Below are 72,089 nucleotides of genomic sequence, written 5' to 3' on the forward strand. Positions count from 1 at the left end.
CATCTATGGATTCATTAGAAGGTTAAATACCTCATGGCTAATGGGCTCTGGGTTTCTAGCCACTGCTAAGAAATGGAAATTAAGTGCTGAGTTATATGATAGATGTATATATAATTATATATATAATTATATATAAAAACACTCTCAAAACTCAAGTTTCTTCAACTAAAAATAAATAATATAGATACATAATTTATTTACAGAAGATGTAAGCAGTGGTCTCATCTTCACATGTCAATGACAGCGAGGCTATACATTCGTTACCATGCTACCTCCTGTTGGAAAGTGAGATTCTTAGTCTAAGGGAATTTCCTAGACAGTGGAAATGATCACTTCAAAAGCAAGGCTCTTAAAAACGAATTCTAATCATTTTGTATGGAAATACATTTTCTTTTATCTCCTTAAACAGAGCATATCAAACAGAGTTTAACATTGTTATGAAAATTGTGTAACTGAAATAACATCAATAAAAATACTGTGCCATCCCGGGAACTATTTGCCTCAGCCTGTGAAGGTTTTAGAGGGCAGTTCTTTTCTTCTTCATCTGGGTCTGTCCCTCATGTCAGGCTCCCAGAAGCCTGCTCTCCTTGGTGTACTTACCAGCAGTTAACACGAGGTTCTCAGCCGGGGTGGCAATGCACGCAGATCCACAAACCACACACAGGCGGCCAAGCAAATTTTTATCCATGTGGAAAGTCCATTTTTGCCACAAATATTTATACTTTTACAATCATATCGGCCTGAGCATGTCCTGCCATTTGGCTTAGAATGGATACAACTTGCTGTGAATAACAGAGTTGTTGCGTTCCTGGAGCATCTGACAATTTTCCTAAGTACACTAGAGGGGTCAGGAAGTAAACTCTTCTTCCCGATGCAGAGCACAGGAGGCCAAGGGGATGGTGCAGGCACCGTGGATGCTTTTACAGGAACAGAGAAACTGCTAATTTAAAGCTGCCCAAGCAATTACATGGTCAGTATTTCCAACTTGCGTCTTGAGACAATTTTTTTTTTTTTGTACTCTGCCACCAAAAATTATAACGTGGAAAGTCTAGGAACTATTGGGAAGCAGCACACTCCTTTATTTTCTGTGGGTTGGGAAATCAGAGCAGTAATTTTTTGAGACCTGTGTGCAAAGTAAGTATAAGCTCTGAGGGAAGCCAAGAGGGGGCTTATTTATTAAACGTACTTGACTGCCAGGCTGGGAAAAATACTTAAAATCATTTTTATTTACTTCTGGGTTCATTATTGCATTTTAGAAAGCTGAGGTTGCCTGACAGCACATATTGGATAAGTGAGATGTTTGGAATATTGTCTTCAGCAAACACTCTCATGTTTTGCCTCATACCGAAAGCTTGGATGTACCAAATTTTCATAAAGTAAAACTCTTGGAAAATAATCCATCACTACACGGAAAACTTTACATGTATTAAAGACACAGATCTGAAATCTTACTGGGCACAGCTGAATAAAGTAAATGGTAAATACTGTATTATTTCAATTTCAGCTTTCTAAGGAAGGGTTATTTCTAATTTTGCCCAGGATCTGTTTGACCATGTACGCATTTCTGAAACTACATCCCAAAAGGACTGACTGCCTTCCTGAATTGAGGATATCAGGATTCATCACAGCTCTCCTCAGCATGGAAGATTTAACAACAAATCACCAAATGGATGCATGATGCCACGCAATTGGGAAATTCTGCTCACTGAATTCTGAGTAAGAGATAGATAATCCCATGACCGCCCTCCAATGCATGCTTTTGTCAATTTAAAATGAACTCTTTTCTGGAGCAAATATTAGCTGCTTTTAGTAAGAAGCCAGTGTGCTACTGATAATTTTAAAGGGTGAAAAACGTTTTGCATTGACCATTTCAGTTACCGTGACATCTCAAGATTTGTAAATATCTTATTCATTTCCTAAAAGGCATGTAAGGCTGGTCTGTAGAAAGTATGAGCATGACTGTTTTCCAGACATTCCTAAACATTTTTTCCTGAAGCCACTCATAAATGGAGTTATTTGGGCCAAACTATCTGTCCCATGGGTTTCTTTTTAAGATTCTTTGGGAGACGGCTCCAGTGCCTTGGTCTGTAGTCCCTTTGATTTGGGGGAGGCTAATTCTTACTGTGAGCTACCGTTCTCTCCTCACATTGAGTGTATCTGCTGCTCCAAAATCAACATACCTGCTGGACACGCCTGACTTTCAATTCACACACAATGAAGGACAATGATTTCTGCTGATTCTCTACCCTGAGGGCGTTCTGTGGGATTCTTAAGAACTCAGCCTAGAAGACTCCTGCCCAGGACTTCCATCCTTCAGTTTATACACAGCTCACACTCCAAATCCTTTTTTTTTTTCCCAGAATCTTCTTCTTTAGTGTTCACTTTGACCTTCAACTTCACACTTGCTCACCTCCAACTAGAGGGTTCCAATGACAGTTCTGGCCCAGCCTCGCTGCCCAGCCTCCCACTTCCTCATCCCGCCCCCAGGGGACCCTGCCTCTGTTCTCTGGCTGACACAGCTCCCCCTCCCTCAGGACCCCAGGGCAGCATCTGTCCCTTGGCCAGTGACAAAAAGAAAGTCTGGAGAAGACACTCTCCCTTACATTTCATTTCTGACAGGGAGGCAAAACCTGCTCCCATTTTTGAACCTCATGCTTCATATTAAAAAGAACAAAAACAATGTGAAGGGTATTAAGGTTTAGCATTTAGTTAAGGGTATTCTCTGCAGATTCACAAAAGCTTTGCAAGTGAAGTATTACGTTCTCTTCTCAAATTCCTAACAGTGTCCTGTGTACAGCAAAATGTTGCCTTTATGGTTCCTACAAATGCTTATGTCATTCATAAGCAGCAGTATCTCTGCCGCTTATGAACGACATCCTGATTCAGAATTTTCCCTTTAGGCTCTTCCTCGTTTTCTGTTATTTTGCACTCCCCTCTCAGATTAGAGTCAAGCAGTGGTGACACATCATTGCTTCCTGCATTGAATAAAATGCAATGACACTCCGTGGGTATAATCCACCTTTTCTCCAATTTATATTCTTCAGCATCTTAGCACCATGCCAAGAACCGTGGTCACCGTGAGCTTTCCAAACCCAGTCCTGTCCATGAAGCATGTATCCTCCTAGGGGTCTCCAGCCCACCCATTACCCAATTACCGACCCAGGGAGAGCCATCTCCCACCGTGGATACACAGTCAGCCTGGAATGCAGACACAAATGTGCTTACAGGGCAGGATAACCCAGATCGGAGGGACACGAGGACACGTTTGGAATCAAACACTGGAAAGGATCTGCCGAGGACGGTTCCTCATCACAGGAGCTATGGAGTGAGGCACTGGGGCTACAGAGTGGATGTCATTCCTTCTTATGGGTTTGTCGCTCTCAGACAAGATGGGATTTTATACAATAAGGAAGGGTCCTGTTCTAAGTCAGGGGATCCAATGTTTGAAGGCTAACATCAGTGAGCAGGACAGAGCTGGTAACGGCGTGCCCAGGGCACACAGTGAAGGAGGTGGAGAGGCTTCCGTGGGAGCCGCAAGGAGAGGATGCTCTGCTCAGTTGGCTCACCAGCAGGATGCTGACTTTTACCAACATGTCAAGCATCATCTACTGGGCACGGGAGATTGGGACTTGGTTAGTTGGTCACTGAGCATTCGTCATCACACAGGGTCTAATTTTCTCTTCTAAAATTCCTAATAGTGTCCTGTGTACAGCATTTAAATGTTGCCTTTATGGTTTCTACAAAGGAGTGCATACCTATTATCTATGTGGAGGAAAAATTTTCTTGATATATTACAGCATACAATTGCAACCAACTAACATTTTTATTTATTCAACTTATAAATTAAAAAAACTCTCGGACTAATTTGACAGAATCTGTTCATTTGGAGCGTCTGTGTTCAGGTTCTGTGCTTTAGTACTACGTGATAGCAAATCATAATGCACTTTCAAAACAAAATATCTTAACTTTTTTTTCTTTTCTTTTTTCTTTACAAAATCATATTCTTTGTTACTTGTTCACCTCCAGAGAAATGCTTACAAACATTTTAGACATTCGAGACCATACTACTGCAAGAGGGTAGAAACATTTATTGTAGCAGAATACTAAAGTAATTCACTCATAAGTGTGTTATTCCCCTTATTTTATTGCAGCAACTTTTGATTCTTCAGTATAAAGAGAAATCAAAGGGGAAAATCTCTACAGTCTTGGGTTAAGAAGTGTGCTGGGATCTGGTGACCTAAACCGTATGTACAGGATATAAACATATTTATACTTCATATGTACACAGTTAATGGTTATCTAGTCATTATAAATAGTAGGTTTAACTTAGAGTCTACAAAAATAATGATTTTAGATGGGCACATGCAAACCAGTACACATAAACTTATTTGTAAAACACATCTCTATGCTTTTCTTTTTTGCTTTTAAATATAAATGTTGCCATTTAACCATCAGCTAAATGATTTAAATGCAAATCCCACAGTCCCCAATGAAAAGTATAAAATCTGCTTCTCTCCACAGAGGCACCCTGCTTCAAGTGTTGTTCACCTATTAGTAAAGTCAAGATAATTTTGTCATGTATGAATGACAGGTACAGACCCCATTTTCTCGGATTTAAGACAGTCCTCCAGAGTAAAAGCTTCCTTTGGTCCATTACACAAAAAATATTGCAGACAGTAGATATTTGTGAAAATGTCACCTTGGCTTTTACATACTCATCAAAATGAGCAAAGTGAAGCCTCCTCCCACTGCCCTGAGCCTGCGCTCTGGGACAGCACAGCAAAGCCCTAAGCCTACTGGGTTGCGGCACCGTCGGCAAAGGCCAGTGACTGGGGGTGCACAAAAGGCTCATCCTGTTTCTGGTCCTCCTTCACGCTGGCCGCTTGGTCCGTGATGGAGGAGAAGGACATCTGGTCATGCTCTATGATGTGCACTTGATCCTCTTCCTTGTCTTTCTTCACGTAGAACATTTTTCTGAACTTCTTCAGCTCGTGGAGCTCACAGAAGGTTTCCAGAACCACCAACATGGCAATAAGACCAAGAAGCAGGTAACCTGGGTGAGAGAAATGACAGCGTCTCAGGGCGATCAAGTCACGCATGACGCAACCTATCTGCTGATGAATAAATCCATTGCCACTTCTATAATTTCTAGGGATGTTTTGAATTCCATGGCTCAAAGAGGGATGACCCAGAGAAAAATGGAGAATGACTTAACCTCTTAGACCTAAATAGACATTTCTCCAGAGAAGGCATACAGATGGACAACAGGCATATGAAAAGATGCTCAATATCACTAATTATTAGAGAAATGCAAGTCAACACGACAATGTGGTACCACCTCACACCAGTCAGATGGTCATGATTAAAAAATCTACAGATAACAAATGCTGTAGAGGGTGTGGAGAAAAGGGACCCTCTTACACTGTTGGTGGGAATGTAGATTGGTGCAGCCAGTATGGAAAACAGTATGGAGGTTCCTCAAAAAACTAAAAATAGAGCTACCATAGGATCCTGCAATCCCACTCCTAGGCATATATCCAAAGAAAACTCTAATTTGAAAAGATGCATGCACCCCAATGTTTATAGCAGAACTATTTACAATAGCCAAGACATGGAAGTAACCTAAGTGTCCATCGACAGGTGAATGGATAAAGATGTGGTACATATATACAATGGAATATTACTCAGCTATAAAAAAGAATGAAATAATGCCATTTGCAGCAATAAGGATAGACCCAGAGATTATCAAACTAAGTGAAGTAAGTCAGAAAGAGAAAGACAAATGCCATATGATGTCACTTATATGTGGAATCTTAAATATGACACAAATAAACTTATCTGTGAAACAGAGACAGACTCAAACACAGAGAAAAGACTTCTGGTTGCCAAGGGGGAGGGATGGATTAGGAGTTTGGGATTAGCAGATGTAAACTATTATATTTAAGATGGATAAACAACAAGGTCCTACTGTATAGCACAGGGAACTATATTCAACATCCTGTGTTAAACCATAATGGAAAAGAATATGAAAAAGAATGTATATCTGAATAGCTGACTCACTTTGCTATACAGCAGAAAGTAACACAACATTGTAAATCAACTATACTTCAATAAAATAAATTTAAAAAAAAAAGAATGACTTAACCTTCTACAAACCTGGATGATTCAGAATCACATGGTGTGATTTTGGGAAAAAAAGAAGTTGGGGCCGATGAGGCATTGTTAAAGAGAGATAACACACTGTACTCACCCAAGGGCAACCTCCCCTCCACTGTATAATCAGTGCTTCTCAAAAAGCCAGTGACATTTTGGAAGAGTTTCTGATGTATCAGGAGTGCTTGGAACAAAGCTTGCCATCTTTTTCAGCACTCAATGCTTTTAGCAGTAGAAATTACAGTTTAAGCTAGATGAAAATTCCCTTAAGAATGGACGTGGAGGGACTTCCATGGTGGTGCAGTGGTTAAAAAAACTCCACGCTCCCAATGCAGGGGGCTTGGGTTCAGTCCCTGGTGAGAGAACTAGATCCCACATGCCGCAACCAAGAGTTCGCATGCCACAACTAAGGAGCCCGCCTGCTGCAACTAAGACCCGGCGTAACCAAATAAATAAATAAATATTAAAAAAAAAAAAAAAGGAATGGATGCGGATATTTACAAGGTCTTTGGGTGTGGTTATTTACACTTTCACTGAGAGCCAGTAGCAAACTAGGCTTTCCATTATGTGACTAGTCATTTCTGGGGCACGTGGACCATTCATCAAATAACTCTATCAGTTTCTTACTCCAACATGAAAGATAACCTGTTGCTTCAGGTAAAGTGCTATTCCTTGGAATCCGTGATAGGAAAACGGTAATTTTAAGTCAATTCCAAGGCGTTTAAAATCAGTTTTCAGAAAAAAATTTTTTTCATCAGGGAAAGGAACAAAAACATGAAAATGAAAACTCGAAGAATAACAAAAATCCCAGTTTCATGACCCAAAATGGTAAAACGTTTGAGGAAGATTTTCAGAAAATAAATGAACCAGGGAAGCCAGAATCGGTAGCATAATAGGAACAAGGGCGCTGATTATGTCAAGAATGCAAAGTGACAGTTTTCTAGTATCTTTACAATTTGGTTATTAGGTTTTGGTAATAAGATAGCATATTTTAGAAATAGCAATGACATTATTAGTAGACTAATGACAAATCTCCTCCTTTTCCTTTATCCACTACGTAGTCAAACTCTTGAGTGCTGACAAAAATACCCGTGATGTTTCAGACAAAAGCTGTGGGACTTTAGCCTATCCACAAACTAATATACCTTTGGAACGTTCATTTGCTCCACCTATAGCACATGCACTATTCAGAGTGCCTAAAAAAACCACGATTCACATGGAAACAAGCCTTAAAACGTTCTGTAAGGATTTAGTACTCCATGAAAAATTGAGGAAATTAAACCGTTGGGCAAAATTTATGAGCAAACAATTAGCACAAGAGAAAAGTAGAGCTAGCCACCATAATTAATTACAGAAACAAATTCAACATCTCTTAAGTCATGAAAAACTTAAATTCAGATAAGGAGGTAAACATTTTACCCTAATGCAAGACAAGAAAGTCTTGCATTAGGTAATTCTGGTGATACTGTAAACTCATAAGGCCATTTGGAAAGCACTGGGTCAACATGATCTATGAGTCACCAAAGGGCACGTTCACTTTGGGTCAGCCAGCCCACTTCCTGGAAGGATAACAAAGTAGAAAAACACGTAAACATACAAAAGTATTTACTGCAGTGTTATTTATAATGCCCCCCAACTGGAAGCAATCTAAATATTTGATGGAGGGCTTCCCTGGTGGTGCAGTGGTTAAGAATCTGCCTGCCAATGCAAGGGACACGGGTTCGAGCCCCAGCCCGGGAAGATCCCACATGCTGCGGAGCAACTAAGCCCATGCGCCACAACTACTGAGCCTGAGCTCTAGAGCCCGCTAGCCACAACTACTGAGCCCGCGTGTCACAACTACTGAAGCCTGTGCGCCTAGAGCCCGTGCTCCGCAACAAGAGAAGCCACGACAGTGAGAAGCCCGTGCACCGCAACGAAGAGTAGCCCCCGCTCACCACAACTAGAGAAAGCCCACGCGCAGCAACGAAGACCCAACGCAGCCAAAAATAAATAAATAAATTTATTTTAAAAAATAATAAATAAATAAATATTTGATCAAAGCAGGACTAGATGATGGTATAGGCACCCGATAAAATATTATGCGGATATTAAAGATAAATATGATAACTAGAGGAAATGTGCAATCACGCCTGTAACCATTTGGTAAATATTTATGGAACTTGTATGGTAGCCAGGCACTCTTGAAAGCACCGGGTGTTTATTAGTGAAGCCTTTGTCCTGAGTGAGCATGGTTTCATAGAAAAGCTAAAATACATACAGTTCAACTAATAAGCATTTTGTCATGTTAAGACTACAGGATAGGGCCAGGCCAGAACATCCGGCTGCCTGAGTATGTACTGTGATTTCCTAGAAGACATGGCATGAGCTGAGTCTTGAAAAATTCCTGAGAAGGCAGAAATGAAAACTATACGTACAGGGGATGGTGGTGGTGGGATGAACTGGGAGATTGGGATTGACATATATACACCAATATGTATCAAATAGAGAACCAATAAGAACCTGCTGGATAAAAAAATTAAATTCAATTAAAATCAAAAACAAAAGAAAACTGTACATACAGTATGATGTAATTCTACACATTGTGAAAAGACAGGAAACAGACACACAAAAATAGTTTCTTGCCAGTGGATTTCTAAGTTTTCCATGACATTATATTGAATTTTTAAAAAATTGTTTAAGTTATAAGTCACTGGCCATCTGAATTTTATGCCTATTTTCCACATGTAAAATTCTGAAAGCGGCAAACATATTCTAACTTCTTCAAAAAAGAACCAGATGGACAAATGAGATAAGCAACTGGTTTACGATTTTCCTGGTAAATGAAAGAACATGATGGGTTGTTAACAGGCTACATCCTACTCCTGGTTTTCTTGAGCTTAAAATAGTTAATAAAGTAGAGCAATTTTTTTAAAATCAGAAGTTGATTATCAAGTTATTCTGTGTGGTGCATTCTTATGCTGTCATTTATAGTGTCTATTACATGACTAGTAAGAAACTGATGGGTACTTTTAAGGTGCCTGGGAAAAAATAATTCTCAGTAATAAGATTTTTGCTTAAAGCATTTTGAAAGGAATCATGATGAAATGAAAGCGATGGGAAGGTGGCAAAATGGAAAACTTATCCGTAGAAAGCAGTCAGGGCTCTGATGAGTGGCTCTCCGTGAGTGGGTGAGGGGGAGCTTGGAACTGCCAACAGAGCCCCGGCGGGGACAGGGTCCGTGAACCCCAATACTCACACGTGATCCCAATCTTGTAGAGCTCCCTGAATTTTTGATTATAGCCCTCTCCGGGAACATAATCCCCGAGGCCAATGGTGCTCAGGGAAATGAAGCAAAAGTAAAAGGATTCCAGGAAGTTCCAGTCATCCTCTAGGAGGGAGAACACCGCAGCCGGGATGAAGAAGAAGCAGGACACGGTGACCACACCGAGAAGGACGGCGTGGACAATGGCCACCGCCTGCTTGGAGAAGCCCCAGCGGACGTGGAAGTAGAGGACTGGCCTACGGGTGACATGGATGGTGACACGCTGGACCACCGCCGTCAGGAACAGAAGGGTGAAAGGGATGCCGATGACCGAGTAGATGATGCAGAAGGCCTTGCCCCCGTCGGACAGGGGCACAGTGTGGCCATAACCTGAAAGGGGAAGAGGTGGAAAACACCTGATAAATAACACACGCCCACACGCCTGCCGTCCACCCCTCCTCCCCTCCCACCCAGGAGACGAGCCAGACGAAATTTACGTTGGTGCTTCAAAGGCTCTATCCTGTTACTGCAGGAAGATTCAACACTGGGTGTCACACATTTGGGAAGTCCATCACTCTGGATCAGATCCACCCAGCTCTTTCCGACGCATCCAAGCCTGGTTCCGAGGTCACTGTTAGGCTGAAATAGAAGCTCTGTGTGCGAGGGAGCTAACACTTCATCGTCTTAGGCCATCAGGGAAAATGCACGCATGATAGGATGCCTCTCTGCCAGGAGGGTGTACCTCTCCCCACTCCGCTCCCCCCAACCCTCGCCAGGAGCCTCATTAGGATCCAAAGCCAGTACAGACTTGCTCCAAAACACTAGAACGAGGCAGATGATGGTACAGTGGGAAGATGGGGGGAAGACTCAGTGAGGATACAGACATCAAAAAAGAGGAAGATACACGAAGATTAAAGCACACCAAGTCACAGGGCTGAGTGCTTCTTTTCAAATATTTTGTTCGATGATCTGGTTAAACGGCACATCCAGAAACTGCTAACATTTTTTCCGCCTTGTCATTTCTGTAGGTTCCAAGATGCCATATATTCCACAAAACAGACATAAAAAATCCCCACACGTTAGGGTCAGTGGTCAAAACATATGTCTCTCTGACTTTCCACTAGGTTTCGGTCATTCCCAAATCAAGCCATCAAGAGACTTCATCTGACAAATGCCTGCAAGAGAGAAGCCAACGGACTGTTTTTAAAATCTCACAAGCCCTTCATCCTGAAACGATGCACATGTCTGAACAAGTCTGTCCAGGAAAGAGACAACTAAATGCATTTTTTTGGGTGAAATCAGCTTCTGAAAAAAAACCCTCACTCATGGGGTTATTACTGAAAAGTGGCTTCAAAATCTGATTTCTAAAATATATCCTGCTTAGAAATAACTCTGAAAAACCTTCAGCTTCAGATCTCCTGATTCTCTGCTTTATACCAATTTCCGGGGTGTGGGGGGGGGGGCCCAGGTCTATGCGGTCACCAAGAAGCTGCCCCGGTTACTCCTGTGCCTGGCCTCAGCACGACAGTCAAGGTGGTTAATCCCAGAAGGTTATGAACGAATAGGGAGTCCCAGCAAATCTACTGAAATTGTATGCACTTGAACATCTCCATACCCGTGCATTTTCTGTAAAGAGATGCCAGAGCTCAGACGCTCAGAAGGATTGAGAGAACCACTGTTCTGAGCATCGGGTCCTCCCACACCCACAGCTCCTGGAATGCTTCAGCTGATTCCGGGCATGGTTAAAGAGGGAGACGAGTCAGTCAGGGTTTCCAGAGGGTAACATGAAGGACGGAGAAAGCTTGTAGAATTACGTTCATGCAAAAAAAGGAAGGAGCAGAAATGTGAACGCTTCACTTTTGAGGAAAAACACCTTACAGAGGAACCAGACTTTATGAGTAAAGCAGCCTGTATCACAGAAGACAGGGGCCAATCAGAGCCATGCCAGGCATTAAGGAGGAAGGATATTTTAATGGTCAGAGATCTGCAAACAGAATCTGATAATGGAATCTTATTTAACACAACAAAGCCAACTGGAAAGTGATTCACAAATTTGGTAATGAGCCTCTGACCAAAAGTATCAGGAGACAACAGGGGATCAAGCAGAGACTGTAAGAGATGGATTGACTTTGGCAGGAATTGTGTAGAGAAAACATAAGATTAGCTGAATTTGTTAGACTACGTAAAAGCCTTGAAGCCATGATTTTATTACTGTTTGGTAGCACTGCTATGAATTATCTTCACTAAAAGTGTAACACACCTATTTCACATAGGCCACCTCTTCTGTAGCATCTGTTCCAATAAACTACACGATTTCAGTACTAGTAGAAAAAAAAATTAATTTCTAGTTTTAAAATACTGTAGGCTATAGTTTTTACTCTCCAATGATAATAGCTCTTTTTATTAGAATCTTAACTAAACTTCCATTTACTAAAATGTTATCTCCAAGCCATAGAGATAATCATTACAAGACTCTAGGATGGCTGCCTGCAGTAATGATTTTTTTTTTTTTTGGTCAGTAATGTGTTCCCACTAAGAGATTAAAAATCACTAAAGTGTAGATGCCTCTTGAAAGCCAGTTTCTCCTTCTGATGTTTGCATAAATAATTTTTGTTAGTGGAAAGTACAATGTAAAATTTGTATCTCATCTGCAGTCTCTACACTTTCAGTGCTTTACTGAGTACACAGCAATTCTTTTGCAATAGACAGCTGAATGCACCAGACAGAAACCTTCAGTCCTAGTGAATTGTAATGAAGCAGTGAATAATCTACTGAAGTTCAGTCAACTGACTCCCCAGATAAATCGCAAAGCAAAGCTCATATTTTTATCTCAGAACCACATTAAAATCCTTTACAAACTAGGAAGGATTTAGCAAAATGTTAATACCTTACTTATTTGGTGTTCCTTAAATTTTTCTAAGGCTATGCATGTAATTTTGGGGCCCAAAAGATTGAGCATGGCAAAGTCTACTGGAAAAACGAACTTCAAAAACTTAAGATCCAGGGACGTCCCTGGTGGCGCAGTGGTTAAGAATCCGTCTGCCAATGCAAGGGTCACGGGTTCAATTCCTGGTCCAGGAAGATCTCACATGTCACGGAGCAACTAAGCCCAAGCGCCACAACTACTGAGCCTGCACTCTAGAGCCCACGAGCCACAACTACTGAAGCCCAAGAGCCTAGAGCCCGTGCTCTGCAACAAGAGAAGCCACCGCAATGAGAAGCCCGCGCACCGCAACGAAGAGTAGCCCCCGCTCGCCGCAACTAGAGAAAGCCTGCGCGCAGTAACGAAGACCCAACACAGCCAAAAATAAAATAAATAAAATAAATAAACTTTAAAAAAAACCAACCTGTTTGTGGCCTGTCAAATCTACATTGTACATCTGCTTTAATTTTTAAAGAAAAGGGCACACTGACCAGAAGTAAAGAATGTCCATGCTAAACACAAAGATTAAATGCCTCCCTTCCTGGGATACCAAGGCTGGGACTCCTTTGATGACAAGACTGCCTTCCCAGGTGCCAAGGCCGTGCTGACTCGCTGTGCGCACGTGCTGGTCTGTTTCTTTCAAACCTTGAAGGGATGGACCCCTGGCTTGTTGGATGTTCTTTGTTCTGACAAGATATAAAACTGTGTCAAAAACCATGCTTCTCTGGAGCAGTTCCTCAGAGTCATATGAGAAGCTGGCTTCTGGGCTATAGTCCTCAGATGGCTCAGATAACACTCTTTTCTATTCTTCTTATTGATTGTTTATTGATTTTTTTTCATCGACAGCTACCTAGGCAGCACACTGACCTGTCCTGATCCTCCCCTGGACCTGAGACTTCTGCTTGGCCCAGTCTGTTTCTAATTCACTGTTTTTCTGGGGGTTTTTTGTTTTGTTTTTAAAATATTTATTTATTTGGTTGTGCCAGGTCTTAGGTGTGGCACGCGGGCTCCTTAGATATGGCACACGGGTTCCTTAGTTGCAGCACGCGGGCTCCTTAGGTGTGGCACGCAGGCTCCTCAGTTGCGGCACGCGGGCTCCTTAGGTACGGCACGTGGGCTCCTTAGTTGCAGCACGCGGGCTCCTTAGGTGCGGCACGAGGGCTCCTTAGGTGCAGCATGCATGTGGGATCTAGTTCCCTGACCAGGGATCGAACCCGGGCCCCTGCATTGGGAGCGCAGAGTCTTATTATCCACTGTGCCACCAGGGAAGTCCCTGTTTCTAGTTCACTGCTGCCTTTGCTTTGGGGTTACTCTCAGGATTTCTTTCCACCTCTGTTCCCCTTTGAGCTAATGTAGAAGAAATGTTTGGGTCACCCGGGTCTACCTGGTCCCAATTCCACGAGAACAGGGATGAGAGGGTTTATGCCCCCTCCTGATGAGTGCCATCCACATCAACCTCTTGCAGACGTTACAGCCTGTCACAGAGGGTGTTCTACACCCGTGGGCCGGCATTCTCACCCCGGCTGCTGCTGTCGTGCATGTGGCAGCACCCCGCCCCCGCTCCTTGTGTAGGGGTCAGCACACCTGTGCCAGCCCCCGCTCCCCCCGTGTGCCTGTCACACACAGACCTACCTTCCACCCCGGGACCTCTGACGAAAGAGTTGGAATCCTGATCTAGAGCCTCATTACTGTGCAAAACAGCGCGGCTGAGGAATCACACATCATATTCTAGTCTGTCTTTTTGTGATTTCTTTTTCGTTTCCTCTCTCACCCATGCCTGACCACGTCTTAGAAATTTTTGACAACAGGACGACAATGAGAAGAAAAGCTGAAGGAAGCAACAGAACAAGCGTCCAGTCCTTCCGAAAGCGCCAGTATTTTAAACAAGCCTTTCTGATCGTATTTCCTCCACCTGCCACTTCCCTCAGGTGTGCCTTTGGGTTTGACAGAATTATCCTGCAGCCATCACTTCCCTGAGGTCTAAAGTTCTTAGACTGTAAAGGCTTCCCAGTCATGCACTTTTAGAACAGGGTTTGAAAATTCATGCCGTAGGCATTCCCCCCCCCCTCCCCGGGCATGGATGCTGTGCAGACAATTCCAATTTCTTTTCCCCTAGGAACAGCGGGCACCTTGCCCTGTGGAAGACAGGCTCAAAAGGTAACGGAAAAAGTGCTGGAGGACCAGAAGACGACACACCATTTACTTGACCCTGAATTTCCAATCCCCGCCATGCAGATAATCAGCATAGTTCTTGTTTGTCCCCAAGCCTAAATCCAGGCTAGAACTGGTCCTAAACTCTTGTCTGGTGTAAAGGGGTGGAGGAGCCCTGGATGCCTGCTGGACCAAACCACCCCTCGCTTTACAGAGACTCAAAGCAGTGATGTCCCAAGGTTTTCTGGCAGGAAAGCACAGGTGTCTACTTCACCTTGGTGGAAAAATCTCTATACCTTTTAAAGGCAGAGGTTCCTGGAATAAACTTTTTTTTTCTCTTCCATTTGACTTTAAAGACTCTGATACTCTTGAACACTGAGAACATAGGGAGGAAAGTGCAAACAAAAAAGTCCTTTGCAATACCACACGTGTAAACCACAGGTGGTGCTTAGGGAAACGGGCGAGGAATCTGACATCCTCAATTTGAATCCCGGCTTTGCTTCTTACTAGCTGTGTGACCCTGCAGAACTTTATGCCTTCATTTCCTCATCTGTCAAATATGAATAATACCTCCTACCTCTTGGAGGTGTGATGAAGATTACACCGAAGCATCCGTGTAAAGCAATTGGCACAGATGCCGGTACCTAGGAAGTACAGAGCAAGTAAACTCTTCTACGGATGCTGAAAGAACTAACCGAATTCTCTCGACAATATGTACGCTCTTCCAGACTGGCCACTAGGCATGCTAGTTAGAAGATGTCTGTATTCTCTCCTCTGTTCTCTGCTCACATTTTAATTTTCCCTCCATCCTTCAAGACTCCTCTTCCACACTGATGGGTAAAGCAGTTCCTGGTAACAACGAAACACCTAACAACAGCACTCAGGAGACAATCTGATACACAGGACTTTGTGGCCTCTCTGTAGTTGGGGACAACACTAATGACCCCCATTCCAACAGAAAAATCCAAAGGCTCCCTCTCAATTTCTCACTCCCTTCATTGTAAACGGCCCAGTAAGGCCCCATTCACCACAACCACGTTCTTATGGGTAGATCCCAGGAACTTCCAATGATTAAAGGTAGGTGAGACCCCCTCCCACAAAATTTCTCTACTAGGTGGTGTGTTATATACAAAGAAAAGAGGCACTACATAGCCACACAACCTATTGTTAGCACAGGGAAGTTCAAGTTCTCTCTCCTTTAGGTGCTGCAACAAGCAGTTACTTGAAAGCTTGGGCGGAGGCAGATACCACACTCCTCTAGAAGCCAGATTTCAACCACCTTCTGGTCCAATCAGGTGACAGAATCTTCAGGATCCTTGGTGAAGGGGCAGAGCATTCAAGACGGCTGAGTCCTCGAGCTGGAATGCCATGGTGAAGGATATCCATTTGCGGGGTTCTAAAGGTTTTATACCCCCTCGTGCAAGAGTAGATGAAAAACATCTTTAGTCAACCTACGTAACTTGAATGAAAAACCATCCATCTTACCCATGAAAATACTTGTAGTACTCCTTATGCTAATTCATGGACTCTAGTCTATACTTAGGCCTTGCTGAGACCTCAGGGGAGTGGATTTCTAGTTAGGGTCTCTCAAATGCTAACTAACTTCCCCTGGAGTACACGTTCCTAATCAGGGAACTTCACATGTTAACTCCCTGCCTCTGGACTACAGACTAATTGATAGGAACGCTATCACACCATCGATATGGGAATACACAACACCTCTGTACTTCTCTTAGGGTCTGACGTGACTGACTTTTCCTTCTAGGAAATCTCACTTCTCTCAGCTCTGGGTCATGGCCCAGTCGGCACAGGATCTCCTTCAGGAACACCCGTGAGTGGGTCTTCCACAGGGCGAGGCTCGCCTTGCTGCCTTGGTCCCAGAGCAAAGCCACATGCATCCGTCAAGGACACGTGCCTTGGTTACCGGAAGCCACTGAGATCAGGGCCACGTCACCGCAGCATCGCTTGGCCAAAACTTACTAACCCGATATGCCAGGGAAAACTCAAAAGCAGGCGGGGGAGGTGTGTGGGATGGAGGAGACAAGAATGGGAAGATTCAGCGTGTTGACAGCTGGCTTGTGGGTACACGGAGGATTCATTATGCAACTCCCTCTAATTCTGTCTATATTTGAAAATAACCTAGAAGGACAGACTTAAAAGTTAAGGCTTTGACGTGTGGATGTAAGAACAGTTTTCCATCTACATAACATCAAGGAGGACATTCTAGATTTTTCTTTACTCCTTGAAATCCTGCTTTGGTACAGGGCAGTGCTGGAAGTTAGCACATGAACAGAAGATCAATTAGGACACAGAGGTGTGGCACTCAGAAACATGAAGATACAAATGTGCTTTTTAAACGGTTACAGGGACTTCCCTGGTGGCCCAGTGGCTAAGACTCTGCGCTCCCAATGCAGGGGGCCCGGGTTCGATTCCTGATCAGGGGACTAGATCCCACATGCATGCCACAACTAAGAGTCCACATGCTGCAACTAAGGGTCCGCATGCTGCAACTAAAGTCCTGCGTGCCACAACTAAGACCCAGTGCAGCCAAATAAATAAATGAATGAATAAATAAATAATGGTGGTGGAATTATATATTTAAAAAAAATAAATGGTTAAAAGTCTGTAACAATTCCATAACCTCCTTGAACAGATGGCTTAACACCTCCGGCTGTGCTTTGAGGGCACAAACTCCCAGGCTGTAGGCAGCTCAGACGTGTGTGGGCCGGATGGATGGGGGGATGTCAATTCTGGGGCTTCCTCAGGAGAACTGCCAGGGGGCCCATGCACACCTGCTGTCTGCTCCTAGATGGGGGACACAGTTCTCAGGTCCATCTGCCAGCCTTGGGGCAGGGGGGCAGTTGCAGTAGTGCGGCCCACGGAGCACCTCCTGGTCCTGCCAACCCGTCACTGATGAGCAGCGTTCCAGAAAATGCTATTTCTCTAAGTCTGAAGGAAGTGCAATCCGCTCCGACACAGCTCCCCACAAATGCTGGGCCTGACTTCATCCTCCTGTGAAACTCCCGGGGCAGGGGGACAGGATTCTTGGGGGGCGCCGAGCACTAGAGGGGAACAGAGGATTTGCAGCCAGAACCCAAAGGCAAGGCAGCCCTCCTGGCTCGGCATCGGGGGGAGTGGGAGCCCTGAGGACAGAGCAGGGCAGAGGCAGGGGGGTGAGGGCGGTCCGGGTGGCGGGAGTGCGGGGGGCATGTAAAGGGCCAAGCTCTCCCAGCCACCCCGGAGGCTCAGGTGCCCTCCTCCCAAGGGACCCCCAGATGTGCACCTGGCTCTCCCCGGGGGAAGCTGTGTCTGCCTTAAGGTGATTTCAGCCCTAAGTTCCAACTGATGTTTGCTGAGCCCTGAATGTGTTCCAGGCAGTGGAGTTTGACAACCTCATTTACATTCAGGTGTGAAGTCATTCAACTAGAACCACCTTGCTCAAGAGAAGCCACGCAAAGCTCACTGATCCCCCAGCCTGGGGGGAGGATCCCTCTGTAGCAAAGGCAGACTGAAAAGAAAAAGATTTACGTGAATGGAAACAGAGGCGCAGATGACACATCCACTTATAAAGCTGACACCTTAATAAGGGGATTCGGGTACCACATTCCCAAAGATGAAATACTGGGCTCAAAAGAGTCACTTTGAATAGAGTTTTCTAGCTCACAGATATGCCGGATTTTAAGCGGGGAAAGCAGAAGGAACAGGTCCGTCAGAGGCCTCCCTCACTGGTCCAGCTTTGGTGGGAAGATCTGTGGACCCCAATGCACTTCCTTCTACTGGTTCAATATGACCTCCATCTAAACCACTGTGTTGAAACAGGTCTGTCTCCTCCAGGTCACCAATGGCTTCCATCTTGTGAAATCCCCCAAATAGTTCTATTCTCACGTTTCTCAACTTCTAAGCACCATTTGACCAAGCTGACTGCCCCCTTGAAACAGTTTCTTCCCTTGGCTTCTCCCTCTCATTCGCTGTCTCCCGGCTCACAGGCCCTTTTCAGGGTCCTTCGCTGGTCCTTCCTCCGTGGTGAGTGTGCCAGACTCGAGCCCTCCAGGACTCACCCCTCACACTCTGTCTACACTCACTGCCAACCCCAGACTACAGCCACCTGAAAGCAGAGGGGGATCAGAGTCGAGCCTGCTTGTGACCTAACACATCACATCTTTGAGGCAGCTCTGCCTTGGATGATCGCATCCAGACTCGAGGCTTTAAGTACCATTTTTACGCTTGTGGTTCTTCAACCTGGCTGCACATTAGCTTCACCTGGGGGCTCTTAAATACCTTAGAGATGTCACTTCAATTGGTCTGGGATGAAGTGCAGATGTTGGTATATATTTTTAAGCTCCCCAAGAGACTCCAACATACAGCTAGGATTGAGAACCGCTGATCTATATACTACAGTGATGGCTCCCAAATTTACTTGTCCTCTTTTCTGGGCTTTCAATTTATGCCTAACATCCTATTCAAAATCCTGTCTTGGATGTGATACAGGCATCTCAAAATTAATACGTCCACAAAAGATGTCTCGATGATGACATACTTAGGACCACCTCTGCCCTCATCATCACCCCTCACCCTGAAAACCTCAGCCCAAATCTGCCCCTTCCCTAGCCTAGTCTTCCTCGTTTCAGGTAACAGTACTGGCATCTGGTTCATTCTTCAGGCCAAATACCAAGGTGATTTTTAAAAAATTCTTCTTTCCCTTGTCCGCAACCTCTGATCGATCAGCAAATCCTATTGGTTTCACTTCTAAAATATGTCCTAAAGCAGAGCACTTTTCATCATTCTCCCTGCCGCTGACCCATGGCCCAGGGTTTTTCTCCTGCGTCACTTTCTCAGTCTCCCACTTCCCCTCACGATTCCACTCCCCCAGCCGCTGATGTGTGCCAAAGCTATGAGACACTTGCGTTAGCGCCCTGTAGCTGCCTTGAGAAGCCGACCTGGCGGCTGAAAACAGCAGAAGTGTATCTTCTCCCAGTTCTGGGGGCCAGATGTCTGAAATCAAGAGATGTTGGCAGGGCCGCACTGCCTGCAAAGGCTCTGGGGGAGGATCCTCCGTGCTCTCCCAGCTTCTGGTGGCTCCAGGCCTCCAGGAAGGTGGTTTCCTTGGCTTGTGGCTGCATCACTCCATGTCTACCTCTGCCTCCACCTGGCCTTCCCTCTGCATCGTCTCCTTTTCTATCTCGTACCACGACATCTGTTACAGCATTCAGGGCCCACACGGACGACCTCACCTCGAGATCTTTAACTCAGTTACATCTGCAAGGACTCTCTTTCCAAATAACGTCACAGGATCCAGGGTTAGGGCCTGAACATAAATTGGGGGCGCGCAGGGGGCACCATTCCACCCACTTCAATACTATAAGGTTAGCTTTGCTTTTTTTTTTTTTTAAACAAAACTGCTTCTCAGACAGCTCTGCTATACCCAACAGCGGTACACAAGGCTGACAGATTACAGGGAGCATTTTTTTTTTCTTTTTTTACTTAATTAATAAATTAATTTATGTTTTTGGCTGTGTTGGGTCTTCATGGCTGCGTGCGGTCTTTCTTTAGTTGCAGCGAGCGGGGGCTACTCTTTGTTGCGGTGCGCGGGCTTCTCATTGCGGTGGCTTCTCTTGCTGTGGAGCACGAGCTCTAGGCGCGCGGGCTTCAGTAGTTGTGGCTCACGGGCTCTAGAGCGCAGGCTCAGTAGTTGTGGAGCACGGGCTTAGTTGCTCCATGGCACGTGGGATCTTCCCGGACCAGGGATCAAACCCGTGTCCCCTGCATTGGCAGGCAAATTCTCTTTTTTTTCATATGAATTTTATTTTTTTTTGAATTTTTGAATTTTATTTATTTTATTTACTTTTTACCCAGCAGGTTCTTATTAGTTATCTGTTTTATACATATTGGTGTATATTTGTCAATCTCAATCTCCCAATTCATCCCACCCCGCCACTTTCCCCCCTTGGTGTCCATACATTTGTTCTCTATGGCAGGTGGATTCTTAACCACTGCGCCACCATCTTTGAATAATGAAAATCATATCACGTCACCCCTTGGATTAGAATCCTCTAATGACTTTTCACTGCAAGTACTGGAAATAGAACACAATCTTAAATTCCTTGCTACGGCTTACTGGACTCTGAAGATCTGGCCCCTGACTACTTCTCTGACCTAACTTCCTACTACTACCCCCCTCCCATACTACTCTCTGGAAAACACCGGCCTTTTGTCTCCTCTTCAAAACGTTTGAGCTCTATCACAGGAGTGGCTCCTTTTCTTCATTCAGGTCTCAGACCAATATCACTGCCTCAGAGAGGGCTCCAGGTCACCCTCTAGAAAGTGGTCCCATCCCCTCCATCACTCTGAAGCCACTACCCCATCTCAGTTTCCTGTCTTGCACCAAACACCGCCTTACTTAGTTACATACTAAGATGTCTTGTTGACTGTTCCATGCCTAAGTGCCCAGAAGAGCTGCTTGGTCAGTAGGGTGCACTGAATAACTATATGAATTAGTAGGGTGTCTGTTTAAGAAGCACCGTGAACGCCCCTGAGATGGGTGGCAGTTTTATTGTCAAGACACGTGAACTTCAAAGACTCCTTTGGGATCGTGGCAGCACAGCTGATTCTGTCTTATTATACTTTCCCTCCACAGTCCAAATAGTCTACACTGAGTGCGGCAGGCGGGGAGCAGGTAAACTCAGGTTACGCCGGGTCCGGAGATGGTGTGAGCTGTGGTGTATACGGATTCAGCCACATCACGCCATGCCATAAGGGGGGTGGCGTGGGGCAGTCATGGCCGCTCCTGCCAAGCTGGTCAAAGGCCCCATGGACAGCCCACACCCAGCTGAGAAGTTCAGGTCTCCACCCCTCCTCCTCCCTTCTCTGTCAACAGGGAATGACAGGGTATCACAGTCTGAGGACTCGATCAGGAAAGAGAAGCACAGCAAGGGCGGAAGTGCAATAGCTAAAGGGAACTCACTCCGGGGCAAGTGTCTACTAACAGGAGCTCATCAGAGAAAATCTTATCCTCTAGAAGGAAATGTCAAACTATAAAGTCCTAAGTTGACATGAATTCTATCACCGTACAGTGAGTTGGAGTGGGCCACCCTCTTCCCCTGGACCCCACCCAGACATTTTATTTCAACTGGTACCTACATGCTCCCCAGCTCCCCACCCAGCCCCCAAGAAGTCCCTAATGTATATATACCCCAACTGCCCAGTTCTCCCATCAAACCCAGCCCTCTGTTCCCAACCACCTAGAGGCGAATGTACCGTAACCACCTGTAACCCAGCAAATCTACGAAGGAACCCGAAAGCTCGCCCCTCAAACCAGCTTGGACACTGGCTCCGCTGTCCACCCGCCAGCTGCCTGAGAAGGATCCCCGACTTGCTCTGCCTCACCACCACCGTGCAAGGGCACACCGAGAGCCCCTGACTTTGGGAGAATCGCCCCTGCTCCCTCCTTTTTCTCCGTCATCGCTGCGGTGTTATGGTTGAGGATTTGATCATCCCTCCTCTGTACCCAGAGGAGCTACCAGCTCTTCTCCCGCTCTGCCCATCCCTCGCGCCACCATCTCCCACTGCGAAAGGTTAAGAAGATTCAGACCCCCAGGTGCACGCTTGGTGCCCATCGGGCCAGCCTCACTGCCTGCTCAGGGCTGATCAAAGAGAACCGGGAGATGCTCCCAGAAGAACACACCCTGCCCTTCACGCTTGCACGATTTCACACGCACTGCTCCCTTTCGTCTCTCTGACCTGTCCCCGAGCCCCCGCGGGCCTCAGTCTCTGCTTACGCACCTGCAGCATTGCTGTGACAGCCCCCAAGGCACGTAGCCCCCTTCCCCCTCGCCTGTCCCTACCAGAGGCTGGCAGAGCCACCAGTTCCTGTCCTCGTCACCCCGCAAGCCAGGAGTGACCACACGGGCGTAGCTCGGGATAATCAGCTGTCCCTGGAAATGTGCTGGAGGGAAGCTGGTCTGGGGAACCTTTGTTTCTTCCCGCTTTATCACCAACAGCATGCGGGGAGCAGAGGGGCCATCCTGGGATGCTGAGGGCCCGGCCCGAGGGGAAGAGGCGGCAGGCAGGAAGCTGCACCAAACACCTGCCAGCTAGACCAACGCCTGCAACCGCTCCCAATCAGACGATATAATGTGAGAAAAATCACCCCCCCCACCAGTTTAAGCCACTAGAAATTGGGATTTTTCTTTACCACAGCTGAAAGCAATGTTCATTGGTACAGTCACTTGAATTATGGTGATCATTTACATGCTTCTCTAAGATATGTTTGATTCTTCTAACTCTGAAACCCTAGCACAGGGCCTTGCATATGGCAAGCTGATGAAGGCTATAAAGCCCAGAAAGTGTTGCCTATGAGGAAAGCAGTCCTAAGAGGCTGTTCCAGGCAGACACGAGACGTACCTGACATTTATGCTCAACATTTTCCCAGAAAACCACCTCTTTCGGAACAATTTACAAGGGTACTTTAAGAGATTGAAAATACATATGTAGAGAACAGACTTGTGATTGCCGAGGTGGAAGGTGGATGGGCGAGGGATGCATTGGGAGTCTGGGATTAGCAGAGGCAAACTATTATACACAGGCTGGATAAACAAGGTCCTACTGTATAGCACAGGGAACTATTCAATATCCTGTGATAAACCATAATGGAAAAGAATATGAAAAAGAATGTATACATATATATGTATAACTGAATCCCTTTGCTGCACAGCAGAAATTAACACAACTTTGTAAATCAACTACACTTCAATAAAGTAAATTTAAAAAAAAACAAATGTAAACTGTTGCCAAGTTTCCATCATAGGGATATTAGTTCACTTGATAAAAAAACAACTCTTGGAGCCAATTTATCTTACCATTGACACCTAACTATAATTAATTACTTTCAAGTCTGTTTTGTTTTTCAATGGAGATGAAATGAGAAATATAATGAGTCTGCTGAATTCAAGCTCATCACTAGGTCAAAAGCCAGGCTGGGCTTCCAGTTCCTGAGAGTTCAGCACTGAGAACTCCAATTGCCCCTTTATTACTCACCTGCCTACCTGCAATAAATCAGGCTCAGAGTTAAGCCCACACTGACAGCAATATCGCACAATGACTACTTCTTATGTTTCCTTGCCTTTTCAAAACTACTCATGGTGCCAAAAAAGTTCTATTTTATCAGAGAAGTACATTTCCAATGTATTCAAATGTTAACAAAAATGTTTAACTCTTCAAACAAGTATCATATGGTTTTTTCTCCCTGTTGCTTCCCACGCACCTGGGGTATTTGTCTTTCTATTTGGACAAGAGAATTCTCACCTCAGATCTCTTTTTGGGTATAAAGTTTATAGTTCCCTTTGCAAATCCTCATTGAAAAAATGAGAATAGTGAAGTAATCGCAGGACCCACTCCCTACCCACACCATGCTCAATTTCTAATCAGTTTCTTTCCCATTCACCCCAAAGCCCCAGGTTAGCAGATGCAGAGAGCCAGAATGAGGCAGGGGGAGAGCCCCAGAGGATCTCATCAGGTGAGTGTGACCTGGAGGAAGGAACAAGCATTCAGTACTTTTCAGGAAGGAGTTTTCAGGATAAAAGTCAGGAGTACAAAACTAAAACCCAAACCACAGCCAAGTAAACATGTGAACCAACTTGATAGAGGCTGGTACCTGGGACCTGGGACCTGGGACCCTTTTCTGCAGTGCTTGTGGCTGGCTAAATGTCTCTCCTCCAGCAACAGAATACAAAGAAACTTTAAGGGACTAAAAATAACTGCATGCACAAGCAAATGGGGCAAATTATGGACAACAAGATACAAAAAGACCAAAAACCCAACTGCCACTTCCGAAGAGCCGGGAGCAAAAGCAGGGGGTCAGGAGCAAAAGCGGGGTACTGTTCATGCACCCTGCACAGAACACCACCTAAGTAGTGGGCAGACCACCTAAGCCACGCCTCCGGCCAACCTTTGGACCCGCCCCTATGGACCCGCCCCTACCCTTACCCCATATAAGGGACCAGCTCACCCCACCCTGAGGGAAGCAAGCAAGAGAAACTGTTACTTGTTTTCGCTCCCCTGCTATTGCAGCAGGGGCCCCAATAAAGCCTTGCCTGAATTTCTTGTCTGACGTCTTATCAATTTCTATTGATTAAGGAAGGCCAAGAACCCTGGTCAGTAATGAAACCACAATGCCAAGTTCATGAGATGACTGATTGCCTCCAGGTTGTTTTTTTAAACACTGGACAGCCTAAAGAGCACTGATTCTCCCCCTAGGATATTAATGGGGAAAGGATCAAGTATTTGACACAAACACACAGGGACTGTTCAATGCTTTGGCAGATTCTTCTATTTTAAATATCCTTGGCAAATAAACGAGAAGGAAGCTTGGTGGTGAAAAGGACGGTATCTCTTATGGGAGAGAGAGATTCAACCAGGCAACATAAAAGCTGGAAAATCAACCCCTCTCATAAATGTTGATAGCTCAAAATATCAGGAATGTGCTTTGGTTGTGCTGTTCGGGTCTATATGACACACCTATTATGGATCAAACACTTAGAGATGCTGCAGGTTCTTCAAAGAAACATAGAACCAGCTCCATGCTCCTCTTGTCTTATGAAAAATATAGTTGTGGAAACAAAAAGAGAACATTTTTAAAAAGGCAGAACAGTGTATTATTAGGGGCTAAGTGAGTGGTTAGAAGTGCTCTATATAAAAAAAGAGGTGGGCAAGCACTGTGTGACGTCAGTGTCAGCCCTTTCTTTGATCTGGGTCCTGATTTAGGGTCATATGGATGAAAAACTCAAATCCTATACATTCACCTCTTCTTTTGGTGCCTCAGGACGGGAGCCTAATCGCAAGCCAACAGTCGTGGGTGAATATACACATGGGTGCAAAAATATGAAGACTTTTGAAGACTTTGGTCAGTGGAAACTAATCATCACTGGGCTTATGTTTTGTTTCCCCAAAAAGGGACTGGTATCATTTGTTTTGTGGGCAATTACCTTAGGGAGCAGGAAAACGTATCTGCCGCTTCTGTGGACATACGTGCTACCTCACAGAGCCAGACGTAGGAAGGACAAGCTGCTTGGTAGAATCACATGAATTCTTCCCTTTCTAAAAATATTACTTTCTGGCACAAAACACTTTCCCGAGTGTGGCTCAACTTAGTCACACAGCCCAGCGATGCAGAGCTGGGATATTCAGCACGTCTTGCTTCCCACCAGCTGGGTCCCCAGGGCTCGCACCTGCGCAGTAGGGCGGCTCAGCCACAAAGAGCTCAGAGTGTCCCAGAGAGGAGGCTAGGTGGCTGGCGGTGTCCACGCCCTGCTGCGCTGCTGCCTCCAGAATCCGTCACCACTTCACAACGCTGCACAGCAGAGCTCCTTCTGCAGTGCTTCAGTCCATCTGTCTTAGGAAACATTCTCACTTCTACTAAACCATCATTTCCTGAGTGGATTTCTTTTTTGGAAACATCATTAAATAAAAACACAAGAAGAGAAAACAGTCACTTTTTCTTCTTTTCCTAACCCACGTCTTTGTATGACATCATTGAAGAGAAGCAGTGAGCCCCCTGTTTAGGGAGGGCACAGTGTAGAGTCAGGGGAAGTAGAGGCACATGGGGTCCCCCCCACTTTTAAGCATCTCAGATCTGACACTAACTTGGCTTTGTTTTACTGTTTAAGACAGAAAGAGTGAATATCCAAACCAGCGTTTTATTAACTTTAAAAGTCAACGCTCCTTTTGGATAAACAAAACAAGGACAAGAAATCCATCATGGGGTGGGGGTCACACTTCTCACTGGCGGGGAGGGGAGTGATAACCCTTTATGTTTTTCCACAGCCCAGAACATTCTCTCAAAGATTAATTTCTGTAATTGGCACTGTAATAGGGAAGAACAAATCTGACTCCATATTGGATCTGTTTCTTTTACTTTAACCTTTGTATTCTATTGCTTTTGCTACAAGTTAAGAATGTTGCCTGTGGCCTGAAATATACAGGTTAGCCCAGTCTCAAGGCTGTGACCTTTAAAGGTCTAACACTTTCCCATTCATATAGAGATAAAAAGTTGCAGAACAGAGAATAACATTTGTCTTGTTGGAGGTTTATAGGAACACTGTGGCCTGACCTACATGGACAGATGCAAGAACAAAGGATTCCAACACCAAGAAGTCTGCAACAACCAGCCACACCCCTTCCCCCCTTTAGTATAAAAGAAGCCTGAGTTCTAATTCAGGTAAGATGGTTCTTTGGGACAGCAGTCCACCATCTTCTCGGTCTGCTGGAGATTCCAATAAAATGGCTATTCATTGCCCCAACAACTAGTCTCTCAATTTATTGGCCTTTCGTGCCGTGAGAAGTCTGAGCTTGGACTCAGTAACAGCATGGTAAATAATAAATATAAAATATATTACTTAGTATTCAAACTACATATCCCTCTCCCCACATAGCCATTGAGAAGCTCTGCTCTGAAAGGCCTTAAATGCTGTTTCTAATCAGTCCAATAAATAGAACCATTTAAAATATAAAATGAGGGACTTACCTGGTGGTCCAGTGGTTAAGAATTTGCCTTCCAGTGCCGGGGATGCGGGTTTGATCCCTGGTCGGGGAACTAAGATCCCACATGCCACAAGGCAACTAAGCCCACACACCACAACTACTGAGCCTGCACACTCTAGAGCCCGCGTGCTGCAACTAGAGAGCCTGCGCCACAACTAGAGAGAAGCCTGTGCACCACAGCGAAAGATCCCACATGCTGCAATGAAGATCCCACGTGCTGCAACGAAGCCCCGACACAGCCAAATACATACATACGTACATAAATAGATAAATAAAATAAAATGTAAAATGAGTTTCCTGCTCTTCAAATGACCAAATTGTATTTACTTTTAAATCCAGAGTTTCCCAAAACAATATTACATTCTAACCATTCCACTGTACCAAAAAAGCAGACTTTCCATTGTACTGGTTTTGTACAGGTGAAATCTCATCACTGGTCAGCCCTGGGAAATACACCTCAATCAGAAAGATTCCACTGAAAGCCTGGTAATTCTGTGTTTATGAAAAGATAAACAAGCACTGCCAAATGGAAACTTTAATTTGAATGAGCTGAGGGGCTAGCTTGAAAGAAATGATGGTGAAAACTGAGAGATGGGCAGAAAAACTGGTTAAGTGTATCGGTGAGTTTTTAAGCCCTTTTGTTTCAAATTCTCCTTACATTTTCATCCCACTGAGCAAACAGAAGCCAACAGAAAAGTCTTCCCACAAGAACCCAGCAGCACATCTCCCCACCCGTGAAAATTACCGCCAGCCTTTCTCTTCTGTTCCTGAGGCCAGCTTTCCACCCGGGCAGGAGGTCCCAGCCCCACTCACCTACCAAATACTCAGCCCAGCAGGTCTACCTTCTTTCCACAAGCAATGTTACTCTCCCATCTTAAACGAAGAAGCTAACCCTTCTCCTGATCTTCCACTTCCCTGCCAGCTACTGAACATTTTCCTGCTCCTCTGTGTAGCAAAACTGTAAACCATTATCCACCTCCTACCTCTAATTCCTCTCCTCTCTCTTTTTAATAGACTTTACTTTTTAGAGCAGAACGGTTCACAGCAACATAGAGTAGAAGGTACAGAGAGTCCCATAAACTCCCTGGCTCTACACAGCCACAGCCTGCCCCGTGAGCAGCATCCCCCATCAGAGTGGTACATTTGTTACAACGGATGGACCTACACTGACACATCATTACGGCCCAAAGTCCAGAGTTTACCTTAAGGTTCACTCTCGGTGTTGTACATTCTATGGGTTTTGACAAATATATAATGACATGTATCCATTATTATAGTATCATACAGAATAGTTTCTCCTTGCCCTAAAAATCCTGTGTTCCACCTATTCACCTTTCCCCCATCCCCTGGACACTACTTTTTGCTGTCTCTATAGTTTTGTCTTTTCCAGAATGTCCTATAGTTGGAATGATACAGTATGTAGCCTTTTCAGATTGGCTTCTTTCACTTAGCAACATGTATTTAAGTTTCTTCCATATCTTTTCATGGCTTGATAGCTCATTTCTTTTTAGCGCTGAATAATGTTCCATTGTCTGGAGGTTTCACAGTTTATTTATCCATTTACCCACTGAAGGACACTCTCTCATTGTCTTTTGAATCTTACTCAGGTTGGGCTTTTACCCTCACCAACTCATTGACCTTGCCCTTGCTAAATCCAGTGGCCAGTCTCAGCCTTCACCTATTCACGCCTCCTTGCAACAGCGCTAGCACTGATCACCTGACCTCCAGGCCACGGCAATCACCTGGTTTTCCTATGACATCACTGATCACCTCTGAGTCTCTCTCATTTGTTTCCTCCTCTTTCTGACCTCTAATGTGGGACAGCCCAGACTCACACATCCCACCAGCTACTCAGTATCACCACTTGGCCATCACACAGGCATCTAAACTTAACACGTCCATAGCTGAGCTCCCAACCTGCTTCTACCTGGGTTTATCCCCTCAGCTAGGGGCACCTGCAACTCCACCTCACTGGGACTGAAGCCAAAAGCTCTACAGTCATGCTCATCTCTTCTTGGTCCCTTTCACCCACATCCAATCCATCAGCAAACCCTACAGATGGTTCTGCCATTAAAGAATGTCCGTATTGGACCAATTCTCACCATCCCCCGCTCTACTACTGTGGTCCAAGCCACCAAAATCTCCCTGACGATCACTGATCTGCCCAGCCTCATACACTCTACTCTCCAAACAGTAGCACAGTGACCCTGCGAAAACAAGTCAGATGGTGTCTCTCCTCTGCTTCAAGTCCTCCAATGGTGCTCTGCCTCATTCTGTCACAATAAAACCCAAGTCCTTATTATGGCCCATATGGCCCTACCTGATGTGATGACCCCCATATCTCTCTAATTTCATCTGCTACCACACCCTGCTTTTACTCAGCTCTAGTCACACCAGCCTCCTAGCTCCATGACAGGCTCAGTCCTGACCCAGGGCCTTTGCATGTGCTGTCCCTGCTGCCTGGAATGGTCTTTCCTCAATATCCATTTGGCTGGCTTACTCACCAAGTTCAGGTCTTTATTCAAAAGTGGCCTACTCAGAGAAGCCTCAGCAAGGCCCCTTATATAAAATATCAATGCTCTCCTCAATGCAAACCTTGTATCATCCTTCTCTGTTTTACTTTCTTTTTCCTTAGCACTTATTTTATGTAAAATATTTTATAAATTTGTAAGTTACTTATATTGATTTGTCCTTTCTGGAATGTATATCCCATGGCAGGAATTGTGGTCTACGTTGTTCCCTGATGTCCCTCAGCACCTAACAATGTTCCTGGGACATGGCAGGTGCCCAAAAGGTATTTCATGCAAGTATGAATGAATAAATGAGGGAGTGAATGAATATACTTGACTTGGCAGAAGCAAATTCATAGCTTAATCTTTAACAAAAACCCAAAGTACCGGTTTTGGTGGCTCATTAACATGTTACTAACCAGATCATACGTGAAGTTTCAAAATTTCAAGTAAAAAATATACAGCTGTGATGCTCTCTTGGCTTAAACTTTCCATTTTTATTCAACCATTCAAAAATATGAAAAGTAACAAAAATGTGATGGTCTTGGAGCCGGACTCCAGTTTCCCTTTGGGTAAGGATTGTATTTGCTCCGTTTCTTGCCGTATTTCAAGCCTAGCAGAGGCTGGCTCATGGCAGGAACTCAAAAGGTATCTGTGGCCTGAATGAACACTAAATAAGGCTTTTATTTTACAGTAAAGTGTCATTATTTATTGAGCTATGCTAGGCTGACTACAACCTCAGGGATACTCCCACCCAAGCAGGTATATACGTAAACCATTTATATGGAAAAGATGTCAATTTTTCCATTCAAAAATTGATAATTGCTAGTAACAGAATATTAAAGTGGTTCCTGAAAAAGAACAAAATGTGGGTATTTACCTACTTCAGCTGTTGTGAGAATTCCATTTTTTAAAAAGACTTTTTTGGGAGCAGTTTTGCATTCACAGCAAAACTGAACAGAAGGTACTGAGATTTCCCACAAACCTCCCACCCTGACACATACACAGCCTCCCCCAGGATCAACATCCCCACCAGAAAGCACAGCTGTTACAACTGATGAACCTACACTGATGCCATCATCACCCGGAGTCCAGAGTCTACATGAGCGGTCACTCTTGGTGCTGTACATTCTGTGGGTTTGGACAAATGTATAAATGACATGCATCCATCATTAGAGGGTCATATAGAGTAGTTTCCCTGTCCTAAAAATCATCTGTGCTCTGCATCCACCCCTTCCCCTGCCTCAAGATAATTCAATTTTAAAGACTTGGCGTAAACAATGGATAGATTAAACCAGAGAACTACTTCTATCTAAACACTCTTCCTTTGGAGTTGGGCCAAGGGGTAAAAGCCTTAAGTACCAGTGAGGGTTATGATAAGTCAGTGTAACTTTGGAAAGAAACAATTATTTCTATTTAAAGTGTCCCATCTGAACAAAATGACCACTTCAGACTCAGATGCTCAGGATTTTCTTTCAGCTCTGCATTAAGTAATTCGAACAAAGCAGAAGTACAGGATCTTTAGCAGAGGTTCTCAAAGAAGAAGTGGAAGAACTTTAAGTCACTGTACGCAGGGCACCGAGTGGCCATGACAATTCCATGAGCCCTGCTCCTGCTGAATCCCCTGGCGCTCACACCTGACTCTCTCAAAAACCCCCCAGGACTGTCAGAGCACTGGAGGTTGAGTCCCACACTCCGCTCCCAACTGCTTCCGGTTAAACAGGACATTTACATTCACATCTCTAAGGCTATAGGGGAAACTAAGGGCCGCCCTGCTATCCACAGTTTAATGATGGAAGGAAGCAACGTTAATGAGAGCCTCTTTGAACTGAAAAAGCAATATCAAAGTGCAAATATTCTTACTGACTGCTTGTATTTCTTATTGTATCCTGATCTCATTCATTGTCACTGCTGAACGCTGGTCTTAACAATTTCTTGTACCCAGCAAATACGCAGTAAATGAATGAATGGAACTATCGTTTCGTTGTGTACTGGACTATTCTAACTCCCCCTTCACAGTACTAAAAGCTAAACTGGTTTTCCCATTAATTAGTTCATTAAAAGCGAACTGGTTTTCCCTACCATTAATGAGGCTGGGTGTTTTCTTCGTAAATCATATGCTTCTAGCATCACCTCATTTCAAATTGTTTCCCCACCCTGAAACAAAAACAAACAAAAAAAATATCCCCCAAAAAACAAAACATGGAATTTTAGACACTGGAAACTACCAAAATGTGTCTCCTTTTCAGACTGACCTTAAACACTAAGTAAATTTAATCTTTTACAGGGTATTATTCAAGATTTTAGATAAATCAGCACCACAATTTTGTTCTTCTACAGAGAAGGATCAAATGGGCCTCCAAATTCTGTCTTACAAAATCAGCAGTTTAAGGAATGCAGTAAAGTAAATATTCTCAGATTCAAGAATATTTCTTAATTCCTCAGAAAATCAAACATTAGGTTTAATGAGCCATCAACATTTTCCAAGTATATTATGCTAATCTGGCTTTTTAAAATGTACTGACCTACATGAGAATGCCCTGGGGAAGAGCCCTAAAATACATACTCTAATGGAGTTTTCCTCTTAAAGTGTTAATTTTTGTTACATACTTTTACTGTTTCATACCTGACCACAGGTGCAAATGACAAGTCCATCTATAGGGTAGATTTCTAAGGGTCACAAAATGAACCTGTATTTCTTGTAACCTCCTCTCCACCCCATGTTTCTCAAGGATCCCACAGCTATTTTCATACAATTCACTCATTGGCAATGGATACAATTTTCATTGAAATGACACATGGAATCAAGCCAAAGTTAACAATAACCTAGCCTTTGTATGGGCCAAGGAGGAAGCTCTGATGCAGAGCTACAGGTAGACACTGGACACTGGGAAGACGGGTTTCAAAACATTTCTGAGAATAGAGAGTATGGTCTCCCAACTCATATCTTCAAAGACAAAGGCTGTTTAAAAGATGAGAAGCTTCCAGAAGCTAAGTTCTGAGAGCTGAACTGCAAAGGAACCTGATACGGAAGAAAAGCTGGAGGACAAAGAAAGAAGTTGGCAGGTCAGGACACTGCAACAGTGAATTGCTTCTGGGAAGAGGTACAAACCCAGGATAATCAGAAAGGGTGACGGAGACAACCAAGATTCATATGTGGACAGCAGAAGCACCCAATTAAGTGCAAGACAAAGAAACCACATCCTGCGCGTGGCCTGCAGGAGGTGGTCAGCAAGCAGTAGTAATTACCGGAACCACTGAACCAGATCCCCTGGTGAAGTCTAAGCGGCAAACAGAGGACAAATCATTGCCAGGAGAGCCTGCAGCAGTGTCTCCACTGGATCTCGACAGGGACTGCAGTTAAAAAAAGGATGAGCTCCAGTATTGTAAGATTATGAAAAAAACGGACCCTTGAGGCTTCTCGTCCAGGAATTGACCTTCTCATCCTACCCGGTCAATAGTACTAATAAAACATTCTCCTTGATATAATCAGGTGATTTGCATGTCACAACTTATTAGCTTCAAGTCAGAGCTGAAATTTTTAGGGAAAAAAAGTAGGAAACAGGGCAAGCATGTCCATGTAAAAGTGAATTCATGCATAACATAACATGAGAGGGATTATTAACTTTGGCAGCAGGCTTGAGGGGAATGAAGAGAACATTGCCTGAAGTAAGCAGACAGAGCACATATTAACTGCTGCTGAGCCCGTCAGCAAACGTCCCGTTCCCACTTAGGACACAAAGCTATGCTTTCCTCTTCCAACGAGCACAGCAGCACACAGGTATTGACAGAACCAGGGTCCCAGGGTCATGGCGTCTTGGGCAGACACTGTCTGGTTTGTGGGGCTGGAGGTTAAAGTTGGTTTTCAGGTCCAGGGCCAGGTTGAGCTATGATCCCTCTCCAGGGACTAGGACAGGCTCTGCCCGAATCAGAGGGGATCGAACCAGAAGACAGGCTCAGTCACTAAAGCTTCTGGATGACACACTCTCTCTACCTCTGCCTTTAACGAGAAATGGAGAGTTACCTGCTGGGGAAAAGGCTGAACCCATCGGCCTTTAACGAGACCACACACAGGAACGACCCCGCTGTGTGAGAGTGTGAGGATGCTTCTTTGGGAACATATCGCTAAGATTCTAGCCCAGCCTCATTGCACAGGTGAGGGGAAAAAAGGGGAGGCTGGAAAAACTCAGAAACAAAGGAATCATTTCACTGGGTTCCTGAATGCACACACCTTTTAAAACATGTGAAGTGGACAGATAAAATTGAGTGGCTTTATTGCACTTTTAGGTAGAAGGGAGAGTGGCTTTCAAAACCATCATGTATATGAGCAAGGAGGAATTCAATTAAATTGACTCTTGAGTTAACACGCTGCATACTCTCTTCAACGTACCAGGGCACAGGCTAATTTTTTTCTGCTTTTGAGCTGATAACTGTTGGGCTTAAAACCCTACTCATTAAGGAGAAACATAATGAGGTGGGCCTAATTAAACTTTGTGTCTTCGAGCAATGATTCTCTTCCTCTTACCCAGTAGCTAAACAGACATCAGCTAGCCAGTGTGTGGCACACTCTCGTGGGCATATACCCTGATGTGGTATCCGGTTGGTTGGAAAGGGAAGGAAACACTATGATAATCAGTAACCATCATGCCTTTTAGAATTACGAATTCCCAACACTGGTAGAAATAAAACAGACCGTGGATGGTGCAAAATTCTCCCGGCCAGAGGTAATGCATTTTTTTTTTTTCCTATTCAAGAAAGCTTATTAGAATGGAAGTAAGGGTGACATTATTATAAGAATAACATTTAACCTATTCTAATTTAGTCTTTTGGAAATGCCCGAGCCCTGCCTCTCACCTGCTTCAGGGGAGCTCTGTATCACCTTTCTGCGGGACTCTTACTGCCCTGAGAGTACATCTGACCAAGGAGACCTTGGCGCAGGGGTAGGGTCTAACACTGAAATTCACCAGGGTGGATTCTCAGAGGCTAGATGGCAGATTCTTTTTTCTAAATTAATTTTTATTGGCGTATAGTTGATTTACAACGTTGTGTTTTAGGTGTACAGCAAAGTGAATCAGTTATACAGACATATATCCAACTCTTCTTTAGATTCTTTTCCCATATAGGTCATTAGAGTATTGAGTAGAGTTCCCTGTGCTATACAGTAGGTTCTTATTAGTTACCTATTTTATATATAGTAGCGTGTATATGTCAATCCCAATCTCCCAATTTATCCCTCCCCCAACCCCTTTCCCCCTTGGCAACCATAAGTTTGTTTGGGCAGATTTTTATTTATTTTATTTATTTATTTTTGGCTGCATTGGGTCTTCGTTGTGGTGTGTGGGCTTCTCATTGCAGTGGCTTCTCTTGTTGCCGAGCACGGGCTCTAGGCGCGCGGGCTTCAGTAGTTGTGGCTCACGGGCTCTAGAGCGCAGGCTCAGCAGTTGTGGCTCATGGGCTTAGTTGCTCCATGGCATGTGGGATCTTCCCGGACCAGGGCTCGAACCCGTGTCCCCTGCATTGGCAGGTGGATTCCTAACCACTGCGCCACCAGGGAAGTCCCTTGGGCAGATTTTTAAGAGAATAAAAAATCTGATCAACTTTGCTTTGCTTTTCAACATTTCCACATATTAGAATGTCTCTCAGACTCGCCGAGGAGCTGTGGAAATACCTTGGCTACAGAAACAACTGTGCACATGTGGGTTCAACACGGAACACACTTCTTGAGTTCACGGCTTTCCAATGACGTAGCAAGAAGGAAAAGGAGACTTTGCTAGTGTGATCACGTGTGTGGTTAAAAATAAAAGTCACATCTGATGAGGAAGAAAACAGAATAAGACCGTGAATTTAAAGACGTATACTAAAGGGTGTCTTTGCCTCAAAGCATTTATGAGTTTTCATACAGCTGTTCTGCCATCCCAGCTTCCTTGTGAAGAAAGGACTTGTAATACTGGCTGCCCTTGAAGCAAAAATGAAGGCTAGGAGATTAAAGCGAAGCCAGACATCCTTATGCTGAGTCTGAGCGCTAGGGAATCCTCTTGAATGATTATGAAATGCAAAGAACTGCATGTATAATATGCGTGTTTCTTTTAAAGTCAAGAGCTTGGTCACTCAGGAACGGGGCTGAAGTTGAGATTTTAGTCTGTCCAAAGAGAACTAACTTAGAGCCAACGAGAGGCATACACATGATCTGGGGAATGGCTATTCTACCAACTTTGAATTTTTCAACACTATTTAGAAATGCTCCTTTGTAAGTAAGTGACATACTAACTACGAGAAACACTGATTGCCACAGCCTGGAGAGCTTATTCATCATCCTGTGGCTGAAGCCACGAGAACTTGGGGGGAGGGACCCAGCTCGCCATAGCCTCCCTGCGTCCCCCAGAAACACACCAAAGTCTGGGGTCTGGGCAACCCACAAACGGGTGAGGAGGTGAAGGAGCACAGGCCTGGGGTTGTTTCCGGCCACATACACACCCGGCAAGAACTTACACTCTGATTAACAGGAGCAACGTGGTGATGCACGTTAATCTCATGGGGGTGTGGGCTGTGAAATTCTCGGTATGCCAGGCCACGGTGATCTCCCTCATCCCACTGCCCCAGGGCCTAGGAGTCCCCATTTATGTCCACCTACGAGCTCTGTGTGAGCTCTGCCTGGGGCCCTTCCCCACACCATCCTGCAACTCTCCATCCTCTGGTGGTCCTTTGGGCACTTCTGTCTCTTCTTCAGTGCGAGCTACCTGTGTTTGAATGACTGCAAAAGCCTCAGAGCCATGGTCCCTACCTTTAGCTTCCCCCCTTTTAAGCCAGTCTGCAGGCCGGACTGTTCATCATAGCGCAGGCTCAGGAACCTGCAGTGGCTCCCTATTACCCCCAGAGTCAAGGGCAAACTCCGCTTCCCACATCCGAGGCCCTCGCCCCCACACGTACATCTCTTCAGCAGCTCACCCACAAGTGGCTCTGGGCTGGGTGAGGCTGGCATCCCACGCTCTCTCGAAGGCCAGGCTCGACTCCTCTTTGGGTACCAGTGCTGAGCACACGTGAGGCTTCTCTGAACACCTCAGCCCACCCTGGTCTCCCCCGCAAAATCCTACAGCTGCCCCCAGGGCCTCACACAATTCAGCAGTTAGGTATCTTGTATCCCGTACAGCTGTTTATGTATTAGTTTACCCTCCCCAGCTGCACTGCAGCCTTCTTTTTTTTTTTTTTGGCTGTGCTGGGTCTTCACTGCAGCGCGCGGGCTTCTCTGGTTGTGGCGATCAGGCTCCAGAGCGCGTGGGCTCAGTAGTTGCGGCACGCTAGCTCTCTAGTTTTGGCCCAAAGGCTTAGTTGCCCCGCGGCATGTGGGATCTTAGTTCCCTGACCAGGGATCGAAACGTCATCCCCTGAATTAGACGGTGGATTCTTTTTTTTTTTAATTTTTATAAATGTCTTTATTTTTGGCTGTGTTGGGTCTTCGTTGCTGCGTGCAGGCTTTCTATAGTTGCGGCGAGCGGGGGCTACTGTTCATTGCGGTGCGCAGGTGTCTCATTGCAGTGGCTTCTCTTGTTGTGGAGCATGGTCTCTAGGCACGCGAGCTTCAGTAGTTGTGGCTCACGGGCCCAGTAGTTGTGGCGCACAGGCTTAGTTGCTCTGTGGCATGTGGGATCTTCCCGGACCAGGGCTCGAACCCGCGTCCCCTGCATTGGCAGGCGGATTCCTAACCATTGTGCCACCAGGGAAGTCCTAGATGGTGGACTCTTAACCACTGGACCACCTGGGAAGTCCCTGGACTGCAGGCTTTTTGAAGTCAGTGGTGATCTCTTTCAGCCTTTTGATGTGGCCCCTCATGTTGGGCACAGACTAGATAAGTATTCAGTAAACACTCCCAAGACCTAGGACCATAGGACTTCAGAGGCGGAGGAGGATCTTAGCCCTTTCATTGCACAGAGGAAACAACTGACCTCTAGAGAGATTATCAATGGATTCCTGCCGATGAGGACTCATTCTGGTCCTCAGATCAAGCCTTTCACGCCTCCCATCCCACCACCCTTCACTCAGGCCCCTAGGCTTACTCTTTAAAGTTCCCCAAAGGACACTTTTAGTAACACTGACTTAAGCCTAGGTCTAGTCAATCAGTACATCTGAAAGTTAAAACTTCATCCTAAAAATAATTCGCGATTGTCGCTTTTCACTCATCACACTGTACTCTGTCATATTAATTCAGTCTGATATCACGGAGGACAATCGCACTCCGCAGCTCCAGTCCCCGGGCTAGTGAGAGAAAGCCAGCCCTGCCCGCGGTTAGGAGGGACACTGCCTGGAGGTGCCCTTGCTCTTGGCTGGCCGTGTGGACACTGCAGAGGGCCACACCAGGATGGCAGGAGAAATCCCTAGGACACACGCTCCCCCACCAGCGCTGGGTAGTGACACAGCCCTGCCAGGGAGGGAGATGACCAGCACCGATCAACACAAAAAACGCAGTCGTGGGTGAAGTGAGAGAGGAAATACAGGTGGCAAATATGCCTTTCTAGCCTCCTTCAGATGATCTTTTTAAATAGTAGGCGTTCAGCCAGAGCTGCTAGGAGAACGAATGCAGGCTTAGATCGTGTTCCATAACCCACTAACGGAAGTTTGCATTTTTGTCGCTGTCGTTGTCAATTTCAGTTTTGTCCTTTCCATCTTTAAATATAAGATGCATCGGGGAGGCGGGGCGCACAAGGTGGAAGATTGCTGGTCCCCTTGGCGGGGGTGAGGCTGGGGCTCCGCTCCCCCCGCTGGGCACTGCATCTGCGTCACTGGCCAGTGGCTGTTTTGCTGCCATGGCTCACGTCACAGCACTGGTGGCAGGCAGGTCGTGATGTGGGGGCTTCTCTCCCCGCTCAGAACTTCTCAGTGGGGCATCTGACACCCAGGCAGCTGCGGAATAGCCTCTCCCGCTGCTTTAATTAACTTAACCCACCTAGCACCAGTCTTTAAATAATTGAGCGCCTTGGCAACCGGTGTTCAAACATTTGAAGAATTTTAGTTACAAGAAGGTTTTAACCTTTTAATTCTAGTTTCAAACACTCTGCTTTCCTTCCTGTTACGCACAAGTGGAGGCGACATCAAAAAAACAACATTTGAGAAAAAGAAGAGGATGCTTAGACCATGGACGGCCATGAGCAGGGAGCTATACATATGGGATCATTTCAAGGGGTAATTTGGCAAACTTAAAAAAACAAAATACTCTGAAGAAATGAAAATTACTCAGGTGGTTTTCTGAGTCACATGATAATTTTCCCATCTGTTACACACTGTAAATGTGTTTATTTGAAACTGACAGACTCTGAAAATGTCTAGATCCCTTGTGGGAAAAACAAAAAACTCATGTTTTTCTTATTTACTTCCTAAAACTAGAAGCGACCTAGACTGATTCCTTGGTAACTTTAATGTTAGCTGCTCTTAAAAAAAAGTATACCAAAGATATTTATTTATTGTCTTTCTTTGGACAAAATATAATGTAAATTTTACATTGAACTATATCAAATGCTAAATATACGATTGTTAAACTTAAGAAAATATGAAGTAAACCCTTCTGCCTTTCCCCCCCCCCCAGTTTCCCACACAGCCTTACATAATACTAAAGTAGAAAACGATATGACAGTTTACATGCTCTTTCTTAGCTTGGAGGTTGAAGCACAGAGTTTAAACTATGGTTAAATACATTCATCAAAGTGCAACTCAGCCCAGAGAATTCACATTTTCAATCTGAGTACCTTTCCCTCTTTTCTATTTAAGGACACTCTCTTTCTCCTTCAAGGACAAGTTCAGATATCACCCCTCAAAAGCCTTTAACCTCTGCAGTCAGATAAATGATGCATGTGATGTTACCTGAAATCAAGGCCCGCTGAACAAATGGAAGCAGTTACAGTCTCCCCAGGCCACCACACTGGGGTGAGTGTATGCTTTGTGGAGACCGCTGGACACCCAGTAGGGATCTCAAGTTCAGCAGGCCCACATCTGAGCTCCATCCAACACCCGATCCTTCCCCAGCTTTCCCTCCGTCTCCACACGGCCAGGGGCTCTGACCAAAAACCTAGGGGGGTCCCTCTTGACCACTTTGTCTCACAGATCACATCCAATCCATCAGCAAACCCTGCTGGTTCTATCTGACCACTCTCACCACCTACATCCACCGCCCTTTACTAAAAATCTCCCAGTACTCTCCACTTTGCTGAGAGAACAGCCAGATGCTCTGCAGTGGCCTATGACATCCTCCATCACGGGCCCCACCACTCCCCCTCTCACTGGGATCCAGCCACAGTGGCTTTCCAGCTGCCCCTCCAATATGGGGACCCAGTCCTGGAACACAGTTCCCCAGATGGCTGTGTAATGGCCTCCCACCTCCTTCAGCTCTTTACTCAAATGCCATCTCCTCAGGAAGGCCTCTTTTGGCTTCCTCATCAAAGACCACCCTCCTGGACCCCACCCTGCCCCGAGCACACACTAATACATGCTCCCTAGCTCCTTGGTTCCCTTTGCTGCAGGATGTTTCTCCTTAGGAGATTTATCCCCATGGTATGTACTATGCGTTTAACTTAGTTATCTTGTTTCCTGCATCTCTCCCCCTCCTAGATGGACACATCCAGGAAGGCAAGATCCCCAAGGGCCCAATAAACACTGGCTTAAGAATCCCTTCATCCTTCCTTTAGTTCACCTAGGACCCTTCACAGGGCACTGGGTAGACATGAGGCACTCAGCTACAACTGCTTTTATACTGTGAATAAAAAATATTGCCTGCTATATATCAGTAAACCATGTTGCAGCCATCAAGCCTTCACATTACAGCCGCCCGATCGATCGTGCACCCTGAGACTCAGGATTAGAAGCACAGGATACTGGCCTCAGATAGCCGAGGTACATATCAAAGGAATGAATTCAGTGAGCCCAGACTTTGCATCCTCCCCTACATAGAAAAGCACTAAATTCCTTAACTTGAGAGGTCCGGTTTTCCTTAATTCACAGTAATCTCTTGATGTTCCGACTACCTGGTCTTTGTTGCAAAAACTCCTCTATATCCTGGCTCCCCCCTTTGCCTCTTCAGAGCAGTCCCTCAGAGTTATCTGAGAGGCTGTGTCCCAAGCTTGAAGTCCTCAGAATGTCCGCCGAATAAAACAAAATTCTCAACTTTTAGGCTGTGCAAAATTTTTCAGTCGACAATATGAATAACTTCAAAAGTTATTAAAGCAATTTGGGCCTCTGTTTCTTCATCAAGGCAATGGAATTATATCTAAGGTCTCTTGAAAATGAAGAACATCTTTAGAACCTTCCTCATTTTCCAGAAGAGGAAACAGATTCCCAAGTGTGAAGAAATGTGCCTTAAATCACACTTAATGAGAACCTACTGAGTGCTGGGGATGCGAAGGAAGGCTGAGAATGTGCTCATCCTCAAGACCGCTCTTGGGAGAGGTCAGATAGGAAAACAAATGATGTCAGTACAAGGTGGTAAGTGCTGTAACAGAAGAATGGACTATTCCGACATAAGGTGGTACACAAGGCGTTATGGGAGCCATCAGGCAGAAGGCTCACTGATCAGACTGTGCTTCAGACCAAACAATGAAAACCAGGGTCTGAATAAACCGCAGGAGGCTTCCATAAAGCTGAGTGGAAAGGGGACTGAGGCATCGACTTGATTAAACAGCTTAACTCGGGTCACGGTGCCACCAAAGCAATAACAAGGGCCGGACATGATCATCAGAGCCTCCAACTCTTATTCTCATGTGCAATCTATGGACCACACTCAAGACAAATGAAAACTAGCATTTTTTATTCTGTGTGCTTTTGCTGTCTCTGCTCTGCACCCACTAGCCAGGGTTATACTGACACTGCACGAACTGGGTCTCTGAGTTCCCCGGGAGCTTTCTGCCTAAAGCTCATCACCAGGTATCAATCCAGCCAGGCTTCAGAGGGCAGGCTTCGATTTCACAGAGCCAGTCGACCTGAGCCCGAGTAGCCAATGCAAACAGACTCTGATCTGGGATTGAGCATATGGGAGCCAATTAAAAAACACTGCCCATGTCTAACATAACCCAATTAATCTCTTTAATATAAGAACTGATTGTTAGAGAGGCCGCGATAGTGAGAGGCCCGCGCACCGCGATGAAGAGTGGCCCCCGCTCGCCGCAACTAGAGAAAGCCCTCGCACAGAAACAAAGACCCAACACAGCCAAAAATAAATAAATTAATTTATTTAAAAAAAAAAAAAAGAATTGATTCTGTTTTACTGGTTCAAGAGGAGAAACATGAACACGGCTAGAAAATAACAGACAAGCCCTGCTGGTCTGATTCATGCTCAGGGAGAGAATCACACAGCCCTTTCGGATACAGCCCCTCTATACCTCCAACCCCCCCTTTTTTTTTTTTGCATACCATATCATTTCATTTATATGACATTCTAGAAAAGATACAGCAAAGTAGTCATCAGTTTCTGACTCTGGGTAGAAGAAAGTGACAAGAAAAGAGCATAAAGAAACTTTGTAGGGTGATGGATGTATTCTCTATCTTGATGATGTTGGTGGGAAAATTCATACAGCTGTATACTTAAAAAGGATATATTTTCCCGTACGAAATTACACCTCCATCATCCAGATTTAAAACAAACAATCAAAACAAAGAAACTTATTGGAAAAGAGCAGAGAGACCCATGAGAGTCAAGCAAAAGTATGGCATATTCCTTGAAAACTACAGAATATAGTTTTTATTTGTTGAAAGTGTGGAATAAGAAAGTCGGCAACTCCCCACCCCATTTTCTTCATTTTGACCTCAGGTCAGGGGCACAGCCCTGCCCCGACAGAGAGTGGCCACAAACTCTGAGGGCAAGGAATCCACCGAGAAGGAACAAAGAAAGTCAGAGCATCAACTGAGTGGAGGAGAGAGAAAGAAACATCATGGCGGTGAAGATGACACCTCCGAAGTTGCCCACTTTTCGATAGAGAGACAGCCTTTGTCTCGTGCCAGTAAGAGGCGGTATGATCACACACCAGTCAACGGAGAAGCAAAGCATCTCAGTCTTTCACAGATTTGGCCACAGTTGGGATCGAATGATCACATCTCTTAAGAATAAAATCTACACAGGGCATTCTAACTACGCCAAGGAGAGTGTACAGTGTGGACACCATCTCTGTGTCTGAAGCCAGCTTGTAATAAGTTGACCCACGTGAGTTGGACGTTGGTATGGGTTAAAACGGTTGAGCATTAGCAATTCCACTTGCTCCAAACTTCCAGCACTCTCCTCCTCCAGGACAACAGGTGCTCTGCCCCAACGACGAGCAGTGCCATAAAACTACTTGTCCTGAAAGGCACCAGACTTCTCCCTAGGCTACTGGGATAATTGGAGACTGTATTCTTGACAAGACTTTCAGTTATATCATAAAAGCAACACATACTTTCTTTCAAGATACATTCATTTATAACAGTACAGTATGTCCCAGGTGCCATAAAACAGGCACAGATAACAGCATATTTATAGTCTTGAAAAAAAAAAAACCTTTCAAAATACTGATGTCCTATAGACAGGTATGGGTTTACACATTAAACACTAATATCTACTCTTTGATCATTATTGGAAGGAAATGTTTCTAGAATTTATCACACACATCTCTGTTTTCTTAAACAGAAGCATGTTGAAGTATTGTTCTCGGTATTTCAATTATCAATTCAATATATTTCAATTATGTCAATTACTAGACTGTGTTCTAAAACAAGGATGTCCAATCCAACCCAGGCAAATGAAATTGTTGGCTGCTACAGTAAAGACCTTAAAAATTATGTTTGTGCTCCTATATTTTTTGGGGGAGGGGTGGAGGGGTTATTTGTACAACTAAAAAATAATTACCTGAGTAATTCTGTATTAGTTTGCTGGGGCTGCCATTACAAAGTGACTGGGTGACTTGAACAAAGAAATTTATTTTCTCCCAGTTCTGGAGGCTGGAAGTCCAAGATCAAGGTGTCTGCAGGGTTGGTTTCTTCTGAGGCCTCTCTCCTTGGCTTGCAGACGGCCACCTTCTCACTGGGTCCTCATTTTAACTTAATCACCTCTTCAAAGGTCCTACCTCCAAGTATATAGTCACATGTTGAAGTACTGGGGTGAGGACTTCAACATCTGAATCTGGGGGACAGGAGTCATCCCAAAACAACCCCCTACGCCCAGACACTAGGTAAAACTCAAGTTCTTAATTCAGACACGTCTGGATTCAAATCAAGGCCAGTCACTTCTAGCTCTGTGACCTAGTTAGAGAAGCCACTCAAGCAAAACTTCCGTCCCAGCCTCTGTAAAGTAAGGATAATGACACCTACACCTCATCACTTCCTGGCAATATATGGAAATACTGCCTGGCACACAGTATCATTTTATTTCCCTGGTTTTTAAGGTATGTGTCTTTTCATGACCTTTCTCTTATGTTTGCCTGGAGCTGTGCCTTTCCTTTTTTCATTTTTTAGGGGCTTGAAAACCAGATCATTGAATTTGTTAGAATTAAATGTAAAGGCTCAAAATCAAGACCAAAGGCTCTGCTGTGAATAAACAGTGCAAACGTCTGCGCGTGGGATGTCAGATCTCTCTTCTGGCTGGTAGAGTCTGCTTGTTTGCTTCTGGTGGAATTTCCTTCCTCGTTGTCATTTCTGCTCCAGATATAATACAGTATTTACCGCACATTTTAGATAAGGTAATCCCAACATGAAGTGTAGCTTTGTCACCATTAAAAAAAAAAGAAAAAAAGCAGTGTGTCACAGATTTGACCAAAAACTAGTGACACATCCTATAATAAACAATCATTTGTTCTGGAAGAGGCTATGGGTGGCAGTGCATAATTTAAATGTTGCAAACCACTTAAAAAAACAGCACAAAGAAACCTGAGAAGCTAAACTGTCTTCTAGAAAGTTTTCCAAAAGGAAGTAAGGCACTTAGAACTCCTCTGACTTAGAGTTCCTTCCAAGCATTATTTTAAGGAGGGGTTGGCAAACTTTTTCTACAAAAGGCCACAGTTAATATTTTAGGGCACGTGGGCCTCTAGTTTCTGTCGCAACTCTCAGCTCTGCCATTGGACGTGGAAAGCAACCATAATACAGAAGCAAATGGGTGTGCGGCTGTACAGCAATAAAATTCGTTTATGGATGCTGAAATGTGATTTCCAAAAAACTTTAATGTGTCAGGAAGTACTGTTTTCCTTTTGACTTTTTTCCAGCTATTTGAAGATATAAAAACCATTCTTAGCTTGGGACACACAAAAATAGGTGGTGGGTCAGATTTGACCCTGAAGCCATAGTTCACCCACCCCTATTCTATTCTAAGAGCTCAATAAATATCTGTTGTCGGTGAAAATACACTTCTCCTTCTGAAAATAATCTGAAAGCTAAGGATCCATCAGGCACCTCCCATTACCTTTTCCCACCTTCTTTTTTTGAAAACTGCCAGTGCTGCCGACCTGACTAAAACAAAGGCCATTAGAAAACAAGCCAAATTAAGTTCCTTTTCTGAGCCCTTTAAATAAGAGTCTTAAAACACCTCTTCATAAAGAGGGACAAGGCAGCATTCCTACAAAGGACGGAAACGGGGACTGAGCAATCGTGTGGACCCCATACTCATAAAGCAGCAAAGGTCGAGGCAGCTTTAATCACATATACATACAAAAACTGTATATTTTCCCCATCCACCATCATGATAGAGCCTTGCTTAGGGGGATGAATACTGAAGCAAATATGTAGTAAACTGACATGACAAACTGTTCTTTTTTATTATTATTATTAATCCCAGAAATACAAAATTAGCTTAATTAATATAGTTCAATAATATATTATAGCATATTAAAGATAGAAAGTTAAAAATGACAAAATTATGTCATTAGAGAAAAAAAGCATTTGTCAACAAGCAAAAACTCTTTCATAGTAAAAATGCTCAATAAACACTTAATAGAAGAGGACTTCACCCTGATAAACAGAATATATGCCATTTCATTTTGTTGATTATTTCCTTTGTGTAGAAGCTTTTGAGTTTGATGTAGTCCCACTTTTGTACTCTGGGCTTTGCTACCTGTGATTTTCATGTGAAATCCAAGAAACGTTGCCACGACCAACGTCCAAGAAGTTTTCCTTATGTTTTTTGAGGAGTTTTACAGTTCTAAGTCTGTGTTTAAGTCTTGCTTACAAATGGAATATTAGTTGGCCATAAAAAAGAAGCAAATCTTGCCATTTGCAGCAACATGGATGGACCTAGAAATCATCATATTATGTGAAGCAAGTCAGACAAACATCACTCGATATCACTGGTATGTGGAATCCCATTTAAAAAATGATACAAATGAACTTATTTACAAAACAGAAACAGACTCACAGACCCTGAAAACAAACCCATGGCTACCAAAGGGGAGATGTTGGGGGGAGGGACAAATCAGGAGCCTGGGTTGAACATACCCCTTGGTTCTTCTTTTTCAAAAATTAGCATAGCTATCAGCAAAACCTTTTCACTCCATATAAACTTTTAACACCTTGTGTTAAGTACTGAAATTTATGTACAGAATAGTATATCAAACATATTTGTATATTTAAAAATTATTATAAAGACAACTATCTAAACACCATCTAAATTACAAAATGTAACACACTAGTAACTAAGAAGACACACATGAGACCCTCCAGAATAACACTCTGTGCTGCCATTTTATTAGTAACTACCCTCTAGATGTCTGTAGTAATCATTTTTATACATATCATATTGTTGTTGTTTATGGTTCCCTTATTTTAGGTAAAATTTACACACGGTCAAATGTACAAATCCAAAGTTCAAAATTCAATGTATTTGGATAAATTCATACACCGGTGTCAACTACAGTCCTATCAATAAGCAGATTACTTCCATCACCCCAGAAATTACTTTTGTGCTCATTCCTCATTCAGAATTATCCCCTAGTCCTTACCTCTCTTCCACTGTATATTTCACTAGATGTTAATTTTGTTTATTCTAGAACATCACATAAACGGAATTACAGACTAATACTTTTTTGTATTTGGCTTTTGCTCAGAATATTGTACATGAAATTCATACCTGTTTTTTGGACAAACTGTTCTTAAGAATGAATGAGATTGCTCACCATTTTATATGGCTACTGAGGACAACTTTAATAAAAATTATTTCTTACTCTCCAAGTGTCACCTAGACATTATTTCTTTAATCCTTGAAAAAAAAAAATCACAGTAGAAAAGTTATGTGGGAAATACCCACATGTATAATAACCTTTTATTTTTTTATTTATTTTTTTCCCTCCTTTTATTTTTATACAACCCTGCCCTCTGAAAAGGTAAAAGTGGACTGCAATTTCTCCCATGCTCACGATTTCCATGTAGATGTTGCTGTAGATCTTTTTATAATCAAGAAGTCAAGAGATGTTCAATTATTTGCTGGAAATAATTCAGAGTCCTTGGCAGAGCAAAGAATGAAGAGAACATTGCTGAATTACCAACTTAAGGCTTCTTCCAAACAGACCATGAAGGAAGGCTTTACCCATTTCTTTCCAGAAATGGAAGCTTGTACTTTCTGGGAGAAGATTCTGCGATCAGTGAGTTCATGTTCCTGTGTTACGATGATGACTACCAAGAACCGCATCTTTGTAACGCCCACTGTTACCATTCTGGCCAAGCCAGGGGTTGACTGCACTGATTGACAGGGTGACAATTATCTCAGTGAGTTGCCATCATCTGTGGTAGAAGAGTTTTTAAAAAATTACAGCTGGCCGGGGGTGGGGGGGTGGGGTGGGATGAATTGGGAGATTGGGATTGACATATATACACTAACATGTATAAAATGGGTAACTAATAAGAACCTACTGTATAAAAAAATAGACCAAATAAAATTCAAAAAGAACAAAAAATTACAGCATGTCTAATATCTACCTGAAGAGAAGCATAAACCACGATTCCAATTCATTTGAGTTGCCTGGTACTTTTCCAGAAAATATTTTTCTAGCAATGAAGTACACTAGATTGACCCTAAAAATTACCTGATCCTCTGCCACAAAAGCAGTTAACACATGGAACATCAAACATGTCACAGGATGGGTCAATATAAAACCGAGAAAAGAATTATCTATGATTTAAAATAAAATTGTACATTTTTATTAACATTCTATTTGAATTAATAAATTCTATTCTATCAACGACAAGAATTCACTGATTTGCTAATTTTACAAACCAAGAGGCAAATGTTTTTCATCTAGTTTATCCTTAAGTGCCCCCTTGCACTGATTTCCTAAATGAACTCTTGTTTTGCCTGAATACACACTTTCTTAGGAACTACAATGCAATCCGAATACCAATAATAAGACATCTTTCCCCACCTTTTTTTTTTTTTTTTTTAACAAGAACTGCAGATTTTCCTAGTTGCAAAAAGGGAGGGAGGGAATCTGGGAAAGAACTGTCTGTTCAAGATGTAAACTAGTATTTTTGACATTTAATTAGGTGCATCTGATGTTGAGATTATACAAGAGCTGCGTCAGTGATGGAAAATCCCACCCAGGAGCAGCAAACCTGTTCTTTTCCTCATAATACTGTTCTTACTCCTGTTCCATCTTTGAAGTCCCGTTACTTAGTAAGTATCTAAAAGTTATCATCATTCTCCATAATATTTACCCAACATTGTGACCTAGTTGTAGACCTTCTGCAGCTCAGTGAAACCACTTACTTCTGCAGAGAAGAAATGATTCCCGATTTCGCACAAACATACTCCAAAGGAAAGACAAGGTGAGTTCTAAAGGATCTAAGGAACAGAGTGAGGTAAAGACAGCCAAAGCTGGACTGGTCGGGAGAAAAAAAACTAAAGAGCAGCGTTGGAAAAGTTCAAAAGTAAGATAACAGGTCTGTCTTAAGGCTACTTTTAGAAAGCATCACAATACAGAGTAGAATTCTACTTCTGTTTATTGCAGGGCAGACTCCTGTCAGTTTAGTAATTCACCCCACACTTCTGAATCACCATATTACGTGATACCTGGATAGTATACCGTTACTTATTACCAAATAATTAGCAGAACTGGGTTTAACCCAAGGGGATAATAAAGAAATAAACCCTGGGAGGCGGCGAGAGGGTATGGGGAGAAGGCAGAATCCGAGAAACACAAAGTTGATTCACCTGTAAAGGTGGGGGGATGGGGTACTGCACGTCCCTGGCAGGGAAATCACGAGGCCCAGGTTCCAGGACGACACCGGCAACCAGGAAGCGTGTGACCTTGTGGAAGCCAAGATGGACTGTTCAAAGAACTGACCTCATGGATAGACACGGGACGGCGCGCTGCATGCTCTCTGAGACCACTTTCCAGGGTCCAGATCCCAAAGGATAACACCTCCCCCTCAGGTATATACGTGCCTCACTTAGCCACCGCTGGGACAACTCAGCCTGCTCCATCCAATCTGGCACAGTTTCGGCGCCCTGGAGCGTGGGGCCGGCCTCCTCCCGCCCCCAGGACATCCTCCATCCGAGAACGTCCTGCCGGGTGAGCGGTGCGAGCGAAGTGGCGCTTAGGAGTTGAAGGGTGGCCTCGCACACGGAAAGTTGAAAAAACAAAAAAAAAATGCTGAATCAAGGTGCCCCCATTTTGCCGGTTGACGGGCAATCGGATGCTCCCTTCCCTCATCCCTCCTCCCGCTCCGAAAAGAAACCGGATCGGCCTGTGCGCTCAGAGGTCACCTGCGAAGAACAGAGCGACACGTCACTCGGCTAACCCTAAAACGGCCCCCGCGATAGAAAAGAGCCGAAAACACCACTGCATCATCCGAAGAGAGGCCCCCTCCGGAAGGTGACCCTTTAACGCTTTCTCCTTCGGTTCCGCAGCCTCGGCCGGGCGGGATGGGGGCGGGAGGGAGGTGAGCGCCCTCGGAGCACCGGAGAGTTTCCACCAGCCCCGGCCTCGCCGCGCGCTGGCCAGGACTGTACCGACTCCAAGCGGACGGTCCGGTGTAGGATGTCGCGAACTAAAAACCGCAGCCCGAGGGACCCCTGCAGCCGCCCAGGCCGAAGGGTTAGGGACCACGATCCAAGAGTTCCGGGCGGCCACCCCCGAGTCGCGCTCTGAGGCCGCCTCGCCGGCTTCCGGCGCCGCGGAGCCGGTCCCCAGTGATCAGAGCCGGAGGGGCCCGGGGATGGAAGGAGGAAGGGGGGGTGGGCGGATCAGGGGGCCGATCGGGGATCGGGGCCGGGGGCGCGGGGCGGGCCTCCTACCTGTGGTGGAGAGCACGGTGCTGGCGAAGAAGAGCGCGGAGGTGAAGTCCCAGTTCCAGTTGCCCGAGGCGTTGCTGAGCACCGACACGCCGTAGTTGCTGGCCTCCAGCACCCGGCCCAGGAACTGCTCGAGCTGCGGCTCCGACAGGCACTCGTGCTCCTCCAGGAAGCGCCGCTTCAGCTTGCGCAGCTCCTGGCGCAGCAGGTCCTCGTAGGGCAGCTCCACCGACGAGAAGACCACGGCGCCGAACACCAGGTAGAGCAGGTAGCCGAGCACCAGGAAGCCGAAGCACCAGGCCGAGCGGTGCCGCTCCACCAGGCGCACGCACGAGCTGCCGGCCAGGGACTGCAGCATCTTCTCCGCCGTCCGGCCGCGAGGCCCGCGCCGCAGACCGGCCCGCCGCCCGCCCGCCCGCCCGCCCGCCCGCTCCGGAGAGCTTCTTCGCCCTTCTTTTCCTGTTTCCTTGCAAATAGAAAAAACCCAGATGATGTGGCGCTGACGTGGTGGCCGGTTCAGGTAGCCCGAGACCCGCCCGAGACCGCCGAGCAAACTTGCAGGCTGCGCGGGGGGCTGGGCGCGCGGCCGGGGAGCCTCCGCCCTTGACTCCGCCCCCCGGGCCGCCCGGACCCCGCCCCGCCCCGCCGCGCGGCGCCTGTGGCTCTCCGCCCGGGTTCCCCCTCCCAGCCCGCCCGAGCGCCCGGCAGGCGGGGTAAGAGGGAGTGTGTGCTTGCGTGTGTGTGTGTGTGTATACACACTTCTGGGCTGTTCGCTCCCGCTCCAAGACCCCAGTCCCAGCTACACCGTTTCCCACCTATTTCTTCTTAAAGCCACTATTACAACAAAGAGAGCGCTGGAATACTTTCCATCTTCTCTTACTGGGCGGAGCGGGTTGAGCAATCTGGTGCCAGTGATGATGGTGAAAAGACCGGAATCTCATGGCTGGAAGGCACCTGGAACCTGAAGAGGAAGGCAGAGTTTTGGAAAAGCCACATTTCTTTAGAACGTGAAGAGTGAAGAAAGGTCCCAATATGTCAACTACCAGAAGCAACTGAGCTTTCCCGAGTGGCGTTTCTTTTTAAGGGGACGCCCTTGCTGTGGGCCAGAGTCTAGTTGGTGCACCCTTTTTGCAAAGGCAATTTGAGGGTAGGTTTCAAGAGCCTTGAAAGAGTTTATGTGCTCTGACACTGTGATGTGTCCTAAGAAAAAATAATCAGGGAGACAAGATTTATAGAGAAGGCTGTTCATAAACAATATATATCTATATTATATACGAAATAATGAAGTCAGGAACAATCTAACTATTCCAAAATAGAGGAATGGTTAAATGAATTATGATATCTCTAAAAAAGAATGAAATAATGCCATCTGCAGCAACGTGGATGGACCTAGAGATTATCATACTGAGTGAAGTTGGTCAGATAAAGAAAGACAAATACCAGATGATATTTTTATGTGGAATCTAAAATATGACACAAATGAACTCTTCTATGAAACAGATTCACAGACATAGAGAATAGACTTGTGGTTGCCAAGCGGGAGGGGGTGTCAGGGAGGGATGGATTCAGAGTTTGGGATTAGCAGATGCAAACTATTATATATACGATGGATAAACAACAAGGTCCTACTGTATAGCACAGGGAACTATATTCAGAATCCTGTGATAAACCATAATGGAAAAGAATATGAAAAAGAATGTATATATGTATGACTGAATCCCTTTGCTGTACACCAGAAACTAACACAACATTGTAAATCAACTATACTTCAATAAAATATTGTAAATTAAATAAATAAATTATGGTGTCTCTACAGCATGGTTACCATATTAAAGATGTGTTTAAAGACTACTGAAGCTAAGCGATCTCATGTATAGAGTATATATGGTCTTATGTATAGAATCTCAAATATGTAAAATATTTGCATTTTGTATTGTAAAACAGAACTATCTGCATAATAGATCTACTGCAAATCAAACCAGCTCCTAAGAGTTGTCTTTGGATGATAGTAGAGTGTATAGGTGACATTTATTTCTTTGACATTTTTATATTTTTAAAAATTTTCTAAAGTGGACCTTTTTTTTTGGGGGGGGGGCAGTGCTCTGAAGCTTGTGGGATCTTAGTTCCCTGACCAGGGATTGAACCCGTGACCTCAGCAGTGAAAGCGCAGAGTCCTAACCACTGGACTGCCAGGGAGTTCCCTACAGTGGACCTATTTTTGTCATCCAGAGAAATATTAAAAATAAACAAAACTGAATTCTTTAGTACAATTATTTAGTACAATTCCTATCTGCCTACTTTAAGAAATTCCAAAAAAAAAAAAAAAAAACACCCAACCAAATGAAAATCTTTTTGTGTTCATTTATTTAGAAATTTTCATGGAAATCTTTAACATCCTCATCAGTGGTTTTTTTTTACTTTCAGTAAATGAGCTTACCTCCTCCTTTACTCGGAGGATTGAAGTCATCCCTCTCCTTTACTTGTCTTCACTTCAAAATCTCTTAATCAGTAATCTACTTCTTTCCTTTGCTGTTACCCTGAGGAAAACAGCTCCTGCTTATTTTCAAGGTGAAGTCTTGAAGCCACCACTCCCAGCCCTTCAGCCTCCAGGAATCTTCACCTCCCCAGCCAGTCCTTTACTCTTTTATAACTTGAATCTTGCTGCTCTGCTAGCTCTTTTCTCTCTGCTTCAAAAAATCACCTCGAGTCTACACCATCCCGTAACACGGTCTCTGCCGTGCTCTGTAACCCTTGCCCCTCCTACCGTATCCTTCTTGATCTTTGCCAATGTGACATGTCGGGGGACCTCCATGCTCCCAAGGTCACCTCCGCCTGCGGCACACCCTCATTGTCCTTCTGCCTCTCGTGGTGCCTTTTCTCCCAGTGTCACTGTTTGTTTGTTTGGCCTCAGTGTCTCTGCTCATGTGTTTCAGACAGTCCCTGCCCCAATCTCTATCTGTGATGTACCACATGTACCTGTCCTTCAGGGCCTGCTTAAATGCCATACCTCATCCGCAACACCTCGATGCTCCGGGGGGATGTGATTTCTTCCTCCTCCCAAACCACTGAACTCTTTGAACACTGCATTTTGTGGGGTACATGTGTTAACAACTGCATACACCAGTGTGGTTTTATCATCGTGCACTCAAATATACATATACATATATGGCAGCTTTAACACATGGTTGCAAATTCTTTGACCCTTTTCTCATCAAAAGGTAGGGTTTTGTGTTTCCTACTCCTGAAACTCTGTGGGCTTGTGACTCTTTCAACCAACAGAGGTGACACTAGGTGATTTCAAGGTTGGGTCATAGAAGGCCAGCAGCTTCAGACATCGTTCACTGGAACACCCCTCTCTTGGAGCCCCCAGCCATAACTTAAGATCTCTGATTACCTTGAGGTTTATCAAGGTAAACTGCCATGCTGGAGAGGCTGTGTGTAGGCTTTCCAGGTGACAGTTCCAGTAGAACGAGCCTCCCCACCATCCCCACTGAGGCCCAGGACATGCCAGGTTCAACCCCCCAGATCCGGCCATCCACCTGCTGAACGCCACCCAGGGACCTCTGTCAATGTCCCCTGCAACAGAAGAATCTCCCAGCTGAACTTGGCTTGAATCACGAGCTCTAATAAAGTAGGTGTTGTTTTCAGCCATGAAGTTTGGGGGGAGCTTTTTAAGTAATGATAGAGGACCCAGGACAGCATGCATCTGGACTATGCCTAACTTTAAAACTCATCATTAGATGTTTTCTTCCAATGTGTTTGCTGTTCTTTCCCATATTTCACTTCTCTGGCCGAGGCTCTTGCTCAGTTCCATATAACAGCTAGACCAGGGATACCAAATACTTTTAAATCACCTGCTTTATGGCTGAGTAGTATTCCATTGTATATATGTACCACATCTTCTTTATCCATTCCTCTGCCAGATCGACATTTAGGTTGCTTCCATGTGTTGGCTACTGTAAATAATGCTGCAATGAACATTGGGGTGCATTTGTCTTTTCGAATTATGGTTTTCTCCAGAGTTCAGGGTTAACAGATACACACTACTATATATAAAATAGATAAACAACAAGGACCTACTGTATAGCACAGGAAACTCTACTCAATATTATGTAGTAACCTATATGGGAAAAGAATCTGAAAAAGAATGGCTATATGTATATGTAAAACTGAATCACTTTGCTGTACACCTGAAACTTACATAACATTGTAAATCAACTATACTCTAAAACAAAATAAGAATTAAATTAAAAAAAGCAAAACAAAATAAAATCACCTGTTACTTCAGACTACAGATAGAAACGAAATTATCATACGCATGGTCTGACAGGTCCTTCCCTGCAGGGTGAGATCTGTTGAGTAGAGCCTGGAGGCGGGGCTGGGCTGAGGGATGCAAAATTCCTGTATTTCTGGCTCTTGGAGTTGATGGGTATCACCGTGGTAGAAGTTGGCTGTCTCCTTCCTCGTCCTGGCCCCCTTTGCTGGACAGTTAGCAATCTTAGTGATGGTAGGATTTTTTCCTTCTGTTAAAACCTTTACCCCACGTGGTTTCTATGTACCACACTGCTGAGAAGCTACTTCCCTTCCAGCCTCCTCCTGGGGACCATACAAGTTAGAGCTACCCCACGCCAGTGTGCCAGAGGCCATCCCAAGCATTTCTCAGGAAAAAGAAATGAGAATGTGGAAGAAAGCTCAGAGAAGACTGCAGAGGTTCCCAAGAAGTAGGCAAAGGTGGGAAGGGAGGGGGTTGAAATGAGTGGGAGAGACCGTATGTCACCAGGCTGGGGCTGCTTCCTACATCAGTGTTCTCGTTAATCAACATAATTTGGAAACAGGTGACCAAGCTTTGTGAGAAACAAACCTTGCACTTGGCACAGAACTGGCAAGTTAATCTGACATGGAGCGAATGATGTAAGCGATCATCGCTGTTGTGCTGTATGATAATTAGGCATAAATGGCAAACAGTTCATGTAAATGGGTTTAATTATCTCAACAGGTTGAGATGATGGAACAATTCGTAGAGATGGGAGTTCCATAGGAAAGTCTTTCCCTTGGGATCAAAAAGTGAAATTCACAAACACTGGGTTGGTGAAATCAGGTCAATCAGCGGCAAACACAAAGTGTTAGTGTTTGTCATTCCATTTTGGGATGTATACCCAAAGGGACTGAGAACAGGAATTCAAAGAGGTATTTGTACACCCGTGTTCATAGCAGCATTATTCACTATAGCTAAGACGTGGAAGCAACACGAGTGTCCATCAACGGATGAATGATAAACCAAATGTAGTATATACTGACAACAGAATTTCTTCAGCCTTAAAAAAGGATGAAATTCTGACACATGCTACCATCTGCAAGAACTTTGGAGATGCTACATTACGTGAAATAAACCAATCACTCAAGGACAAACACTGTATAATTCTACTTACATGGGGTACCTAGGGTAGTCAAATTCACAGAGACAGAAAGTAGAAAGAATTGTGGTTGCCAAGGGCTGGAGAAGGGGGAGGGGATGGGGAGTTATTGCTTAATGGGTTCAGAGTTTCGGTGTTGCAAGATGAAAAAGTACTGGAGACGGAGGGTGGTGATGGTGGCACAACAATACAATTGTACTTGATGCCACTGAACTGTACACTAAAAACGGCTAAGATGTTCAGTTTTGTGTTATGTGTGTTTTACCACAATTTTTTAAAAAGTCAGCGTTTTGAGCTGACAGTGGGATACAGGCATTACGAGTGGGCTGAAGTTTCCCCATCCTCCAACTAGCTCCAGGCTGTATCCATGATGAGGGCCCTTGAAGAAGTAGACATCCTTCACTTCCAGAGGGTGTTGGACAGTCCAGGTGGGACACAGCACAAGGGGCCTCAGTGACCTGGCACACACCCAGATGAGATACACCTGGCTAGTGATGGGTCTGGAGGCCCAGCTTGGAGAAATGGCAGGAGTATTCCAGGCATTTGCCCTGATGAAAGAAAATTTAGGATGATCTGATAGCTGCATGCAGAGAAAAAAAAAAATGTGTGAGTTTATCTTGTAAGTCTTCACAGGGCAGAGCTAGGACTAATGGGTGGAAGATATAGGGCATAAGATTTAAAAACCACAGCAAGAGAGAGCATTCTAATCACATGACTTGACTATCAATGGAATGAGCTGCCTCTAGAAAGCTCCCTGCCATGACTGTTCAAGCAGAAGGCAAACAATCACAGATTCGAAAGGTAAAATGGAGAGCCTTTTGTCATTTAAGGTGCTTTCCGAATCTGAGATTTTACGGTTGCACCATTTATAGGGTCAAGGGTATGGGGAGAAAAGAGTGAAGCAAATGAAGCACAAAGTTGCCCTGAGGTGCTTCTGAAAATTGCTGGATGTCTAACCAGGGACTGCCAAGATGCTCCAGCCCTGGAGCCCTTAACTCCCCGGTGGGGTCCATGCCCAGTGTCAGGGAACCCCGACCGAGCAGACCCCCAGCTTCTCTGTCATCTTTGGCAAAGCTTGTTGCTGCCTCCCCCCACCCCTTATTGTGATGGGAGGGGTCCATCCTGGGAGGATGGCAGACCAGGCTCAGCCTCTAGGCAGGCTCAGCATCTGCTGGGAGGGCAGCAAGGGACAGATGACTCCCTTTAGGGTCCTTGTGGCCACACAAGCCTGTGAGAGGCTGTCCACCCTTGGCGCAAGGGATGCTGGTAATTTCCCTGCCCTCATCTCGGTCTCTTAACCAAGCCTCCCAATCTCACTTTCCCTGTGGATGTTAAAACATAATCCATCCCCCTCGCCTCTTATTCAATCGTTATTTAACATGCCCTCCAGGGGTACAAGAGATAAGGAGGGAAAGGACCAGAAAAAAGGACTCTCCTGGAAGTAAGATAATGAAAAACGGAGAAAGTGAAGTTTAAAAAAATTAGAGGAGCTGAAAGAGTCTAACGACATCCAGGGCTCTGGCTGCCACGCGCCTTGGGAAGGTGGCTCCACCCCCAGTAGCGCCCCTCCCTCCCTCCCAACCCTCCCCTCGGGCCCCAGAGCACTCGGGGCGCGGGTGAGTTGGAAGCAGCAGCCCGAGGCCATCTCATCGCTCTTTCCAAAACCAGGTCATATGTCTCAGCAGCTTGGAATGGCTTCTCCCCAGGCTTGGTTAGTCAGTGATTTCAGACCATTACACAGTGTGGGGCTTATGCCCTAATGATAGAAAAGCGAGAGAAAAAAAAAAGAGAGAAGGGCAATATCTTTTTTGTCTCCTGGAGCGTCCAGCCCAGGCTGCTGGCAATCATCAGGGCTGCTGTGTCCCACTCCTACCGAGGTGATACACGCAAGCTGCAAGCTCCTTGGCAGCCTAGGACAAAATCCTTCATAAACTATTGTGTTTGCATGTGACACACAGGTCAGCAGCATGGACACGGGTGCCAGCTGGCATCCATGAAGCTTTCCAGCACAGACGGGCTTCATGCTGAAGGTCTGTGTTTTTACCTTTTCAAGAACCCATCTACTCAGGGAGAAAAATTTCAGATCTGGGCACACTGAGATTCCCTACCTACTCCCACTGAACTCTAGGGCCAGGACTCCAAGTGAAGTCTGTAAACCCTCACCCCATACACGGCTCAGTTTGCTGTATCAGTACCTCCCCTAGATCCTAGAATCTTTAATTCCCTCCATATCACAGGCCACTTCCACATAAACTTTCCTGTATTTCAACACCCCATTCAAATCTTCCTTTCAGGTCTCTTTCTTTAACTATCAAAACACACAAAAACTCATCTCTCTCTCTCTCTCTCTCTCTGAGTTCATGCTACAGGCATTATCTGTGCAAATCACTGGGTTCCTAACACGCACCTCCTTGTATCATTCATTTTATGAGTGCACGCTCTGTCCTCCCACAGGGCTGTACGCTCTTAGGAGGAGTTCCCGTGTCTCTTAGTTCTTCGTACCCTTGATAGCACTCAGCACAATTCTTTCACATGACATATGTACAGTAAATATCTTTGATTGTTTGATTAATAAATAATCACGATTACACTTTCCCCAGGCAGCAGCATATTGTTTAGTGGGAAATATTTTTAGAACGATGGTCAACCACCTTGTGTTTATGCAATAACTATCTGTTATCGCTTTCAATGTGAGGGAACTGGTTCTTAGCACAAGGACTGCCCAAGGGACCCTAGACAGGAAATGAGTTATTTGGGGGTAATTTTGTTCTATTGGATTCTAGGGTTTTCCATATATAAAGAAGACCTTTCAGGTGCTTTTTTAAAATGGAAGGCAAAGATCCTCTAATAGACTTTTAATTTTGAATGTCTGCCCTGCCCATCACCTTTTTTTTTTTAAGTTTAATTTAATTTTTAAATTTTATATTGGGTTATAGTTGATTTACAATGTTGTGTTAGTTTCAGGGGTACAGCAAAGTGATTCAATTATACATATACATATATCCATTCTTTTTCAGATTCTTCTCCCATATAGGTTATTCCAGAATATTGAGTAGAGTTCCCTGTTCCCATCACCTTTAAAAACAAAACCAAACACCCTCTTACAGATTCTAGAAAAAGCAAGACCGTGCTAATGGAAAAGAATCTGAAAAAGAATATATATATATATACACATGTATGTATGTGTGTATATATATATGTGTGTGTGTGTGTATATATATATATAACTGAATCACTTTGCTGTACACCTGAAACATTATAATCAACTATACTTCAATAAAAATTAAAATTAAAATTAAAAAAATTTTAACAAAGGAGCTGTTGAGAAACTTACCTTGTAGAGTTTTAGGGGGGACAAGAATTGTTGCAGTTAAGGAGAAAGAGGCAGAGAAGTGAAATCCATAAGCCGAGAACGTTAATTCAAGTTACTCCATGGAAAGAAAGGAAGCCCACTGATGGGACTATAGGATAGAAGGTGTGTGTGTGGTTGTGTGTGTGGACATGTGTGTTTAAGACGGGAGAGACTTGAACGTGATTGTGTATCGCAGGGAAGGAGCCAAGGGAGAAGTTGAATTAGAAGCAAGAGAAGAGAGAAGACAATTGATAAAGAAGGGTTCCAGGGGACTTCCCTGGTGGTCCAGTGGCTAAGACTCCACGCTCCCAATGCAGGGCACCTGGCTTCAATCCCTGGTCAGGGAACTAGATCCCCAATGCCGCAACTAAGACCCAGCGCGGCCAAATAAATAAATAAATGTTTAAAAAGAAAAAAAAGAAGAAGAAGAATGGTTCCAGAGGAAGTAGGCATGACTGCAATCAGTAGCATAGAAGCAATAGACAAAGGAAGGGAGAAATGTGAATGCCGGGCTGTTCACACATTGATCTATTGCTTCATTTAACAACTAGAGATTGATATTTGCCATGTGACAAGAATTGTGCTAGGCTCAGAGAATATAACAGTGAGCAAAATGATTATGTTTCTTGTCTTCAAGGAACATATTCAGATGAGAGTCAAACACTAACTAAATATGAAGAGTAAGGTGTAGGGAACTCTAAGGCAGGTACCAGGGAAGTCTGTCTGAATATGGAGATCAGAAAGGCTTCCCTGAGTACACACTGAGTCGAGCTGAAAGATGATAGGAATTAACTACTAAAAAAAGAGGTGGGACCCAGGGAGGGGTTGGAACTGGTGGGAAAAGAGGCTAGAAAAGCAGGTGGGGGGACTTCCCTGGTGGCGCAGTGGTTAAGAATCCGCCTGCCAATGCAGGGGACACGGGTTCGAGCCCTGGTTCGGGAAGATCCCACATGCCGTGGAGCAACTAAGCCCGTGTGCCACGACTACTGAGCCTGCACTCTAGAGCCCGCGAGCCACAACTACTGAGCCCGTGCGCCACAACTACCGAAGCCCACGTGCCTAGAGCCCGTGCTCCGCAACAAGAGAAGCCACCGCAATGAGAAGCCCACGCACCGCAACGAGGAGTAGTCCCCGCTCGCCGCAACTAGAGAAAGCCCACGCGCAGCAACAAAGACTCAACGCAGCCAAAAATAAAAATAAATAAAATAAAATAAATTTAAAAAGAAAAGAAAAGAAAATCAGGTGGGGTCAGACCATGCAGGAAATTGTAAGGTCCTAGGAATTCCCTAGGAATCCAGGGAAGAGTTTTCAGCACAAGAATTTACATTTCTAAATGGCCTCTTTGCAGTGCGAAGAATGGGTCTGAGTAGAGCAGCAGTGGATACTGACAGAACCACTGGGTTGGGAGAGGTGTCCCAGGAGGAGAATGATGGCAGCTTACTTCAGTGCATGGCAATACAATAAGGGCAAGGATCACTGTCTGTTCACATTTAGTTAGTCTGATGTTATAACCAGGAAATTAAACTTTGAAGTTGTTAAGAATAACAACTTGAAGAATAATGCTTGACATTATTTTCCTTATTCGTAACTGTGGAAAAATGAGTAGTCTACTTCAAACATGGCCACATTTGACTACAGAGGAAATTGCTTTTCTTTCTGGGGTTTGCAAATCTGGATGTATTTATATTAAGACATTTCATTTCATCTTAGTTTCCTACCGGCTACAATGCAAACAGAACACATAAGGTATTTGCTCTCTTCTATGAGAAAATCCTCCTCCTCACATACTATGATCCCAACGTGCTTTTATTTTAGGGCTTTAAAATCAACCTAATGGGGACTTCCCTGGTGGCACAGTGGTTAAGAATCGGCCTGACAATGCAGGGGACATAGGTTCGAGCTCTGGTCCGGGAAGATCCCACGTGCCACAGAGCAACTAAGCCCGTGCACCACAACTACTGAGCCTGTGTGCTGCACCTACTGAAGCCCTCGCGCCTAGAGCCGGTGCTCTGCAACAAGAGAAGCCACTGCAATGAGAAGCCCACACACTGCAGTGAAGATCCAACGGAGCCAAAAAAAAAATTAAAATTAAATAATTAAAAAAAAATAAAGAATTATGTGAATCACTAAATAAATAAATAAATAAAATCAACCTAATGATTGGAGGTGTAATAGAAGAGTTTTTCTTCTTCTGCCAATGGTATAATTTGTATGATTTTCTAGATTTTAAATATATTTCCATGTACTTGAAACTATAGATGGAAACTAGCATTGGGGATGAAAAGGACAGTTTAAGATTCCATTATAAGGACCTGATATTGCAATTTAAAATGTTATTTCTTGGTTTTTAAGTGGCTCTCGAATTTGAATGTTATTGTTGTATTACCAGTTCTTTTCCCACATGTGGAACACAGCAGTAGTTATGCTGCAACTAGAAAAAAAAACTGGAAGGCAGTGATATGTTATAATCACCAGAAGAAGAGTAACCCAGAAGAGTGCATATGGGGAAAACATAGTATGTAGCACCATCACAGCATCCTTTATACATTAAGATTGGTTTTAGCTATCTAGCTCTAGGAAGTATACCAGAAAAACTCGGGCTTATTCACTCACTCAGTACTTTTTTTGAGAGCTCTTTGTGGTAAGGGCAAGCTTGCAGTGAGATGATGAATTAGAAAAAATAGAATAAAAAGAGAAAACCTCTATGTCCTCAGGGACTTGCCCTGTAGTTCACTTAATGATGAATTTATTAATTTCTTTGCAGTTTTCCATTTCAATTAATTAGCCCAACTATATTCTGTAAGCCCACAGCTGTGCTGGGAATTAAAAGAACAGAAGTAGGACCCAGTCTCTACCTGTGAGAGAAAATGAGAATATAGTCTGGGATATTATATCATTAAGTCCTAGAGGTTTTTTGTTCTTTCTATTCAAGGTTCTCAAATCCATCCCACCTCAAGGGAAGAGATGGTGTCTCATTCACTTTATTTTTCCAGTACCTAACCCTGTGTCTGACACATGGTAAAGATTCAGTAAAGGTATGTTGAAAGAAGAAACACATTTTTTCAAAAATCCAAGGCTACGTCTGGCAAACATCTCATTTCCCAGGCACTCTTCCAGTACTATGCAGAGTTGAAAGTCTCCTCTGGCTTTTGAAGTAACTACTGTTAATAAAAAATTAGAATACCTATCACCAAATGTTAGCAAATATCTGACTGTGATCACCATTATTTATTACCTAAAATGCCTCATTTTCTTGGAAACCGTTTTTAAGTCTGGAAATTATAGAAACCAGAAGAAATATGATTCCAATTCTAATTTAATCTCCTTACTGTCCTCTGATCGCTTAATAGTATGAAAATCTGGTTTGCTTTGGTCACATGCTGCCAGGTTCAGGAAAATATACACCAAGCTTCTGAACATGGGTAAATCTATAAAAAGATTTTCTGCTTCCATGGCCTGTACAGAACTGATATCGATTTTTTAAATGTAGAATTGTTACCTTTAATACAGTTACCACTTTTTTCCATGAATTTAATGGAGCCTGCAAGAGGAGCCAAATGGCTATGTAGAAAGATGTGTATCCTCTTTACGAGTGTGGGTTATGTCTCAGAAGATAAGCAAAGCAACCGCCATGTCTGCCTGCTGATGCCTAAGCATCTTTCGCCAGAAGCAAGCAGGGGGTGGGGACTTAGGAAAGATGGAATGAGTTGGAGCTGACAGTTGGCCCCCTGGGACTAAGACACCAAGAATCTCAGGGCATAAGGTTCACCTATCAACATGTTTGCATTGCTCTGTTTGGCAAACCCAGTCTGAGGGGAGAGAGACAAAGGTACCCCGGGGGATACTGACTGCGGATCACACAGTCAAGGGTGCCTATGAATCCTCCCGTTAATTTCTTATTTCATACTCCCACGGGGCTCTTTTGAAAGGGGTCCATATACTTCTCTCAAGGACAGACATGAAATTTTGTTTTAACTTAATTAATTGTTGAGGAATGAAACAGTTCCACAATCCCTTAGCGAACGCCCTTGGGACTACAATTCAGTCTGTCCTTTTTTTGGATTTTATGTTATATAACATCCCCGACAGGACCTGAGGCAGAACCCAGCAGCAATCAAACACATTAATACTTCTTCACTGAAATGCACGAGCATTTGCACTAAGTGGAATAAAGATTACAAGTAGCCTCATGTTATTTCGGGCCAGATTTTGTCGCCAAATGAATTGTGAAAAACTTTGAGATTTCATACACTTTGGGGCTTTGGAGTTGCAAGTAAGGGATGGGAAAGCACTCAGCCCCTCCCCATCTCTCACATTACCCCAGCCCCCGGCTCCATCCCACCTCACCCCACCCCACTGCTGCTGTGGTCCATGGTTCAGAATATTCTAAAGCACAGTCGTTGGTCTTATGCCTGCTTTGCCGGGAATTTACCGGAATGATGAAGGGGCCTCATCATTTTGCTGTATCCAGGAAGTCCTCATTTGGGATTCAGTTCTTATGGGTCAGGAATATGGGGGACGGTCCCTTTCTCTTCCGTACAAATCTGTTGTGTGGTTTTCTCAAGCATTCAAGTGTATTAAAAAAACAAAGGTCTGGGGGGCTTCCCTGGTGGCGCAGTGGTTGAGAATCTGCCTGCCAATGCAGGGGACACGGGTTCGAGTCCTGGTCTGGGAAGATCCCACATGCCGCGGAGCAACTAGGCCCGTGAGCCACAACTACTGAGCCTGCGCGTCTGGAGCCTGTGCTCCGCAACAAGAGAGGCCGCGATAGTGAGAGGCCCGCGCACCGCGATGAAGAGTGGCCCCCGCTCGCCACAACTAGAGAAAGCCCTCGCACAGAAACGAAGACCCAACACGGCCAAAAATAAATAAATAAATAAATAAATAAATAATAAAAATAAAGGAATTCCTTTAAAAAAAAAAAACCAAAGGTCTGCAGTGAGGTGGTGGTTATCCATCCAAAGGACAGGAAAGGCACAGGGCAGAGGCACCAGCATATGCCAAGGCCCAGGGGTACAAAAACAGAGTGATTTTGAGGGATTGCAAGTAGTTCCAAGGGGCTGGAGCTAAGGATGGACATAGGGACAGGGCACGACTAAGGATGGATGTAAGGTCAGGGCAGAAGAAGAGAGAGGCAATATAGAGAAGGTGGCCTTGGACATCATTAAAAATGAGCCTTTATTGTGAAGAGTGCGAGTGCCCTTGAGGAGTTTTAAGAAGGTGAAGGACATGATGAGATTTGTGTTATTTTGGAAATCGTCCGTTGTATCATTGAGGATGTGCCATGAGATGCATCACAAGAAAGGGCTTCTGGTTCTGCCACTTACAAACTAGGGGACTTTGGGAAAAATTATTAATTCACTGATTTATAATCATGGATGAAAAATTATTTTTAACAGGGTTCCAAATAATTTGTTACTGATTGTATTAGTCAGAGGTTCTCCAGAGAAATACATAATACATAATATTATATAAAATAGAGTATATATATTATGTAATAAGAGTATATATAATATATGTAACAATATAATATATAATAATGAGTATATATAATTATATATAATGAGAGAGAGAGAGAGAGAGAGACTTATTTTAAGGAATTTGCTCACGTGATTGCGCCGGTGGGCAAGTCCAAAATCTGCAGGGTAGGCTGGCAGGCTGGAGACCCAGAGAATAGTTGTTGTTGCGACTTGAGTCCAGAGGGAGTCTTCTGGTAGCATTTCCTCTTCTTTGGGAGACCTCAGTCTGTTTTCTCTTAAGTCCTTCAACTGATTGAATGTGGCCCATCCACATTACGGAGGGAAATCTGCTTTAGCAGAAGTCTACCTATTTAAATGTTAATGTGGTATGTATACAATGGAATATTACTCAGCCATAAAAAAGAAGGAAATAATGCCATTTGCAGCAACATGGATGGACCTAGAGATGATCATACTAAGTGAAGTAAGTCAGAGAGAGAAAGACAAATACCATATGATATTGATTATATGTGGAATCTAAAAAAAAAAAAAAAGATACAAATGAACTTATTTGCAAAACAGAAATAGACTCACAGACATAGAAAACAAACATGGTTACTAAAAGGGAAAAGGGGGGGATAAATTAGGAGTTTGGGATTAACATACACACACCACTGTATATAAAATAGATAACCAACAAGGACCTACTGTATAGCACAGGGAACTATACTCAATATTTTGTAACAACCTAGAAGGGAAAAGAATCTGAAAAAGAATGTGTGTATATATATATGTATATATGTATACATATATGTGTATATGTGTGTGTGTGTGTGTGTGTGTATATATATATATATAACTGAATCACTTTTCTGTACACCTGAAACTAACACAACATTGTAAATCTATTATATTTCAATTAAAAAAAAGAATCAGAAAAAAATGTTAATCTCATATAAAAGAATGCCTACACAGACATCTAATCCAAAATATTTGGGTACCTTAGTCTAGCCAAGTCGACACAAAAAAATTCACCACCACACCAGCAATAGTTGAACTGTCAGAGTTTGCATGCATATTGCTTTTATCAGTAAAAGAGAGGAGATGTCCATCCCCCTCAGCTTTGCGTTTCCAGTACAATTGAATGGGACCACAGCTTGTCGGGAATACCCTTGAGTGTATGCTGGAAAAAGTTGGCTCTAGTATTGGAAAGGTCAAACAAGGAATCTGCACCTTGTATTGCCTTCTGTGGAGATCCTTGTGGGCCTCAGCCCCTTTCTGAGGAATTTCTTACACTTTGGTCAAGATTCTGTATACCAAATGCCCTACTACCCTGGAGAAGTGGATTTGCCTGTGCTGGCATCCCTGGATAGGAAAAGAAGGGGCATCCATACATTGCGTTAACTTCCCGAATCAATCAGATCTCTGTTGGGTGGGTGAGGAGGAGGTGGGATGTGATGTAGAGAAAGAACATGACCATAGTGTGGACAGATGCTGAGTGACACCTGGAAAGACAGTGAAAGGCAAAGAGCATCAGACACTAGGATAAGTAGAAATCAGCAGGGAAGGACAAGGACGGAGGGGCATATGATTACACATGGTCGCGTGGTTGAGTCACTGTAATGATATAGCATCAAGTTGTGAGTAGAGACTGTCTGTGGTTGGAAAGACTTCAAGATAACCTGCTCACCAGCTTGCCTCCTAAATGACCTAATGACCCAGTGTCCACTGTATTCTCACTCCCCAAGTGTCCTTACCCTGAGGTGACCCACGGACTCCCACCTTGAAGTAACCTAAGTACCTCACCACCCCCTTGCATCCTAAAAAAAGGCAAATTCAGAAATAAATGCTGACTTAGTCTCTCTGGCTCACTTATCTCAGCTGCAACATTTGGGATTGTGCCAGGTCATCGTCAAAGGTCTCTTCTGCTGCAACTTTTATTTTGACATGAGATAGCATTGGGACAAAGTGGATGGTTGACACAGCAATGCTCTAAGAATATGAAAGAAAGACAGGTCACCAGTCTGGAGTTGTTATTCCTGGCTGCCCAGACCTCCACCTGATCCTACATTTGACAGAAGCTCATCTGGAGCGTACTGTGGGTGTCAGCTAGTTCAGTCCTTTTGTGTTGCTGTCTCTGCATAAACAATTTTTTCTAAAGACGTGGGTGTTTTTCAACGATAAATACATATTTATTGCAAGGAGATGTAAGATGAGAAAAATAACGTCGTAATCACTCCTACCATCTAGAGACAGCAATTGTTAATAAATTCAAGTATCTCTCTCCTCTTCATGCTCTTTTCATCATGAACATTTTTGCCATGAAATGTTTTATGGAAATTAGATGTTCATAGCTACATAGCATTATGTCATGTGGATATACCAAAATGGAATTAATTCTCTTATTAAAGTTGCCTCATTTCTCAATAATCTAAATAATGCCCCAAAGAATATACTTATATGTAAATCTTTTTTGTAAAGAAAAATATCTATTTCAGAGAGTTATAATTCTTTAGTATGCTAAATATTACACAATAAAGTGTAATAAAATGGAAAGATAATATAAGCAATAGTGAGCCTCTTCGAAATTTTTTCTATAGGAGATTCTCTTTTGTGTGTGTGTATGGTTTTACAATTTTATTTCTAAAGGTCATTTTCAGAGGACAGAATTTTGTGAGTTTTAATACTAAGTGTAGGGACTTCCCTGGTAGCACAGTGGGTAAGACTCCGAGCTCCCAATGCAGGGGGCCGGGGTTTGATCCCTGGTAGGGGAGCTAAGGTCCCACGTGCCGCAACTGAGGAGCCTGCCTGCCGCAATTAAGACCCGGTGCAAGCAAAATAAATAAATAAATAAAAGATGGGTGGTAATTATTTTTAAAAAAATACTAAGTGTACAGGATGTGTCAGTTTACCATATCTTTATGTACATCTCTGATACTTCTTTGGTATGAGCCACTGAAAGCTGAAGTTTGAATATTTATGGGTTTGACACCCACTGCTAAACTGCCACTCCCCCAAAAAGTTGTGTCAATTTATGGTCTCACCAGAAGAGACTATAAAGGCACCCCGTTTCCTTACACCCAAGTCAACATGGAGTATTATCTTTTTTTTTTTAATATTTATTTATTTATTTTGGCTGCTCTGTGTCTTTGTTGCGGCATACGGACGTCTTAGTTGCGGCATGTGGGATCTTAGTTCCCTGACCAGGGATCGAACCTGGACCCCCTGCATTGGGAGTGCAGAGTCTTACGCACCGGACCACCAGGGAAGTCCCGAGTATTATCTTTTTTTCTCTGTGCTTTTGTCAAATTAACATGTGAATGTGACATCTCACCTGAATTTGCATTTCTTTGATAATTAGTGAAATACCCCTCTCTTCATATATTTAATGACCATTTACATTTCTCCTTTCATGAATCATCTCTTCAAATCATTTGCCTATTTTTTTCTATTGGTGTGCTTATCTTTTTTCTGATTGATTTTAAGAGTTCTTTATATATGAAGGAAGTTATTTGTCTGTATAAGGTAAAAACAAACAAACAAACAAACAAACAAAACCCCTGAATTTTCTCTGTTGCTAGCAGGGAAAAAGACTTCCCCCACCTCTTTTCAAGGAACATTTCCTTGGAAATAACTACTATTTTTAAAACCTTCCTCTATGAATTTGACATGTATGTAAATCTTTTCAGAGGCTAAATAAGCCTCTTGCCAGCCTTACAACTCTGCAATGTTTCTCTTTAGAGCCTGGGGTTCTCTTTTTGAAGTGCAAACATTAATGAAGAGAGTGCCTCTAACTCCTAGTCACTGTGGGAGGTTGACCTGGGCTCCTTGCTCTAAATCTCCTGATTGTCATGGAGATACACGGAGATGTTTTATTTTTCCTTCAAATAAAGGCAATTAACTAACAGAGATGACTACCTCAATTACCATGGGTATATTTAACAAATGGTGTGGTCAAGTCCTCTTACAAGAGGGAAGATTACTGTGAATCCTGAGAACCCCTGTGTGATGGGTTGCATCTTCTAGGTTATACACAAAGGTGGGGTTTCTTTCTGTCTTTTTAATCTCATTAGCATATTACCTGTGATGTGCCTGGCAGTCTGTTTTAATGTGAATTCAGTAATAAAACTGCTTTCTTTATTTTGTACATCTGTGGAGATTTCCAGAATAGACTGGAGATTTTACTCTTAATTTTTTTCCCAACAATTATATGTTCCAAGCTGGTTTTGCATTTTGTTTATTTCTGTGATTCTGATGTGTTAATTGATGGGCAGATGTTCTGTATTTGCTCTTCCATCACCATGTGAATTGCCTTCCTCCCCTTTGAAGTCCCAAACCTCTTTTGTGTTTAGCTGAAGATGGTATTTAAGGGGAGGGCTTGGGCCATTTTGGCAAGTTACTCAGTTTTCCTGGGTCTCTCCCATCTATACATGTTATTAAACTTTGTTTGATTTCCTTCTGTTAACCTGTCTCATGTCAAATTAATTCTTAGACCAGCTAGAAGAACTTGGAAGGGTAGAGGAACATTTTTTCCTTCCTGACAACATTAAAGCACATGGTGGATTAGTTTGCTAGGGCTGCCACAGCAAAGTACGACAAACTGGGGGGCTCAAACCACAGAAATTTGTTGTTTTACAGTTCTGGAGGTCAGAAGTCTGAAACCAAGGTGTTGGCAGGGCTAATTCCCTTTGAGGGCTGTGAAGGAAGCGTGTGTTCCAGAAGGATCTCTCTCCTTGGCATGTAGATCTTGATGTCCACAAGGCATCCAGTCCTGTATGACTGTCTGTGTCCAAATTTCCCTCAGTAGTGTTGGATTAGGGTCCACCCTAATGACCTCACTTTAACTTGATTATCTCTGTAAAGACCCTATCTCCAAATCAGGTCATATTCTGAGGTCCTGGCAGTTAGGACTTCAACATATGGATTTGGGGGGAACACAGTTCAATCTATAACACATGGTAAAGTCCTCTATTTGTTATGTCAACAACTGGAGGTGACCGTTGCCAGCAGCACCGAGGTGGAACCTCTCCACAAGCCATTTCCACAACAGACAGTCCTGATGACCAAGGGAAAAAGGTATTTGCAAGCAGAAGACTCAGTGCCGTCCTATCTCATTTTTAAAGAGGCTTCATTTTCACTTGAGGGAATGGCCTTTACTACAGAAACAATCACTTAAATTGTTTCCTTCTTCACCTTGTCTTTCCATATCTGTTAATTAAGAATAAAATCTCACATATGTGGACCCTACACAAAATTTAGAGGAAATTAGAAACCTTTTGTGTTAAAACCCTTAGTAAACCTTTATGGATCCTGAAAAACTGTCACGTTCTAACATGATTAATGTGTAACCTACATGATTGGGTAGATTTTTCTCATTTTGCTAACAGACTGTGCTTGCATCGATTTACCAACATCAGACCAAGGATGAATGGGAAAACAATGCTACTGAGAGTTTTTTCTTCTAAGGGCAGCTGTAAATCCCATAAAGATCTTCCTAGAAATGATAGCTTATGCCAATCGGACTCAACAAAAATGTCATCAATTCTACAGCACTTTGGTGTCTGCCCCATGGCCTAACACGTGAATTATTAGAGAGCTTGTGTGGAGAATTAGTCATGAACATGGACAAAAAAAGAAAAAGCTGTAAGCTGGCAAGCAATCTGAGGGACATTTTTTCTATCTGTAAGAAGGAGGGCATTGGTGGAACTGCTCACAATCTTCCTTCTCATCCTCTTTCTCGTCCACCTGGCCATCCTCCCTGGGCTCATTTGGGACATCTACTTGAAACTGCGCAACTCAGATTGGGACTTGAACCCAAGCGCTGGGACTCAAACCTGGCCAAAACCCAGATTGGGACCTGAACCCACGGTCTTTTAATTGAGATCACACACCTGGTCTCAGGACTCAGGTTCTTGAAATCTTGTCGCAGAAAGAATTCAGTGAGAGACAAAGTGATAGGTAAGAAGTGGATTTATTTAGAGAGAAACACACTCCACAGACAGAGTGTGGGCCGTCTCGGAAGGCGAGAGCGGCACCAGGGTATAGGGTTGTCAGTTTTTATGGGCTGGGTAACTTCATAGGCTAATGAGTGGGAGGATTATTCCAGCTATTTTGGGGAAGGAGTGGGGATTTCTAAGAATTGGGGCACAGCCCCCTTTTTGACCTTTGATGGTTGTCCTCAGAACTGTCATGGCCCTGGTGGGTGTGTTATTTAGCATATGCTAATGTATTACAGTGAGTGTATAAGGAGGCTCAGGTTCTCCTGGAAGTCAAATCTTCCGCCATCTTGGACTTAGCTGGTTCTAACCAGTTTTTGTCTTGTCCTCAGGCTATGCCATTCTTTTAAAGGCTGTGCCCTGCCCCCCTTCCCTCCTGTTTCATACTGACAGCATGAGAAGAGGAAGAAAATGGAAGTTCCCAGAATGGGGGGTGGGGGGAAGGGGAGGGAAAGTAGCTAAGGAATGTAATAGGATGCAATCAAAGGTCTGTGTGACAGAGGAAATTGTGGGCTTATCTTTCTCCAGTGTAAAGGATGAGCATTCAAGCTGGTACAGCTATTTTGAAGTCAGACCTAGGTTGTGTTGACTGAAAAAAAAAAGGCACAACCTAAAAGTTCAGAATTATATTTTATTCAGCAGACCTGTTAAGGACTTAAGCCTAGTAGGCAGCCTCTTGGATAACTCTGAGGGACGGCTCCGAAGAGGTAAGGGAGGACCCAGGATATAGAGGAGTTTTTGCAGCAGAGATCAGGTAGTGGAACATCAAAGGGTTACTGTTAATGAAAGAAAAACAGATATCTCAAGTTAAGGAATTTAGCGCTTTTCTATATATGGGAAGATGCAAGAGTCTGGGCTCATTAAAATCATTCCTTTGATATGTACCCAAACTATCTAGGACCAGTATCTTGTTTTCTCCATCCTGAATACCCTCAGGGTGCATCCTCGCATGTGGGCAGGGGGGATCTTCAGTGGCTGATGGCTTGATGGACCCACATTCTTTGTTTACTGATATGGCAGGTGACATTCTTTGTCCACAGTTAGAATCCTACTCCTTCCACTTACAGGTTCTGAATAGTCACTCAATTTCCCTGAACCTAGGGGTGAACAATGCCCACCGTGCAGAATTCCTGTGTTGATTCCCACATCCCAACACATATGGGAGCAACCAACAAACGCCCGATTTGAACCAATGGTTCATTTCCAGGAAAGTAAGGAAGTAAATGAAATGATTAAACAATTCCCTAAGCTGTGGCAAGATGTCCTCTTGTGCTCTTTTTGGTTGAGTAGACAAAGGGTTTAGTTTTCCTCGGGGATGATATCATGGGAGTGAATGTCACGGCCCAGAGAAGAAAGGGGAGAGTTAAAAGTGATTCAGGGTCTTACAACTGTTATTTGCAAAAGCACTTTTCTGTATTTATAATTTTCAGGAAATGGATTATTAGAAAAACCCAGAAGTAATGGATCGACAGTGAATTAGCTACTTGATTGTTGTCAACAGAGGAAAAAACTATAATACAACTTAATCACTAACCGCAATGTGATTTCTTTAAAGAAGGATCTTGTTTTGCTGGTTCCATGTCTGGAAAAGAAGACTGTGGGTGTAGGAGGTGACTATTGCACACTGTGAATGCTTCTGTGTGGGTGCAGAAAGTGGGGAGGCTGGAAATGAAAATACTGTCATTATTTCTCCTTAAAGGCGAAGCTAAACAGAAGAAGTGGAAGCCATTTGGATGGCTGCGGGTACAGAAAATGCGGTTTAAAAATAAGTTAACATTGCCACTTTAAATCGAAAACAATGCACCCTCCTCAATAGATTGCATTTCGTCTTTGCTTCCAAGTTTACTCTGCATAATATAAGCAATATTTCTCAATGTTTTTCCCTGTAGACAATCTATTGTTGACTTTGCTAATCACTGCGTTGCAGGAGTACTTCATCCTGGTAGCCAGCACCCTGGAGGGGTGATTAATCTTTCTGTCTTAAAAATATCCGGTTCAGAAACATGTGTTGAAGGGCTTCCCTGGTGGCGCAGTGGTTGAGAATCCGCCTGCCAATGCAGGGGACAGGGATTCGAGCCTGGTCTGGGAAGATCCCACATGCTGCGGAGCAGCTAAGCCCGTGCGCCACAACTACTGAG

The 72,089-nt window shown here is 44.0% G+C and overlaps 1 protein-coding gene across 1 annotated transcript; it reads right to left on the reverse strand.

Moving 5' to 3' along the window:
• Positions 1-3,812: 3,812 nt before the first annotated feature.
• On the reverse strand, positions 3,813-50,133 carry KCNK1 (potassium two pore domain channel subfamily K member 1). Its single transcript, XM_061182376.1, has 3 exons — positions 49,734-50,133; positions 9,392-9,787; positions 3,813-5,053 (listed from the first exon to the last, which is right to left on the reverse strand). Exons 1-3 carry the CDS (start codon positions 50,086-50,088, stop codon positions 4,794-4,796), a joined length of 1,011 nt encoding a protein of 336 aa, XP_061038359.1. The 5' UTR covers positions 50,089-50,133; the 3' UTR covers positions 3,813-4,793.
• Between the last annotated feature and the right edge of the window lie 21,956 nt (positions 50,134-72,089).

The sequence above is a fragment of the Eubalaena glacialis genome, chromosome 1, assembly GCF_028564815.1.
Source record: "Eubalaena glacialis isolate mEubGla1 chromosome 1, mEubGla1.1.hap2.+ XY, whole genome shotgun sequence".
NCBI lineage: Eukaryota > Metazoa > Chordata > Mammalia > Artiodactyla > Balaenidae > Eubalaena > Eubalaena glacialis.

Bases quoted from the DNA above. Each gene is read 5' to 3' on its own strand.
- KCNK1 (XM_061182376.1), bottom strand. From the start codon at position 50,088: ATGCTGCAGTCCCTGGCCGGCAGCTCGTGCGTGCGCCTGGTGGAGCGG. The intron at 9,788-49,733 runs GTAGGAGGCCCG...TTCCCCTTTCAG, and splicing joins CACCGTGCTCTCCACCACAG to GTTATGGCCACACTGTGCCC. The intron at 5,054-9,391 runs GTGAGTATTGGG...TCTCTCACCCAG, and splicing joins CTACAAGATTGGGATCACGT to GTTACCTGCTTCTTGGTCTT.